At 36.0% G+C, this 72089-nt stretch overlaps 1 protein-coding gene across 2 annotated transcripts; it reads left to right on the top strand.

Moving 5' to 3' along the window:
- Nucleotides 1-21669: 21669 nt before the first annotated feature.
- Nucleotides 21670-57575, top strand: LOC110452795 (neuropeptide Y receptor type 5-like). 2 transcript variants are annotated; one of them, XM_021501471.1, is made up of 3 exons: nt 21670-22750; nt 49702-49923; nt 57168-57575. In XM_021501471.1, exons 1-3 carry the CDS (start codon nt 22013-22015, stop codon nt 57528-57530), a joined length of 1323 nt encoding a protein of 440 aa, XP_021357146.1. In that variant the 5' UTR covers nt 21670-22012; the 3' UTR covers nt 57531-57575. The 2 variants fall into 2 exon arrangements, with proteins under 2 accessions (XP_021357146.1, XP_021357148.1); XM_021501473.1 differs by lacking the exon at nt 21670-22750 and adding an exon at nt 25218-25289.
- Nucleotides 57576-72089: the final 14514 nt, after the last annotated feature.

Raw genomic sequence — 72089 nt, forward strand, 5'->3', positions numbered from 1 at the left:
GTCCGTACATAAAGACAATTGTGTGATTTCTATGGCCCCCAGATCACAACAGATAGTGAACTGTCTCGACTTTTCAGTTGTGTAACCAACGCCAAACAATATATTAGGGGTTATTTTGGTTTGATTGAACGGTTTTGTCTTGAATGTTTCTATACGGTTTGAAACCTTTGCAACAGCTGTGATCGTCTGATGACAATGTGATGACGATGTCCATAAGCAATGCTCTGGAAACGGTACCATGACACTCCTCACTTTTCAGTAGTAGCAATGTTCAATGCAATTATCTAGTAAACCTCTGGTTTTTGAGATTCATTACTAAGATGGTTACTCACATCCCCTTTTGTTTCAAAAGGACTTTAGACCAATTTAGATTTCCAACGTTTCGCCCACTAGCATTACCGATGTGTCCTAGCAGTGTAATTAATTGTTGACATACTGTACCTATTACCAAATAGTAATGGTGCTATCATGTCTGTGTCCTATGCTCCTCCTATCAGACACCCTAGGGAGTTACCGCTGTACACAAAATGTATACAAGTGGGAACGAAAATAGTCCCACAAGTTGCAATTTGGCGGCGATACTGGTTGTACCTGTTAACATATACATTTTACTGTAAACACCCATCAGTGTACGACAAGGTAGTACATATAACATATACATTTTACTGTAAACACCCATCAGTGTACGACAAGGAAGTACATATAACATATACATTTTACTGTAAACAGCCATCAGTGTACGACAAGGTACATGTAGTACATATCACATATACATGTTACTGTAAACACCCATCAGTGTGCGACAAGGAAGTACATATCACATATACATTTTACTGTAAACACCCATCAGTGTACGACAAGGAAGTACATATCACATATACATTTAACTGTAAACACCCATCAGTGTACGACAGGGTAGTACATATAACATATACATTTTACTGTAAACACCCATCAGTGTACGACAAGGTACATGTAGTACATATCACATATACATTTTACTGTAAACACCCATCAGTGTACGACAAGGTAGTACATATCACATGTGTTACATAAGTTAAGGTTGTGGATGAAACAAATATTTAAAACAGTTGAAGTACTGGTTATAGCTGTGATATAAGTTATATAGTTATACTTGTATATAAAAGACCTGTTTACGTCAGGGATAGTACTGGTTATAGCTGTGATATCAGTTACATATATATGCATACTTGTATACAAAACACCTGTTTACGTCAGGGATAGTACTGGTTATAGCTGTGATATCTGTTATATATACATGCTTGTATAAAACACCTGTTAACGCCAGGGATAGTACTGGTTATAGCTGTGATATCTGTTATATATACATACTTGTATATAAAACACCTGTTAACGCCAGGGATAGTACTGGTTATAGCTGTGATATCTGTTATATATACATACTTGTATATAAAACACCTGTTAACGCCAGGGATAGTACTGGTTATAGCTGTGATATCTGTTATATATACATACTTGTATATAAAACACCTGTTAACGCCAGGGATAGTACTGGTTATAGCTGTGATATCTGTTATATATACATACTTGTATATAAAACACCTGTTAACGCCAGGGATAGTACTGGTTATAGCTGTGATATCTGTTATATATACATACTTGTATATACAACACCTGTTAACGCCAGGGATAGTACTGGTTATAGCTGTGATATATACTGGTTATAGCTGTGATATCAGTTATACATGTATATACATACTTGTATATAAAACACCTGTTAATGTCAGGGATAGTACTGGTTATAGCTGTGATATCAGTTACATTATATACTTGTATATAAAACACCTGTTTACGTCAGGGATAGTACTGGTTATAGTTGTGATATCAGTTACATATATATGCATACTTGTATATAAAACACCTGTTTACATCAGGGATAGTACTGGTTATAGCTATAGTTATACTTGTATATAAAACACCTGTTTACATCAGGGATAGTACTGGTTATAGCTGTGATATCAGTTATATAGTTATACTTGTATATAAAACACCTGTTTACATCAGGGATAGTACTGGTTATAGCTGTGATATCAGTTATATAGTTATACTTGTATATAAAACACCTGTTTACATCAGGGATAGTACTGGTTATAGCTGTGATATCAGTTATATAGTTATACTTGTATATAAAACACCTGTTTACATCAGGGATAGTACTGGTTATAGCTGTGATATCAGTTATATAGTTATACTTGTATATAAAACACCTGTTTACATCAGGGATAGTACTGGTTATAGCTGTGATATCAGTTATATAGTTATACTTGTATATAAAACACCTGTTTACATCAGGGATAGTACTGGTTATAGCTGTGATATCAGTTATATAGTTATACTTGTATATAAAACACCTGTTTACATCAGGGATAGTACTGGTTATAGCTGTGATATCAGTTATATAGTTATACTTGTATATAAAACACCTGTTTACGTCAGGGATAGTACTGGTTATAGCTGTGATATCAGTTATATAGTTATACTTGTATATAAAACACCTGTTTACGTCAGGGATAGTACTGGTTATAGCTGTGATATAAGTTATATAGTTATACTTGTATGTAAAACACCTGTTAACGTCAGGGATAGTACTGGTTATAGCTGTGATATAAGTTATACATGTATATACATACTTGTATATAAAACAACTGATAACGTCAGGTATAATACTGGTTATAGTTGTGATATGAGTTACATATATATGCATACTTGTATATAAAACACCTGTTTACGTCAGGGATAGTACTGGTTATAGTTGTGATATCAGTTACATATATATGCATACTTGTATATAAAACACCTGTTAACGCCAGGGATAGTACTGGTTATAGCTGTGATATCTGTTATATATACATACTTGTATATACAACACCTGTTAACGCCAGGGATAGTACTGGTTATAGCTGTGATATATACTGGTTATAGCTGTGATATCAGTTATACATGTATATACATACTTGTATATAAAACACCTGTTTACGTCAGGGATAGTACTGGTTATAGCTGTGATATCAGTTACATTATATGTACTTGTATATAAAACACCTGTTTACGCCAGGGATAGTGCTGGTTATAGCTGTGATATCTGTTATATATACATACTTGTATAAAACACCTGTTAACGCCAGGGATAGTGCTGGTTATAGCTGTGACTTGAAAGTCATTAATTTTCCTGACAGTTCTTCCATCACTGTAATCTGTAAGTTTGTTCAGGAAGTAAAATCTAAACGTAGACTTGTTATTCACCTAACGATTACTGTGAGGAACATCCCAAACACTCTACGGAGGCCAGAAATAGAAGCTGTACGGGAAACCCACACATAATGTTGTACCATATTTCAATAGGAAGTATACACGTTTGTATGCCCATAGCTTTGAGTTCAGTAAATAGAAGTCTGGCTTTGTTATAGTTCCATAATGTGTTGGCATCAATCATATGTAACACTGAAATATCACATAAAACATCCACATAAAGAATTCACGCACTGCAGGTAATGTAGGACTTACACTTTATAACCACGAGGAATCTATTTCCCTTAAATATGACGTACGTAGCCAACATAGCCATGTTCTACTCGAAATATATTTCATATCATAACATATTACTGGTACAGTGATTTGGGGTTAGCTACCGCACATTATAATTGCTATAGTGATTTGGAAAACTGAACTGGAAAATAAGGCGTCCTCGAAGTCAGAAGCGAGATTTTGTGTCTTCTCGGTCCAAAAGTATCAATGTATTCTAACTTCCTCCTTCCTGATCTAAATACCTATATTTGTTTACAGTCTTAAGCACTATACGTTCAAAACTTCTAATCCTCAATGTTTTTACTTCAATTAAAAAACAATATCAGTCATAATGTCAGCTTTATCTTCATACCTTCTTAACAGTGATTGAAAATTATTGTGCAATCCGTATCTAGCTTTTATTTTCGAGGAAAAGATTAGGAATATGCACAAAGGGAGGCAATCCTGTAACAGCTACTGCGGGTATTACGCCATTTACTTCTTATGATTTACATTATGTTTTAAACCATACATATGTATATGTTGGTAAACATATATATGAGCAACTGCAAGAGGAACAGTTCAAAAGAAATTCGATTTATCGTCAACATAGTACAATATCTGATAACGAGACTGAAGCCATGATCACCTTGTGGCATCAACTAAGGTATCCCCAATAAGATTGTTGGATCATTTGCTATGGATGTTTGAACAAGATAACTTACATTTCGAAATGAGCAGATTGACCCAACAATTTCATCTCAGGAAATGCAACCAACTTATTTTGCATCCATTATATAAAGTAGTAATGATAATGTAGTTTGTAAGCGTGAGCCACATACATTATCAAGTGTACTACCATTGGACATATCGAGCGTTATTAACGCCTGTTCACAAACAACGACATGATAAACAGCATGCGCTCCCTGTAAACCGTGTCAGCCGTTCATAATCAACTCGATTAGCTTCATTGTAATGGCCGCGCGTGCACGTAAGATGACCCCAGAGCCTTGTTGGTCGGCATATAGGTGTGACACTTCTTGAAATTAATATGGCTTTCCGGGAAGATGTTTTCGGTGAATATTTGTAAATGTGATGAATTTGTATCTCAATATTTTGCAGTTTCTTTGAACACTTGTGGGAGCCATATGTTCATTGATTCAATAGTGCATTCTAACCTTTCGTAACAGTGCTGCACGCTGTATCACGTAAGATTGCCTTAGACATCAAACATTCTGGCTTCTTCTATATTTGAAGAGACAGACGCAATATTTATTACAAAGATATGCGTGGTTGTGTAAGCTTATACAGGTGTTTGACCGACATCAAATCTCACGCCACGTGAACGGCTGACCTGGCAGCCGGAAATCACCGACTTCAAGTTCGTTTAAAACACCGTGGTGAGGTTTCCACGCTGAGCCCAGTCGAATGGTGTGTATTTCTATATATGACAGATTAAACAACGCTTGGATCAGCCGAGTGTCATGAGCAAATCACAAATGTCAATTTAATGGTTATTTGATGACACTCTCTGTGTTGTCTAAATTCACCACTCCAGTATTAGAGAGCGCATTGTTTCGACATCCCGTGTCCAGGCTTGGCTTTACAAGGGGATTGAATCAAGTGTATCGACCCCTGAGGAGGATTTCATAAGCAAGAGTTCGATGGTATCACAATCGCGCAACCATCTTAATGAACACATCCTTGTCATCAAGACTATCGGCGCTCCTCTCCGATGGAGTTGATGCGATTGTCTTAATGGTCAGTATAGGTTAATTTGACCCGTATGTAGGTCAATCGGATAATTAGGCCTCATACTATGTTTGTTATCGATTGAAAATGGGAATGTTTGACATGGTCTAAAAGACAAAAATGTAATACAGGTCGGATACTCTTGACTTCTTGATAGATAACACACACAACTCACGAGTGCAGTTCACGATTTAATAAAAAGATATGTCGGTAACACGAGTAAAAATAATATGAAAGCTATTCACCACCGTCTCAGATTATTAGTTCTTCATTAAGGAACTAAAACTGTTCTGTATATTACTTTTTTCTTTATAAAGACATTGGTTATTGAGAAGAAAGCGTCAATCTCCAACTAAAATGTTCAAAACAGAAATAACGACAGAAACGGCCTCTTAATAAGAAAACGTGAGGGATATTGTGTCGTCTGAATAAACATGAACATTGATATTCATTATTCCAACTAAATTTTGCTCTCTGGCCGGATATTGTGACAATAACCAAAATGTTAGACCTATTTGTCAAAGTACAATTACATCAATTTTATTTTGAAAATAAAATACTTTCTTACCTGATGGTAATATTTTGTTTTTACTCTACTATTTCAACAACTACAACCCGTTTTGCGCGCTTAGAAAATATTAAACAACCATTTACTTGCTGACCATTTGTCCCGAGATACTGGAAATACGATTTGTGTTGTTTTGAGTAAAGAGTATTTGAAAAAGTTAAAGCTTCAACTTGAATTTATTTACCAATATCTTTCATAATCATCATTTTGGTAAATTGAAACAATCTTTCCTGGTGCAGATTTTTTTCATCGCTCATGCGTGGATGTCACATCATAGCAACACAATTGCGTTGCTATGCAGAAATAGCCAAGACATGGTGTTTCTGGAGAGTAAGCATGCAGAACTAGCCAAGACATGGTGTTTCTGGAGAGTTAGCATGCTAAAATAGCCAAGACATGGTGTTTCTGGAGAGTTAGCATGCAGAAATAGCCAAGACATGGTGTTTCTGGAGAGTAAGCATGCTACATGTAAAATAGCCAAGACATGGTGTTTCTGGAGAGTAAGCATGTTAAAATAGCCAAGACATGGTGTTTCTGGAGAGTAAGCATGCTAAAAAAGCCAAGACATGGTGTTTCTGGAGAGTTAGCATGCAGAAATAGCCAAGACATGGTGTTTCTGGAGAGTAAGTATGCAGAAATAGCCAAGACATGGTGTTTCTGGAGAGTAAGCATGCTAAAATAGCCAAGAAATGGTGTTTCTGGAGAGTAAGCATGCTAAAATAGCCAAGACATGGTGTTTCTGGAGAGTAAGCATGCAGAAATAGCCAAGACATGGTGTTTCTGGAGAGTAAGCATGCTAAAATAGCCAAGAAATGGTGTTTCTGGAGAGTAAGCATGCTAAAATAGCCAAGACATGGTGTTTCTGGAGAGTAAGCATGCAGAAATAGCCAAGACATGGTGTTTCTGGAGAGTAAGCATGCTAAAATAGCCAAGACATGGTGTTTCTGGAGAGTTAGCATGCAGAAATAGCCAAGACATGGTGTTTCTGGAGAGTAAGCATGCTAAAAAAGCCAAGACATAGTGTTTCTGGAGAGTTAGCATGCAGAAATAGCCAAGACATGGTGTTTCTGGAGAGTTAGCATGCAAAAACGAGAGCCTTCACATATAACAAACAAAGTTCCTTCTACGAATTAACACTTGTTTGACAATATTTAAGCAAGCCAATTATGTATTTGGTTGATGCATGCGGAGGCTTTCAAAAATTGTACAGTGTTTAGTAAATCTGTTTCAAAAAGGCCAATTTTCAGATACCCCACACTAGACAATATAAATACACTTTATATTATGAAAAATGCTATCTGTTCTTGGAAAATGTTAAGTGATAGAGGGACTTGTCGAAATAGGTGGTCAGATGCCACAGTGTATAGCGCACTCGCCTTTCACCAAGACGACCGGAGTTCGATTCCCCGATAGGGTAGCCTGTCCGACCACGCGTGTTTTCTCCGGGTACTCCGGTTTCCTCCCATATTCAGGTTTAGACCCTATGGGTGCTTCCTTTTTTCTGTATCCTTTTCCCCGGACGATTACAATTCAAGTGCAATATATAGCAAGGGAAGTAACTCTGTTTTGTCTCTAATTTCTTTACGAACGCGTGTTAACATCAAAGAGCTTCGCTCGGACACCTGTGGCCTCTGGCGCCCGAAGCCTAAGCTCTTATACTTAACGACATCGATAGAGAATTAATGGTTATTTCCAGTGTTTCTTGTCCAGCGTACTCAATATACACATACGCTAAGATTAGAGATACTGGAGACCCCATTGCTAATCCCTACATCTGTTGGTGAAATATCCAGTCCAGGATCAAATTTGTACTATCGAGACATGGAACTAATACGTTACATATCCGGCTAATATCTAGTCTTACAGATTTTGACTACCTGGTCAATTGGTATGACTATGAACAGGAACGGTACGTCACTTCCTGTGCTTTTCTGTTCGAAGTCAACAGGGTTTAGAATGTTGTGTACTGTAACAACCGCTAATGTAATCCCAACCACTAGTGTTGCTATAATTTTCTTTTTTGGAAACTACGGGTCGCAGTCAGACATGTGGAAGGTGGCCTGGAATTTTCCTCTTTTTTTTTCGTACATAATAAGAGCCAACATACAATTATGTCGGCATGTATATTCCGAGTCATTACCTGTGTTCGTGTGAGTTATTGAGGGTTAGAGTCGAATAAAGACACACAACTCCAGTGTATTACCACCTAATACTCCGAGAAATTAGATCGATCAAAGCTGACGGACACCAAGGGCACACAACCTTGTAACATGAAAAAAACTTACGGACAGTCCAAACAACCACGAGGGAACGGATCCTGCATACTTGAGTTTATTCTTCATGTGTTTGCTCATTGCATTTATTTTGTCGTTCAGAATATTCCGTTAACGCTCCATTTCCTTACACGTTGTACTAATGTCACTTAGTAATTGTCCCAAAGCACGCAAGTGTACATTTTTAACTGCACGTTTAAAAGTCAACGATTTGGTAATAACGTCATCTAATGTGAGAGAGAAGAGACAGTACATTATTTATAAGATATCATTTATACCTGCCGCGATTTATACAAATATTTCTTTTGATATTGTACATTTGGATAAAATATCGATCGTATTCTGGGTTGAATTATACATCGAAGCCCCTATTTGAATAATACATAAAATGTTAATATCTGGTTCACGATACTTGTCAAAGAAGTAATTACCTCTCGTGTCTGCTACGAAGACACATTTGCCGCAACGCTGGGTTTTTTGGTTGTTGTCACATATTCGTTTAATATCACTGAAATATATATATCGTATATGATGGTATAACTATTAAATTTTCTATTGATCTGTTAATACTTTGTCCACTTCCGGTGCTTCCCCATGCGTGAAAGCCTTCTGGGAAATTGAGTCCACATGCTTTTTACAAAAAAAAAGATATTAAAAACCTACGATATTCGTATTTGTTACATTTTTCTAGTGAAATACCATGAGTTCTGTATTTGATTAAACATATCTACAATGCAGTGAAGGTATACAACATATTTTATCTTCACATGTGAAGATATCACTCTTAGTATGGTCCAATTAGAATAGTACATTATATTCACTGCGTAGATTTTCAGTTTCAAGTTAAGATGAAGTAACGGCAGAATAAGTTGTTCCACTTTTGCAACATACATTATGGTATTTATATAACTACACAACTCATAACATTTTTGTTTGAAAATCTTACCAGATGATAGTAGCAAACGACAGAATAACATTAAGATACCCATTCAAAATTGCGCTCTGTATTGTTGTCAAGCTTGACGTCATTAGAACCTGTCGTCAAAAATTACTCTTCAAAATCCCGCGCTTTTCTTATGTAGCAATATTTGTGTCGCATGACGAAAAAAAAGGAAATAAATAGAAAAAAATGTTTTCACCGTTTAGAACGGATATATAAACAACCAAAACAGCAGCGTTGTGGCAAAATGTGTCTGCGTAGCAGACTGGAATAGTGATAACTTCATTGACAAGCTCCGCGCCGCTTAGGGATTTGAAAAAAATAATCTGATCTCTTTCGGTTATGAATCAAACAATCAACATGACATCAGAGGAATTTAACGACGTATTCAATTTGATACATTTGATTCTGTTTGAGGAATTATAAGACAAGTTAACTTTTTGTTATTCTACGAACCAATTGGAGAGTGGTGGGGTGGTGCAGTGGATAGCGCACTTGCCTTTCACCAAGGTGACCTGGGTCCGATTTCCGGATCGGACGTGAAAAGGTATTAGGTCACCTGCCCAACCACGTGGGTTTTCTCCGGGTACTCCGGCTTCCTCCCACACTAAGACCCCCCGTGTGCTAACATCCGGACCAACAAGAGTAATTAACATAAGTTGATATAGCTTGTTTCACAATATGAAGTATTCATGCATTTGATACATTACACGTTTTATAATGAAGGAACTGTTCAATTTTCTCGTTATACCATTAAACAAATCTGTCCATTCGGGATCTTTTTTTACTTGGCGTTAGCAATTTTTCAACATGTTTATACATGTACTCTTGTGAATAATTTTGTAAAGCAGTGCGTGCTATCTCGTCACACATTACTCAGTGTGATCCAGAGCTAAATAACCTGGACATCTGGGCTACGCAGTAAATCACAGTGTGTAGGGTAAACTAATAACTCGGCCATTGAACTGTAAGCCATCAAAGCCCTATCTGCTGAAATGATTATTAGAAAGTAAAATACATGTATATGTAGGGATCCACCGATAATGAAGACAAACCGAAGGCGTCCGGACATTCACGAGCTCTGAAAAAGTGGCCTCTTCCGTTACGTCTCACATATCTGTTGGTATGACCCCCACATTGATGCCAGTAACTGTGCCTCCATATCTACAACCGAAGATCGCCGTTGTTACCCCTTCAGCAAATCGTTATGGAAAGCAATTTGGCGTACAGAAATCAGCTGTGATTTCTTAAATTTCCCTTAATGATAGTGATCCGTCAGGCTTCAGTGCTGTCTAGGAGGTCGACGATCGGCCACGTGTGTGATATATGTTTATATTTAACTATTATCTTTGTTTTTGTACTTTAATATGTACTTTGTTTTCATAAACGTTGGTGAACTTGTGACATTTTCATCAATATGTATGATTAGTAAACAAAAATTGAGTTGCTTATTTATATATATATATGGGAAATGATTAGTGTAAATGGATATCTTACAAAAGGACCAACACATGTCATGGCACGCCCTTAAATAACAATAGCTAGTAAAAGCAAACCAAGCCGGAATTAAAGGATCAAATGATACAGTTTCATAGCCCATTTTAACTTACATATCAACATGATGAAGACGTAAAGAACAATTACCGGTGTTGATATTTAAGTAATGTCTTTATGTTTTGCTTTGTTGATGGGTGCTTACATGTACAACAGTGGAGCACAGAATTTGTAATTTGTCACGTTATTATCTCATAAACTAAAAAAAAAGAGAATGTCGAGCCTTTAAAGTCTCATAATTTAGAATATTACACTTTTGGCATGAGTCCGTAACTGGTGATTTGGTTTACCAGGGTTCCCAGGTTTATTGGTCTTTTCAAGGAGATAGAACTTTGAGAATAATTTTGATTGATATATCTTTCGCACGAAGGTCAATGTTTGGATTGGGATCTAACTATTAAAGGATCGATATCCTCACCTCCTGCTCCCTTACATTGACGTCAATAGGTGGGCAGTATTAGATACTGAGGTAAGGCGTTAATACGAATACTATTACGAACTGTCGGCTTTAACACCATTTAACCCGTGAATTGTCTAATGCATGCTATATACGTGTCGAATAAATGATATATAAGAGGGATTAATCAGGAACTGTTATTTGTCACTTCATCACTGATGAATGATTTTGTTTGTCTAAAATATGTGTTGAAAAAACAATGGTGACAAACTTGATCACGTTGTTTGCAAAAGAATATTCCTCACTAAAATGAACTGTAGTCATCTTTATCTATATTTACAAAATAAAACATTAAAAATGCTCGTAATTGATTACCAATTTCAGAAGGCGACGATTAGCTACACGATGTGTAGGCGAAACCATGTTTGCCCACTTTTGCTCTGTTCATGGTTCGTGATCCACCATCACGGGATTGTAAGATTCTTACGTAAAGTGCAATACATCCTTTTGTTATTGTCATTATTTGAAAATGTTTGCATACATTAAGAAAATAATTGATCGGTAAATAGACAAAACGTGTCCCACTTCGATAGTCTGTTCAGATATGAGTCGACCAAAAACAGCCAAAAAGACTTAAATCTTTCAGGCAATCACAGATATTAAAGAGGTTATATTTCCTATTTTCAGAGATGCTATAAATATCTCAGATTTGAATATGGCGTTAGATACAGGAGAAGATATTAAAACACATAATGATATACTTTATTATCATAATAATATTCACATCCGTTGTAATTCGAACTCGTTGTAATATTCAAAAAATTATTTGAATAAAAAAATTAATTCGGCGAACTTAAAACACATGTAACGCACGTACTGTTTTCGTTAAATATTTGCAAAAGGAAAAATCTTATTGGATTTCACTCAGCACTTGTATTAACAAGAAATTATATCAGAAAATTGATATCGAACGTTCAATGAGATGGCGATTAAGTTAAGCACCCCTCTTTCCCACAAATGGATACGGTTGTCTATGTCTTCTTGCCATGCCTCTATCTCCTATATGCTGTTAGTGCGGCGTCACCATAGGAACAGATGGCGTCGTCCTGTCTAACGTCACTGTCACACCAGGTGGCTGACATAACGGAGATTCCCCGTAACTACGCTATGTATCCAGTAATAAGCTCTAGTACTGTTCAATGGATCTGCATAGGACACAACTGATGCTGTCATTCCTCATATACCCCATGTTTCTGAGCATCAGCATTAGTGGTGTATTACCGGGCACAATGTAAATATTTTCTTACTATCTCTGACATAATGCCTACTGCCACGTGTAGAGCAGGAAATACTTCCGGATCATATGGTATCGTGTGTGTATTTATAGTGGGATCGGAATGTCGTTGACTTCTCAGTTTCTGTTGTTATTCATCTATTGAAACAAAAAGCAAGTGATTTATTTGTTTTCCCCATTGGATTTACACACGAGGGGATGAAACAAATCAACACATCATATGACAAAGTAAACAACAATTAAATGAAAGTAAAATAACAATATGATCTTAATCAAGGTAGACAGATAAATCAATGTTTGTGTTTTGAAGCGTGTATATCGAAGTAAATATATATGGGGCAAAGAAGTAATTCCAACAGTGTGGACAAGTTTAAGTTGTCAAATTTTCGGAGCGATCCGCTCCTTTTCCAAGACACAGTGAAACAGAACAGTTACACCACGGGTCTCCTCGTAGATCATACCAGAAATACGTTTGACTCCAACACATATATATATATTTGAAAAGGACCGCTATTACAGGAACAAATCGTCCATTATTAACTCACAAAGACAAATAAGAACCCGATTGCGACACGAACAGATAGCAGAACGCTTAACCACCAAGCTAAAACCGAGGCACAATAAACCTCAAACCAGCGGCGAAACAAGTTGTTCTAATTTACCGCTGTGTCCTGTAAACAAAAATTGAGTATTTATGTAACAAAACATCTGAGACACAATTTTCACGCTTTTATTTTGCTAGACTTTTAAATATTACAGTTAAAAATCATTCATATCGATGGTATTGTTTTCCCACGTTAATAGAATAATATAAGGTTGAAAACACCGATTTTAAAAGTAGTCCATTGGTCAACTGGGCGCATTTAGCAAACTTTTCTGATTCAGACAACCGGGTGCATTTCACAAAATATTGCCTCTGACAACCGGGCATATTTAACAAAGTATTCTGATTCCGACAATCTGGCGCATTTAACAAAGTATTCTGATTCTGACAACCGAGTGCATTTAACAAAATATTCTGATTCTGACAACCTGGCACATTTCACAAAGTAATCTGATTCTGACAACCTGGGGAATTTAACAAAGTTTTCTGAATCTGACTGCCTAGCGCATTTAACAAAATAGTCCTTACCACGGGTAAATGACTTTCGAATTTACGAATTAACTTTGACTTAGGCTGTATTTAACCTTAGTAAGCAATAGTCATCAACTAGACGCTTGATCACTTGTAATTCAAGAGTCTGGTCAAACACAGTTCATTAAAATTACCATCACCAGAGGGCAGTATTTTTACTTTCGTTTCCGGACGTTATGTCAACACCATTAAAACATTTCAAAGAATAATGAAATTTATCAAAAACATTCACCTGAACATGCATTCCTGAAGTACCCGTGTATTCATTGTTATCGGGAACAATGTTAGAAAATGTGTCAAATCTCTAGAATAATGCCATATATTTCCACTGAATAAATCATAACCGAGCACAAAGCCAACAAGCCTGACTGAGGTTGGAAAAGCATTTAAAGCAAGTGAGATTTTACCTGTCACCATTCAGAACATAACACTCTCACTCAGGTAATCTGGCTTGAATTGTATCATTGTAAAATATCCAATGAAAATACATGAAATCATTCTTGAGATTTGGACCTTTTTCTCTTTTTTTTTTTTTTTTTTTACATTTTTCTCGATAATAGTGAAAACACGGATACTTCAGGAATGCATGTACAGGTAAGTTTTTTCATGAATTTAAATATTCAATGCAATTTTGCGCCACTCAAATTCTGACTTCAAAAGTTGAAAAGAGTGTGTCTACCTTTGACCAATGAAATCATTTACCAGAATTCTGGTAAGCCTCGTTATGAACGATAGCACTGTGTTTGACCAGACTCTCTGTTCGACGTAGCTTGCGCAAACAACAAGAGTCTGGTTGAACGAGACTAAGTAAGCAAGGGAAGCTGGCATGCTACAGTGCTATTGGGAAAAGGAAACCTGATGATCGTAAAAGTAAATGTATCATTTTTATAAAATGGGGGTAGGGGAAAATCATTGAAATACATTAGTGAATGGTAATCTGACGAAGGAAAGTGTGTTATCAGTCATAAAGGATAACTTTTACCCAAGTCTTTCTCGAAACTTCTGTCAAAAGAATATATATCAATTCCAACTTAAAGTTTATCACCTCTCTTATTCCCAAGCTGACAGTTCAGGTTTATATATTATGCACGAAAAGACAATATTGTAAAAAGAAACAAACGAAAAAACAAAATGAATCAGATATAATAAATGTACAGTTACATATATGTAGCCCCAATCGGACAAGGCTTTTCATCTTGATACACATACCTTCTCTGCGAGGTAATATGTACTTTCTAGAGCTTGTCATTCTATATATAGCAGCAATAATTTTCTCACTTCATGATATTTCATGGTATTAGTTATTGCGATTTTCATCGACATGAGTGTCGTTTATACAAAAATAAATCACACGGTTTCAGAATAGATTCAAATAAAAGATATTTTGAATATTATTTTCACACGTGGATAGACAGCATTCACACCCTCTGCATTATTGATGTCCCGGACTAGGTAACGATATGATGAATAGAAAAGCACAGAACAGATTTAGTTGTTAACAGCACAAACATCAAAAACACAATAGAAGAAGAACTGCGGATGCACCCCTGCAATGGACATTTATACCATTTAGCTGCATGATAATGATACAAATCATGCTAGGAACGCCATAAACGTTTTATGGCATGCTTCTACGATACAAAGTCTCGGAGGCCAAGGAAGTTGATGTTGTGTAGAATTCCTGTGGAACACACGCATCACTTGTTTAGTATTAGTAACGTCGTACCGCGGAATAAAACGGCAGAATACTGCGCATGCACTACACCGATCTCAAACTGTATACAAAATAACTAACAAATAACTACAATCGTGTGTCACTATACATGTACTGCTTTCGTTGCTATTGATTGTACACTTGAAGTGTTTCTCGGCCTACTTCCCTGTACAGCAGATTACAAAACGTACATCGAAATTGGCATGGATTTCATTTTTATGTCTTCCTCATGACCTGCACATACATCATACCCCTGTCACAATTGTAGAGTTCATGGACGAACGCCCTGCCAGACGGTTAGGGACCCTCCGATGGTAGAACAAGTATGTACGTTAGACATGATGGCAACCTACAGTACACGGGAGCGATAGGTTACGCCGTTGAATGATAGTTTTCTACCTTGACCTATCTGGACTCCATACTTGATGTACGACTGTGCGTACCAGACACATTGCCATATGAAAGGGGCCTGTCACAGAGAGAGGGAAATAGTTTGCGCTTTTCTGTGGAAACCGGTTGGCATATTGTACACAGATGTCCTAGAAAAACATACATTAATATCCGGCATTTGTCAATATGAATATAACCAATAAATCCAACACGTGTTGGAATTGTAAGTCTAAACAAGACACATTTGCTCTAAGCAGCATATTCCAAGGAGGCTGTTGAGCTATATTCTATCAAATATAGACATTGCGACTCATAGCTCACCATTTTGTATAGTTGTCTATGAGCAATATAAAGTAAACATTGTCAACATTTCAAGAATCTGTATGAAGGATTCTTTTGCAGAAACCAAAGTGTCATACTTAAAAGGTTATATAATAACAAATCAAAGCATACACCTTGTACCAATGTTGCATTCAGCAACCATATTACGTCAGCATTTAAACCACATATTAGCATCCGTTGTATAATTGTATCGAATATTAAGGTCCGCTTTTAAGATTTTAAAATCATTGTTTCCATTGCCGACGTTTTTTGTTCCAATACGATATCAGGTTTTTATTTTTTTTCACTTCTCTACACTTCAAAGATAATCTGATGCAGTATGTTACTTATACTTGAGAAATTTATCACGTATTTAACACAGCATGAATCCAATCAATATGATAGGACGCTATTTATATTGGCCTCTCCAGCTATTCTCTATCAAATTTGTTTTAAGGTTGGTAAATATCATTTGTCTAAACGTAATGATTAATATTGTGATTTAGACGCAAAGCAAGTCGTCGCTTTGTTTATAACATTAAAGTACGATGATTGATAGAGTCAGCTCCTGCTGTGTTACTCTTCAGTTTCCGTTCAGTTGGAAGGATTCACACGATGCGTTGCGATACGAAGTGCTGATATATGGCATCTTCTGTATAAGAAGATTCACGCCCCGTTTCAGTACCTTACGTTTGGATTTACATGCTTTTTGTTAACGTGGTTAATTATAATACCATGGAATACGGCCGTTTTCGTAACTTTTTTTTAGGACTTAACTCATTTCATAAAGAGCATTCAACGATATAACTCAAAATATGACAATATTGTAAAGAATTCTCACGAATATGGGCATTTGTCAGATCAGCTTGTGTGTTCTCGACTTTAAAATGTCTTTACTCAAAGAAGATAATTGACTTAGCGAATTGGTTGAAGGTGTTCTCTATAGTAAACAGGGTTGGTAGTTGGGGATAGGTTTTGGTGTATAATCTAATCACCCTAGAGCTGGCTAATGGTTTGAGTAGTCTTATCTGTAGTTAATACAGCTAGGTGTTGATATATGTTGTGGGTGTTACCTGTAATCAATAGAGCTGGCATTTTTGGTGAAAATTGTGTTATCTGTACTCATTAGAGCAGGTTGTATGTATAACTTGTAATCATTGTTTATAGCATCACAACTACGTTATATTGAGAACACAAGGACAAAGCTAGCCCCTAATTTCAATATATTCCCGATTAAAGTATGTGTATACGCGGTAGTATGTAATTACAACATAAGATAAAGAGAGATGTTTTTGTATGTGTAGGTGGCCTTCGACCTGGCGATAAATTGAAGTTGGTGAAAGCTACGGCAGGAACAGCCGTGTCGTAAACAGCGCATGACCTATGTTATATTGTGTAGTTTATTAGCCCGAAATGAAGCCTTTCTTGATACTTACCCTTCTGATTAACTTATCTGGTATACAAAAGCTATATTTTCGTCTACCTTGCAATTTCTGTTGACCTTAATTTTTTGTTTAAACGGATTTTGAGTACATTGGCCTTCAATACATTAGGAATAAGTAGAGAATGGAGGCCAACTTCATTATTGTAAATGTGTTTATGTAGGCAGATCTCCCCCGAGTGCTACAATACACAACGTTTTATTTTTCGATTTTAGGTGATTCCATATCATGTAACAGTTTATACGTTGTGATGATTTTCATATGATGTTTACAGAAATTAGTAAAACGGTTGTTGGTTGGATACACCAATCACATCTACTTCAAAATATCCATTCCCTCTTTGTTCGTTGTAACCTCAAAAATATTAATCAATAAACAATTTGATGAGGCATTTGAAATCTAAGCCACTTCAACAAATAGCTAAGACTGGCCCCCGTCTCTAGAATATTGAACTTTTAAGTAAACAATTTAACTGGAATAGTTTTGATCACTTGAATGTCTGATTCTAGGGGGAGATAAGCTAGTAGTAAAATGCAGTCGAGAAATTCTTCATAAAAAACTTACGGGCTGGTAGCCAGTCTACAAATAGCTTATTCATCGTAGTGTATATTGAGTCGCCTGCAACTCAAGGCGACATGTAGGTATTACTTTGTCGGCGGCGTCGGTTGCGTTGTCCGAAACAAGGTTTCCGTGCGATATCTTGAGTTCCCTTGGGTTGATTGCACCTAAACTTGGTACACATATTGCATAACAATGTAGTAGGAAGTTGACATAAATTTTTGGTGGAGGTATGCCTCCTTATTGCCAAAATAAGGGCATTGTGTAATAAATGCAAGAACTTTTTTTATTTTTTAATCAATTCCATTAAGATTGTGTACGGTAATGCTAGAAGCAATAATGTTCAACATATATCACTGGTTTTTCTGTCGAGTTTCAACTCTCCGTGTCTTGAAATATCACACTTGACATAACAATGCTGTTCATCGTTTTTGCCGTTAATTTTTGCTTGTTTACGCGATAACTCAAGCCGAATTTATTTTCTCGACAAAAGCGCTGATCAGGCGACACATCCTCTCCCGTGAAAATCTTGTTTTTATTTCTTTTTTGACGCGGAATCAAGTGCCGTCTGTAAGTTTCAGGTGTATGCTTGGGTATTAGTTGTGTATTAATAAACCACAATGGAGGGCTTTGGAAGTCAAATACCATCTCGTGTATCCCTAGCCCCGAACAGACTCTGATATGTGTCAGACAGGCGGTTAAAAAATGGGTTAATGACCTAGGCAACTCTGCCGTATTAATATGATGAGTTATACGTTATGCCTGTCGTCGCATTTTTCATAACTTTATATTACGATGATTGATAGAGTTAGCTCCCCGTAGAGTAACTCTTTAGTTTCCGTTTGGTAGAAAGGTTTCACAAGATTTACGGCGTGTTCTGTTCTATCAGCCCCCTACCGCGTCTCGGTACCTAGGTTTTTGATAACACATCCACCTGAATATGCTCATACGTAAACGTGACATTTGCAGTAGATCAGAGCAGGGGTGCTTAAAAAGTGGAAGTCACCAACATGATAGTTGTCGACTGATTAACAACAAACACGTATTGGCAATATATCTTTGTAGATACCCAAATGTTACTTTGTGACCGATTTATTAAAAACTCGTTTAAACATCGATTACATTTGACACGTGGACCAATTTCTGTCTACATACCAAGCATATATAAAATTGGCTGTTCTCATTATAGTGATACACTCTCAGTAAAGGTCGACCAGTCGAAGAGGATAATTATCTAACAGAAACCATATCAAATAGGTGGTTGTGAGGAGAACAATGTGCAGCCCATGGTTACCGTGTTGTCAGAGTTACACAGGCTTCCTGACCTAGAAAATGTCACTCTCTAACGCTAAAATTGATTGAGAAGTTACTAAATGTAAAGGTTTTAGACATTAGACATTTGACAGCTTTGCAGGAAATGTACTACATTGTAGTTCCGTTCTTCCTCAAATTGGCTTCAGGCTTTTCAATCAGCATCGGTCTGGCTTCATATGCCATGTTCACAGTTAGACTAATAAAACTTGAGTATACATTCTGTGTTATGTGACAACCTGAAAAGCTAGATACACATTAGGAAATATAATTGCGTAAATTTCTTGTGTAAGTTCAAGAAAATATTACATAGGAAAAAAGAGTCAAATTCAAGATACTCTCTCGTACGAAAAGAAACATATGTGCATTAACATTAGTGGGCCAATGCCACTCTATAACCTTACACTTCTTTGTTAATTATACATGTAGGACTTTGAATGCCGCACGACCAGAGTCCGCCTTCAAGTGGTGTCAAAAGAGACGATGGGAATTAATTATCTATAACGGATATTTATATCGTTCATATACCTTATCATTCCAAAAGAGGAAAGATGAATATCATTGGTATTTCAGAAAAAGACAACACTCAGACACACCCTTAACCTTGTACTTTTCCTTTTTTTTTTTTTTTATCCCGGTGACACCCATCTCCCGTAAAAATGCAAATTAAATGCATTTGAATGCGAAGCAGTTCATACATTTTTATTAATGAAACACTGGACGGAGACTGCCTTCTCATAAACGCAAACTGATGCAAACAGATTGAATTTTAGAAAACTGCCAAGATATACGACTTCAAGCTGATTCTGACCACTTCAGCAAGCTGGACCATACACAAAGAAAACTAAGTTATTTGAGGAAGACCAAAAGTACCAACAGTTTCCTAGATTGTTGACATGTATTAATCCTTGACCTAGTTCTATCTTCCTCGCGTGTGTGCTCGTTGGTGCGTATGTTTACATATCGATAGGAAGAATCTAACTGACTCTTTTCAAACAATTTTCTGTGGTGTTGGAAACATTTCAAGATCTGACAAAATGATACGTGTAGGGTATCGTGATTCCGGTTCCTTCACATACATTACTCTCAACTATAACTCATCTGCAACACCTCGCGGGTTCTTCCCTTTCAAAACTTTCTCAAATCTTCTCCCATCTGCATCACTAAGCCGTGTGATAGTATCTCCCATCTCAGGTCGATCAGAGCAGGGATATTTAGGTTAGTTCATTATGATATATTTAGCCTCGAGGCAGAGATAATGAGCATGGTTGGTGCCATTGAACAAACTATTCATGAGATTGAAAATAGAAGTAGAATCTTTGCTGTTGGCTCTGAATACATTCCAAACATGAGTCGGTAAGTCTTTGTCTAAATGGCAGCAGTTGCGACCACATGCACTATCTTAACAGGAAAAGCTATCTGTCTTTCACTTCGAAGAGTATAGGCTCAAGCTTGGTATATTGATAGAAAATATAAAGATAATACATTCATGCATAATTGCATAAAGTCATTAAGAATATATGAACAAGTTCTTGAGAATGAATGATATACTTCAACAATATTGTTTGACAAAATATATTGCAATTATAATTATTACATATCTTTTCACAAATAATTCACGTGAACATTTATATTTTATATTATATAGAGTTATCACAAGTATGCAAGATGTATCACTGAAACTCTACATGAACACTAATAGCCGACATTATCTCGATGTCCATTAAAAACATTCATAAAGGTTCATGTTTTGATTATTTTACATGAACGCTTATTATCTATATCAGTTAAAAGATTGAAGGATTGATATATATCTGAAAAAATATTTTCGACTTACTATACCTAGTTAATACAAGTATATACAATGTTGATATGAAAAATAATCTACGTCAACATTAATATTCGACAATAATTTGTATATGATAGTTTACGTGAACACCAATTTCCTACATTAAATGTACAGTAATATTTTGCTTATCATGTAGATATTGTGTGTACTTGTACATTGTTTTTAGATAAAAACATAGTTTTTATTGCTTCAACAGATTAAAAGAACCAATTTGTCTAAAAGCTTAAAAGCAGTAAAATATGTTTAAACATAATGTACCATTACATACAATGTCTGTATAATTAAGAATTTACGTGAACAGAAATATCTGCCAGACTACTATCCATTGGAACAAAACGGTTCATTTATTACTTTCTGCCAATTGTTTGGTTTTATTGTGCGTAATTGCAAAGCATGTTCTGATAAAGAGATACCGTTACCATTAAATAGGCGAAACCTGTGTAAACCTGTACCATTCTGAGAGTGTTTAAGTCTACCTTGGGAGTCAGACATTTTTTTAGTAAAGACACACTGGTTCTGGTGCCACAAGGTAACAGCGTCGAGATGCGCGAGATAAATCGCGCACTTGTAGTGTGATTTCCTGTACACGGCGATCAGGATATCTTAGTCGCGTGCGCCAGTCACTGTTGTTTGTTCAGTACATGAAGCGCGAGATGAACGGAAGGCGGAATGGATACCTGGCGAGTTAAAGGGTCCATTCGTACAGTATCAGTAAGCTAGCAGACCGCTGCTGTGACATGACTATCACGAGTTTGTCGATGCCGACGCGGGGCGTACAAATACGCGTTGCTGTAATAACGCCAGTTTCACGATTATAAATGTAATTGGCAGGTTTATAACGGTATCAATGAAAAGGCATGTGCGTGGACCGTGTGGTCATTTGTATTGGCCAGCATCGATCCACTATGCGTACTCTCACGGACACATTCCACATCTAATAATTTAGTTGTCAGACGGTTCTTTGGACAATGGATGAACTGTATAACACAACTGCCATAAATTTATTTTCTAGGAATAATTCGCAAGGAAAGACAGAGGATTCCAATTTAAATTTAACCAAGGACTCAATAGTTGGATTGACTACTTTATACGCTGTAACCACATTATTGTCAGTTATCGGAAATGCTTTGGCGGTCATTGTTTTTGCACGGGGTAAGCGTTCCCGGACAGACTTACGTCCGTTTCTCATCAACCTGGCGGTCGCCGACCTACTCATGGCAATATTCTGTATGCCATTTACTTTTGCGGATGCTATTTTTCAAACATGGATATTTTCAGCGCCCATGTGTCCTATCGTTTTGTTTGTCCAATTACTGTCTGTGGCATCAAGTGTTTTTACGAACATGGCCATTGGTATCGATAGATTCTTGGTAGTGACATTTCCTTTACGTTTACGTTTCACGCAAAAACGTGCAAAATATGTGTTATCATTGATATGGATAGCGTCGATTGGTCTGGCGTCAGTTCAGTTGGGTGTGGCTCGGGGTCACTACCTAGGTAAACAGACCCTTATATGTAACGAGGTATGGCCCTCTCTTGACTCCCGCAGGGTCTACACCATCTTCGTGCTTTTGTTTACTTACGTCATTCCGCTTATTATACTCTCCGTCACATATTCCATTGTGGGGATTTTACTATGGAAACGAACTTCCCCCGGAAACAGTGATCATTTCCGGGATTTCCTACAATGGCGGTCAAAAATCAAGGTAATGAAAATTATAAAATACAGCATATACTTTTCTCCAACTCCCTGATTTTTTTTCAAATCGATACAATTGAAGTCTCAATTACCTGAATGTACTTGTGGAATTTAATATTTAGCCTAATCCAAAAGTATATTTGCTATGTATTCCTAATGGTCCCCAATGTTCCCAGAGTAAAATATGTTTTCTTTTTAGATTTTGTAAATTTCGTTCTTCATGAATTATATATAAATATATATCAGGAATCGATTGGCCCCGGATTCAACCCGAGCAGTAAAAATGTTTTTTTTTTCTTTCATTCGTTTCATCTTGCAGTAATGATATAGACTAAATGGAACATACAAACAAACGTTGAATATTACAGGTACTTTTCTTATGACTAACACGCAATTATGTATATAAAGGATCTTACATGAGTTTCCATTTCATATGAGATTTATAAAACGAGTCTAAGAATTTCGCAATTAAGCGAGACTCTGGCGTGCTAAAATGAAAAGTACGTGACGAGTTTCATAAATTTCGTATGAAATGAAAACGGGTGTAATCAAGATTAATCAAGATTTGAGGGATTTATTCGTGTAAAACGACATTTTTCATACAACCTTGAAATGTAAAAAGCTGTCATTTTTACTCAAGTTTGTAAGTCTGTGACGTCATGTACTTGTGCTAGGTGTGACGTCACAATTGAAACAGTTGAAACTTACAACGAATCACAGGGCTGATAGGCATAGTCAGGGAGAATAACTACGAGTTACTACGTATGCACCAGGTGGCGCATACATGACGGTTTATTTAACTTTTATTCATATTAGTTTGTTTATGCATGTAAAAGATATTTTTATTAGGCATAACGTTGGTGCAGCTCAGGCAGAGAACATTGGCATTCATTCATAAATGAAATTATTTGAATTTATTTATGTTGTAATGTAGTTATGACGTAGATTTATACAAAGTTATATTACATGGGTTAATAGGCAAAATTATGGCATGGGCATATTCACTGGATAAGACAGTACATTATGTGATAAATAGTACAAATCACATAGAAAAGATTTAATTAAACGTCCAAATAACATTGTTAACTAAAACTGGTTGATAGTAGATCTGAAGTTCATGAATAATAACTTATATTTACATTCTGTGTTGCATAGCCTATATGTTGTTAGTAAACCGAATTCCAGTATATGAGACTGTATACTGCAATTTATAGTGATTCGGTCAGTGTAGGAATACAGCTCCAGGTGTCCTAGGTAAACAAACATGGTAACCAGATTCTTTCGGGATCAATAGGCATATAGTCAAAGAACTTTCTGGGTTCGTTAGCATTTAGCAATGTAGGTCATCGCAAAAAATAAAGCATCTTTACAAATTATGACAATATAAATTTATTATAAGATGTGTAGGTACCACAAAATTATTGTAAGCGCCATTCAAGATACGAAATTACCAAGTTTGTCAACGTCATCACACAGGAGCTCGGTTTCGAGATTTTGAATTATGCATAACATCAGTGAATAAGCACAACATTAAAATTAAGCATTTATAAAACCTTGTAAAAGTCGAGGGTATCGACAAGGTTTTAGAATGTGGATAAATATCTTTTAAGTGTTTTGGTTCTTCAGTGATGTCATCCATTACTCAAAATGCTAGCGATGCTAATCTGACCGATTAGACATGGAATCTGTTTCAACGAAATGTCCTTGGAATCGTTATCAGCTACTGAAAGGACCACTTTAATTACAATTTCCGAATATCTATGCTTCCGAAAATAACGTAATATTCCAGTCGATGGAAACATAAGCGTTTCCGAGGAAATAATCGAGACCGTTCAGCGCCGCATCACTTCAAAATAGATGTTATGTCCTAACGGGTGACATTCTATCTATCTGTCACCCAAATTGCATTCATATCGACTGTATACAGCATCTGGTAACATTTCAATGCTTAAAGGGACTACTGTTGGCGACAGATTCCGTAAATGAATGGAACTGATACTGTAAACACGGATTCCGACAGAGTATACCATCATGAACCATTGCTCCAATTACAGATGAAGCATCTTACGGTTACGATAAAGTTAAATTAAATACTTAATATAACCTTAAATAATGTGTTATCCTAGTTTCCAAAGAGAAAACCTCGTAAGATAAACATGCTGTATTCTAATCTCAATCAGGTGTAATTGAGTGTTTTAAACCATGACAGATCTGTATCAGAGCACTCTCGCAGATTCGTTTGTGTCAGTATGTAGTCTGGTGAAAACCGCAAAGGCCTACCAATGTTGTCATGTGATAGTAGTTTAGTGAAGGCCTACCGATGTTGTCATGTGTCTTTTGTTTAGTGATGTCCTACCAATGTTGTCATGTGATAAAAGTCGAGTGAAGGCCTACCAATGTTGTCATGTTATAGTAGTCAAGCAAAGACCTACCAATGATGTCATGTGATAAAAGTCGAGTGAAGGCCTACCAATGATGTCACGTGATAGTAGTCAAGCAAAGGCCTACCAATGATGTCATGTGAAGGCCCGTCCATAACGCAGCAAGTATGTTTACTGAAATCAAAACAGAAACGAGCATATGATGGCATGCATTAAATATATTGTATGTAGATATGTGTATAACTCTAACTGTGAGAGAAAGAGTTATTAGTTAACATTGCATTTCTAGCCGCTTTGATTTGTACTGTTGTGAATCATAAACTAGAGCTTTCGGAGGAAATAAATATTCGTGATCATAGACGGAGTTTCAACTACCTGTATGCTATTTTTGTTTCGGGCCTTATTAAGGTAAAATCACTATCTTTAATCTAATGTGACAGTTATAATATCATTAGGCGAAACAGGAACCGTCATGGCAGTCGCTATTCCGTCTTTGCGTATTGCAGAGTTATTTTCTCTTGGGAGCAGGTATTGATTGTTACGTCATTGGTTTGTGTGAGAAAATTACTTCGTTTTCTCGAAAATTGATGACGTTACTCTCACAAACAAGTGACGTAACAATCAATACCTGCTCGCAAGAGAAGATAACTCTGCAATATGCAAAGACGGAATATGCGGTTCAGTTTCCAACCTATGTTCACTACAACTCTACTTGTTTTATGAATTTAATAAATGTTTGCAGAATATGTTGTTCTAGCGCATTGACAAAGAAGTATACCCAATTCGTATTTCGTATTCTCTGAAGAATATATAAAAAAAAGGGTTAACATACAATAATGTTGATTTCCTGTATATATTATATCATAGATGCTGATCTTCCATTTCAAACTAATATACATATCATTCTCGCTGTGTAGTCTTATATAAAATCTACAAAAAGGTTTGAAAAATTTAGTGGACAACCAATGCACCAGATCACTTTTCTTATCCCCATTTTCTCTGCTTTCCTCACTCCCTTTCCTTTCTCTTTCTTTTTAACATGTCAGCTATTATGTGCAAAATGTATTAAATTGTTTGTTATCACGTGATATTTGTACTAGTTGTATATTGTATTGTTGCGAGAGGGCCTAGTAAATTGTAAGAAACTGTGCCCAATCTCTTTGACTATTCCATGTGAATAAAACATGTTTGATTAAAATATGTAAATTCTATATTTTACGTTTATTAGCCTGAAATGTGGAAACATGACGTCCTGTTAAGAAAAGTTATGATAACATTTGTTTAAATGAATTGGTTCGTGCCTATATTTCTAAGAATCTTTCTACATAAACACTGCTTAAATCGTGTGAACTACTACGTCGATTTTCGGTAAAAGTGTTGCTGACGACACATGGTACATGTAGTTGGCGACTACAGCTCTATTTCAGACGGTATATGCAAAATAAAAACATAAATTCTGCAATCCATAAAATAGGTGCGGTATATTTGATAGTTTTCTTTTGAATACAATATTTATTTAACGAGTATGGCAGAATTCTTTTCCAAGTCGTAAAAATATACAAAATGGAGGTGACATCAGTGAAATACATTTAGCATTCAACAGGAAACCATTGGATGTTCTGTTAATTATATTTTTGAAAGTGCAGTGACGAAAATATTATTGCGTTTTGAATGTGCGATTCAATGCCATTCTACCGTTTCGCTTACAAAAAGAAAAGAAAAGTTATCAATTATATGCAGTATTAATGTTGATTACTTAATGTATTTGCCAAGCCAAAGTTGTACAAAAACAGCTACTTTTTTAGCTGTGGCTTCAATGCAGCTTAACAGAACATCTGCAGCTTTGAAAGCAGGAAAAGGAAATTCCGGTTCTGATTGGTCAATGTAAAATCGATAGAGTACCTTATATCATCACGTGTAATTATAAAATACTTCGTATACCTTCAAGATAAATGTGGGTTTTTCTTTTTATAAATATTTCCTGATATTTCACTGGTCACTGCACGTTCATACATAATTGTCGTCGTAATTTGTAGATACTGCAGAATTCAGATAACTAGCCATCTATTTGAAAAATGACAACAATACCATTGTTTTTCTTTAAGAGAAATTGAACCATACAGGCTTTTAACAGCTTAGAAGTTCACATACCACCTGACTCAAAAATCTCTGTCAATAGATCAGGTTGTCATGTTTATGATGAATTAATACAAAATTGGAAATATACCGAGCATAACATTGTGAGAACAGTTAGTTCCTTGTTCATAATACCTTTGTTGATTTCGGTGGCAAGATGTCGGAATAAACTGTGGTTCTTATTTGGCCGATTTGTTTCTGCATGAGGCTGAATTTATTGAAGAGTTTATCAGAAGTCGAAACAAAAACCTTACCAAGTCCTTCAATTTAATTTCAGATATATGGACGATACGTTATCACAATTAAGAAAACCGTTGATCACGTCGATCGTATATACATGTACGCTTATGTACATTGAATCAATGACACTGTAGAATCTTCAACTTTAGCCGCTTTCCTCGATATTTTCTTACAATATGACTATCAGGGGCGGCTTACTACTAAACCGTAGGACACATATGACGATTTCGATTTTTCGATATAGAACTTTCTTTTCTTGATAGTAGCATATCTGTGTCCAAAAACTACGGCGTTGCAGTGTTACATAAGGCGTCTGGTTCCTGAAAAAAACAGTTTTATGAAGACTACAGGCAAGCTTATGGCCACCATAATGATTTATTAATCATTATATTAAATACTTTATTTATGTGAGTGATAGCAGGGTCTATTTGTTGGAGACAAAAACCGAGCATACGGTACTTACTTCATGTAGAGAACATGTCAAAAATGATATTTCAGATAACCGGTTATTAATTATATATGTTGTTTTTGAGATCCGATAGTATTCGGATCCAAGCCAGAGGTTTTCGTGTTTCCATGTGCGTAACACATGCACCGCTTCCTCGGTAAAATAGGAGTGGTGAGCGACTATGCTGTGGGTTGTTTAATTACTGATATCAATTTGAACAGTTCTGCAGTTATCACAAAGGCAATAAAAAAAAGGGCGGGGGGGGGGGGGTTGGGGGGCAGCAAGTCCCCGATGTAATGTTTAAAGATCCCATTATCTGGCATCTTGGACTCACACTCGGCATGCTTTAAGAGGTAAATGTCCCTGTAAATACAAATTCAAATACGAAACAATTATTTGCACATTTGTAGTTTGAAGGCAAAATGATAAAACACTGTGAAATACATACATAGACATGCATGTACATGTAGAAAAGTCGCAAAGTGATTGCGTATATTTCTAATATACATTAACATGAACAAAATTAACATACATATGTAGCTTCAAATAGAAAATTTGATTTAAACATTTTTAGCTAAAAGTCTATACTTTATACTGACAGCAAGCCCACTCTCCTCAGTTCTAGAGACTGTTTAATGAATAAGCAAGAGTCCAGTATAAACTGCGAGTTGGTTGTAGATACTATTGAGGTCAAATAATTGGTATCTAAGATACACTGTAACATCGTTGTGATTAGGAATACTTTTTGGAAACCTTCGTTTCTGGAAGATTCATTAAGGGAACAGTGAAAAAAGAAGTGTACTTTATTTTCTAACACACCACAATTTGTACAGAGCATCTGGTCTCTTGGTATACTTTTGAGACGCCCCATGGCTAGCCCAAGCTTGTGTTCACATAAACGAAATGTAGTAAACATTTTCCTTAAATTACTACTGTTAATGTTAAGGTACATTGTACATTGTATTTTTCAGGGACATACTCCATCTTTAAGTCTTTATTCATGAATACTTTATTACTCTAGTTTATCTTTTTTTCAGTTTATTTATGAATCTTATCTCATATTTCTTTTTTTTATATTTTTCTTGGTTTTAATTTTGAGTTGGTAATTCTTGTACACTGCGTCAGGATCCTGTATAATTTGATATAAATCATTGTTTAATGTTATATCATTAAAATAACGAAACCAGGTATATGTGCCATTTTCATATAAAGGTTTATTTAATTGATAAGCCTCCTTTATCAAAGGGTTTAAATTGTCTGAATCTTGTAGTAATCTACTTAAATAGCCACATGCTTAAGTGTTTATAAGGGTCTCAATAGGATAATGTCCCAGCTCTGCTCTGGAGCCTAGATTTACTGTCCTAGCGTATGTTTACAGAATTTCAAATGAACTTGCTCAAAAGGTGATTACTTAAAGTAATACTGTACCTATCTATTGAAAATATCTTAGACAGAAGTACGTAAGTAAAAAATAGTTTACAGTGACCAATTAAATTTCTATTCCTTTTGTGATATTTCTATTTTACAATGAGATATTTCCTAATAAATCGGCTTGGTCTACATTTCCAAATTGTCTAAAACAGTAAATGTCACGGGGCTATGTTATTTATGTTTGGACTCACCGACATACATACATAGTATCTTCGGGCATACATTGTACTTATCTATAGGGTTTCGTGCAATAGAAATGAATTGCGAAGCACTTTACTAGGTGCAATGAACTATGTGTTATAGATATTGCCCGCCAGTAGACGTGGATTCTAAATGGCCAGTATTGAAGAAAGCTTTTCTGTATGGGTAATTATAGGGGTGTGAGGTGTTGAGAGAGCCCTACTCTCCCAGTAATCGTACATCATCGACGGCTTATGCTTTATTGGCGTGTGGTTAAGTAATACGTGACATCTCATGACAAATGCATTTAACGTGTCCATCACATTGGTCTCCATGCCTCCTTCAATTTATCCACAGGATAGTCCCGAAGGCCTGCTATTAGGGTAAGCAGGATGGCACGGCAAATCAGCCTTTGAATATATATATATATATATAAGTTCTATAAATATACATTGAACGTATATACGTTTATATTCTCGTAGTCTCTGACATTCGAACTTTCCGGCATATCGTGCGATTTGTTGTAAATCTGATGTAATACACACAGAATTTAGGGATTAAATCAAATACCAGTTTGACATTTACATATATACATATTCATAGATGGTGTTATGTCATTGGCTACGTGCCGCCTCTATGTGGATACAATCATTGTTGGAGAACATATATACAGATTGCATGTACCATCCGCTGGAATGCATTGCTTCATACTCTACCTGCCGTTGTCTGTATTTAGCAAACCACGAAAACACAAACGGTAACAGGAAGCTCAAACTGGCTTCAAAGCAATATGAGTAATATACATTGTTACAACAAAGTAAAACAAGAAATAAAACTAAACAATATCATACACATATCACACACTTCTTTTCAGAGTTATCGTTGCTAACTAGACTGCATAACACGTGTTTGCTGGAAAAAGCCCACTTCATTTCTGTAATTAGTTGCTAATGGATAAAGCATTTTCATTTCTGTATTTAGTTATTGAGGTATAAAGCCTTTTCATTTATGTCATTAGTACCCGGCCATTTCTGTAATTAATATCTGATGTATCAAACCTCGTTATTCTTGTCATTGATAGTTTAAACATAAACTCTTCCATTTATGTACAATTGTTATAAATATTTGAAATGTTAAACCTCGTCATTTCTGTAATTAGTAACTGAAGCATACACAATCGGTAATTCCTGTTATTAGTAACTAATAGAGGTGCATGGTTACCATAGCGCACTGCCTAGTGACTTATACAGGTTACAGACAGACAATTTAAGAGGAAAACCTACTATTTGATTTAGTTTGGACCATTGGGCGCATTTTGACTTTTAACATATCTGGAGCCATTCCAGTGTATTTGATTTGTTTATTTAACAGACAATACATCCCTGGCAGTCGACAGTCCAAATACATTCTCCAAGAATATATAAGCTTTTCGTGCGTGATTTTATTTATTTTAAATGCTCACGGAAAGTCTCATATTTAACAGCAACAGGGACAAAAATGTACAGTTTGTATGTGTATTCAATCATTTCTGAAGGCAATTTACATTCTTGTAATGAAACCGTGTTCGCCCGACGTGTGAGGTAACGTTTCTGTATTACAGAAAGAGTTACCCTCGAGTGTTTTGGATGGGTTTTCTGTAGCACAAGTATAAAAGCGATGAGCGAAGCTTACATGTTAGTTAAATCCATCCTGGCAACTTGTAGACACTTAGTTCCGCATGTCGATTTTAATTGCATTTTATCTCCCTCCCCCAAATAATGTATTTATTAAATTGGGTCTTGTCCCTTTGATTTGTCCATATTAATCTTAGTAAGTAAACATCAGTCCCAACCCATAAAGATATTTTGACCACACGAAATAACATAGTTTTGAAAACAGATTATGTATGTGAAAATGCTACTAAACATATTTGCTAGTACTGAGACGCCTCTGTGCTTCAGAAGACTGCAATGGTAAACGTACATATACTTGGTATGGCACCCTGAGCAAGTGTATTAGATGTGTACACCATTCTGACAATTCTTTCGAAAACTACCACACCATTAATTTTGTGTACAGTGATATACATAAAGCGATACATGCCTGGGTGTTTATCAGCAACAGATACCCGTATAGGATACAGCAACAGTTACGCCACACAATGCAGCGATAGTTACCGGTACGTAATACAGCGAGAGTTACCCGTATGTAATACAGGGAGAGTTACCCGTATGTAATATAGCGAGAGTTACCCGTATGTAATACAGCGAGAGTTACGCGTATGTAATTCAGCAAAAGTTACCCGTATATAATACATTCTAACATGATTCATTTGTAACACGTGTTTTGATTGGATACGGACCATGTTCTCATCTGCGATAGTATCATGATCAATCGTGTTAAGCTCTTCCAATCGCGCTCCAGCCACGCCCCGTTTTAACCAAAACAATATGGCGTCAAGCTCGCCTCTTAGCGAAATCCCGCTGATACAGGCTAGTAGGCAACAGAACAGAAACGACCGATGAAATGTATTTGTTAAATGAATTAAAAAGTAAAAAAATACACATTCCTTGTTCTAACCTCCATTTATTACTGAAACGTTAAATTAGTTCCATCGGCGTGAAGGCATCTAGTTAGATCCGAAATCAAATGAAACATTTCACATGTGTCGTATGAATTTACACAAAACTCTTCACAAATCTATACAAATAATCACCGATTTTGTCGGTAAGCAAATATTGGTATGCATACTGACATGGAAATGTAAGAACTTGGTTAATATTAATCCAAATGTGTCGTATAAACTTTAGTAACAGGACGTTTACGATCAATCCAAATATTCCGCCTCGTCAACATACAGATCGAGCGCTCGCCAGTATGGGCGGGGCCAAATGACCGAGTTTGAAAGCTTCTTGCCGATTGGTCAGTCCGCTGCAGAATGACACGTCGCCAGTTCAGGTCACAAAATACTTTACTACGTACTTTTGTACAAGGAAATTCAATGTGTCTAAACATATTAGCGTAGTATATTTGTTAAGGTGTGTTAGAATGGGGATAGTACGCTGTTTTGAGTGACTATACTGTTGATTAGAACATGAAATTTGGTTTAAACTCTCGACCTATCGGTCTCAAGTTCAAACCCAAATTTCATGTTCTAATCGCCAGTATAGCCACTCAAAACAACGTACTATCCCCTAAACAACAGTTACCCGTAGGTATTGCAGCGACAGATACCCGTATGTAATACAGCGACAGTTACCCGTATGCAATACAGCGACACTTACCCGTATGCAATACAGCGACACTTACCCGTATGCAATACAGCGACACTTACCCGTATGCAATACAGCGACACTTACCCGTATGCAATACAGCGACACTTACCCGTATGCAATACAGCGACACTTACCCGTATGCAATACAGCGACACTTACCCGTATGCAATACAGCGACACTTACCCGTATGCAATACAGCGACACTTACCCGTATGCAATACAGCGACACTTACCCGTATGTAATACAATTACAGTTATCGGTATATCATACAGCTACAGGCACCCGTATGTAATACAATTACAATTACCCGTATGTAACACAGCGACAGTTACCTCGTTTGTAACGACTACCTAATATGGTTCCATTGATTATCTGTATCTCGCGTATCTCGAAGAAATTCATTACTCGACGACAGAATACGTGTGTATTTAAAAGTTAGATTAAAGCAAGTTGTATAAAGTAAAATTCTATTTTGGGATTACAATGCATAACAGAAATTCAACTATTAACTTTCAGTACGTTAACTTTTACATGAAACGCCCACACACTGCCGGAACGAAGTCTTTTTAGTATTTTACGCTTGTGTTATACTTTTTTCTATTGGCCTCTGTTCTGTTGAATCAAATCTGATAAACTGAGGAGAAGAATAGCTATGATTGACTGTCTAAGGTTACCGCGACCCTGCCATCTGTATCCCAACGTTGTATGATTGTGAAGGCTCATAGAATTGAAAAAGAGTCTACCAACTTAAGAAAGATTGAATAATTATTTAGGCCATAGACGTGTGATTGTGATCTTAAGAAACGACACAGCACCGTCAGCTACGGTCATGCTGCCACTCTTGTGAGTTACCGTTGTGTTCTTTTTTTCATTTCTGTAATTCTTTTGAATAATGTTATATGTCTTACCTTCGAGGGAGATAATGTCTGTTTCTTTAGAGAGGTCCTTATCTTTCGTGGTAATACGCTTATCTGTACAACATATGCTCTCCGTCTACCTATAAAATAATGTAAGTGGAGGGGGCGTACCTGTACCGGTACAAAATGTACAGTGAAAATCTAATTGATGACGCTCTATAAATAATTCCATCCATACGAATGCCAATTTAATCAGAACAACAAATAGCCAGATTACCGGTCGGAGAAGTTAATGGAAATCCTTACTAATTATCAAGAAACGGTTTTATTAGCGTGATTACACTCCGTCAAGATCTGTTTTTGTTCAAGCAATTATGTTACACTTAACTATTTAAAATAAAGCAATCAGGAGAATTATCAATTATAAGTAAATTGCCCCTTTTCTAAGTTAAGTTTACCTACAAAACGGCTTGCGTTATTTAAGCAAACAGTTTTTTTTCTAATACGGCGACCAATACGAACGTGTTAAACAGAGTTCTAAATAATATCAACACCTCTCGTTTGTTAAATGGTATTTGCCACTTTTTATAATTTTATGTTTTGTCGTTAGACGTTGATTGTAGGACATATTTCAGTGTTATCTTTATATAGGAAATGTACTATAAGTGTATCCCGTACAGCTGCATGTGTTTAGTATAGCCAAGATAAAGAACAGACATCAGATTTAATAACACGCGCTGATTTGCAATGAGAAGCATGTTGGTTAATAATTACACGTACAGGTTTTATGGCCGTATTATTTACGTTTGTCCTATTTTTGCGTAGCATTAAGATTTTATCTGTTAATAAACTTTCACTCCAACACTCTTTTGGGCCTGTATCCCTTGGATTTTATGTAGGATTGGTTGTCAATAAATATACATGATTTATTTAATTATTAATATCTAAAACATAAACAGAAAATGATTAAACAAAAGTTGAAAATGTTAATTTCACAGCTAAATTGGAGTTATCTCCCCTGCACTGTTTAATTGGATTGTTATGACAGAATATATGTAATGTTTGTAAATAAGTTTGGAAAGGACTTACATAGGACTAGCCTGATGTCCAATCCAATTGACATATATAAAGTCAATAAAATATGATGAAATGAGATGAAATGAACACTCGGGCTATGTTCGACCGAACCGTCTATTCTTATATCTGTGAGTATTGGCAAACAGCTCAGTAGCCAGGCATTAGGTGTTCACATTCTACAACCGACAAATCTTCACGGTCAGTTATTACACCGGTGAAAACTGTGTATTTCTTAAGTGTTTTTATCCACCGTATATAAAACAAAATAGCAGATCTAGAGGAAAATGCTCAATTTAAAAACACGATTTTTTTGTTAGGTCAACTTAATTTAAATATTAAACATCAGCCAATGAAATAAGCTGTTTCGGTGAAATATGTAAGTCTTGATAAAATAAGTAAGTTTTGGTGAAATGAGTAAGTTTTGGAGGCTATTCCGTCCCTTTTTATATACATTAACAAATTAAACAGTCAGCAATAGTTTGTTTTAGCTATTTTCTATTGTTTCTCCTCTCATTTGCTTTACTTAGTTATCATTTCATTTGCGTAGATTAAATTTGTTAATCCGGATCATGAGTGTAGGAAGGACAAAGTTGAATGAAGCTGAGTAGCTTATCGAATGGAGCCAGCTTATCATAATTTAAATGCTTGTTCAATTTAATCTTTTAGTTCTCATTATGAAAAAAGTACTGAACGCCAAGTAGACTTCAGTATGTAAGCACTGTAAGTTGAAGAATCAAGGGAGTTACTATGTAGAAAGGGAAAGTTCACGGTTGTTAAATTGAAATCGTCACGCTTATTGTACAGCTTAGTAGTAAGCCGTCCCAGCTGGTAATGTATTCTTCCGGTTTTAAATCATTTTATTTTAGTTATATCAAGTTTCCCTGAAAACTATAATATTAGAATGGAATTTGTACATGTACTGTAGCAATGTACATAGCTGTAATTCTGACTTTGTAGGTGGTTTAGCTGTCGTTCTAGCCTCGTCGCTCCGAATATACATTCGTACGGTAACTGAATAAAGTAATGGCATTATAGCAATTTCTGATGCTGATCGTTGTTAACGTGATAGAAACAAATTTAATAATAAACAAAACGTTAATATTTTTAAACTGCCAACATATCAACACACTTCAAATATTTCTCAGTCTTAAAATGCATCTCACTAGGTAATTGTATTCTTGCTTTCAACAAGAAAAAATAACACATCAACATTTTCATCAACTTGACAATTTCAATTGAGTTAAACGACATCCTGATGAACTCATTCAATAACCGATGTCCATTAGCTATTACCAATGCTAGTGTTTCCTTTATTTGTTCCCAGTGACACCAGTCGTCTTTTGCCAATCTCATTTGTGTAACAAGAGTAAGAAAGTAGCTACTTGATCATATATTAATACCAGTACGTTGAGTGAGGTCTATAACCTGTTTGTGATCGGTATGAAGATGTTGTTGGCAGGTATCAGTAGAGCACTCATGGCTGTAACCAACATCCATTGTATTGGCTGAGGCGGCGAGGTGTCTGCTCTCTCCCCATACAAGTTTAATACTGTAAGGATAATTGACGTGTCATTCCTATTAAGAACGTTATGATAGTGAATATTGTTTGGTAATTGTTAAAAAGACAAGTGCGGTGTAAACGACTGTTTACAATCAACACAAGACCAGCATTGACTGATGAGGGGTCTAACACCCTTGTAGAGGGTTGCGGGTCTGTAGTCGACCTGTCAGTCACCTACATACTGTCTTGATGTATCCAAATGGCTGGCTTTCTACTGTAGATACAATAAGACATACCAGATATTGTTTAACCTTTATGTTTATAGTAATAACTGCAATTCCTGTGAATAAATCATATGCATTACACGGAATAGTCTCTGCAGGTTAATTTAGATATAAATGTTGCCATGTTTCTGGTACTTTATACTTCAGGCAGGACGACATGAACCGAAGCTTTGTAATCGCCATATCTCGGTCACCTCTGGAAAACTTGATAACAATAAACTTTCCGAAACTGACCGATATGTGCTGATTTCGAAGCCATAAAATGCTGTTGTCTCATGATCGCACGCATCGCAACGTAATTTTGTTTATTCATCAGTCTCGTTACGTGGCATGCATAACGAATATTAGAACTTATACATGGATAAATCAACCGTCTAACTGAAATCCAATACAAATTTCATCAACTAATATGTTGAATTTCAAAAATATTGTTTTAAAAGATCACATACAAAAGCAATTCATTAATACAGAATTATCAAAGGATTCATAAAATTCAGTTTGATTTAAATAAATCTAGACTGATTCCTTTGCTGTCTCGGTTTTAACAGCTAAACGAACCTCTATCAACTCCCCTAACAGTACAATGCGTGTCTTAATTCAAGACGCATGAGTTGCTGATGAGTTTGTTAAATCACTGATGTTTCAGATTGAATACATTTTGAACAGTATATATACGAATGAGTTGTCGTCATGTTAGAGACGGCTTGCGGCATTTTATTATCTATTTATTCAAGCCAACTGTATATTACATAAGCTTATTTAGTGTACTAATCGTATTCTGAGAAGTAAACTGATTTAGCAAACAAATTGAGATTGTGACATGACTATTACGTCAACCGTGAAATCTTTCTGATTAGTAAAGCTATTACGTCAACCGTGAAACCTTTCTGTTTAGTAATGCTATTACGTCAACCGTGAAACCTTTCTGTTAAGTAATGCTATTACGTCAACCGTGAAACCTTTCTGATTAGTAATGCTATTACGTCAACCGTGAAACCTTTCTGATTAGTAATGCTATTACGTCAACCGTGAAACCTTTCTGATTAGTAATGCTATTACGTCAACCGTGAAACCTTTCTGATCAGTAATGCTATTACGTCAACCGTGAAACCTTTCTGATTAGTAATGTTATTACGTCAACCGTGAAACCTTTCTGATTAGTAATGCTATTACGTCAACCGTAAAACCTTTTTGATAATTAGTGCTATTACTTCATTTAATGACGTTTTCTTCTCTTTTTCTTGTCATATTTTCTGAAACATTTTGATTTTTTTTCTGTTAGCTTATGACTACCTTACCGAATTCCAGAGATTGCCTTGTAAAGAGACTGCAAATGTCAACCATGGCATATCTTTAAAGTCGTGAATGCAAACAAAACCCACCCATATATATACATGTATATAGCCAATGGAATTGTCATTTTGATGAAGGCATTTTGAGCTCTGCATCAATTAAATATCTAATACACAAAAATTGAAAAAACACCTATGTTAAGGATGTACAATTCGGAGTGCGACCAACGTTCTCGTCTCGAATTTTGGTATGGGTATATTGGCATATAAGTCTAATAATTTAAAGCTTAAATAAATACAGGGCAAAATGGTCTCTGCCTAATGTAAACACTGACTTAGAAAGATTTGTAATTGCTACTTTAACACTATATATTAATTAAACAAGCTAAATAGATTCCTTTCTATTAATGTACATTCAGTTCATGGCCATGGTCCCGGTAGAAACCACTGCTATTAAGACGATTGTAGTAAATATGTTCCTGGTATTACGACGGAAAACAAGACATTATTTGTATCCAGGCATTGTCCTATATACATACTGCTCTTCTTAGTAGATTTATTTCTTTAACTGGTGGTTTTCCTTTAAGATAGGAGGGTATTCAATCTGATGCAATTCAATTGAGGGAATCGATTGCGAACATGCCAGTGAGGACATAGCTCGTTAATGCAAGGACGGCATCAATGTTAAGATCCTTATTTGAGCGGTATAACATCGAAGGTTTGTGAGGTATAACATTTTGAATAACATTTCGAAGGTTTGTGAGGTATAACATTTGGCATACCATTTCGAAGGTTTGTGAGGTATAACCTTTGGTATAACATTTCGGAGGTTCATGCGGTATAATATTTCGGAGGTTTATGCGGTATAATACTTCGGAGGTTTGTGAGGTATAACATTTCGAAGGTTTGTGCGGTATAATATTTCCGAGGTTTGTGCGGTATAATACTTCGGAGGTTCATGCGGTATAATATTTCGGAGGTTTATGCGGTATAATACTTCGGAGGTTTGTGAGGTATAACATTTCGAAGGTTTGTGCGGTATAATATTTCGGAGGTTTGTGCGGTATAATACTTCGGAGGTTTGTGAGGTATAACATTTCGAAGAAGACATGCTACACTGCGGCACTTGTGGCGCTGCATCTGCTCTTTTATTAAAAAAAAATCATTTATCTCACCAAACAGCTACCTGGCTTCACACTATTGACAGGTGTTTTTCAGATTGCTGATGTAGAATGCTGAGGTGCTATCAAACTAGCATGTTTATTATCAGTTATAGTTGATCGTGTCATTAGCCTCTGATCTCCGCTCCCTTTCCTGCCGTCTTAGCAACAACTCTTGTGAAACATATTCTTTCTGATCGATCGCTGAACCTTTGACCTGCACCTGTATAGATATACATACTGATAAGCATCTCCATGCTTTGTAAACAGGTGTCGAACCTTTTCCCATTACGCGTTACTTGTACTGTACTTTACGTACACATACATGTTTAAGTATGAAATTGTAAGTAAATATACATGTACAAGAAGTCAAGTAAGGGACCGATGTACCGGGATATTTTAATAGTATCAGATTATCTGTGTGTAAGTTTGCTATCGTGTTAGGTTACTACCAGCTCTGTTTTAACTATGTAAATTATGTCTTGGCACTGGTTCTCACCATCTTGTCCGTATGACGTTTGTTTAGAGACAGTGTCCACATATACTGCTGAATGTGTTTGCTTAGGCGACAGCTAAGATCATATGAAGACAGTGTCCTCATAATGATGGTGGGTGTGCTTGTTTACTGTTTGGCGTTCTTGCAACAGCCTAAGGTCATATGAAGACAATGTCCATAGATAACGGGGCTACACAAGTACAATCTATCTGAAAGGTGCTTTAATTTAGATATCGCCTGAGGTCCGCAACATATTCTACTTTTCAAATTCAAATAATACCGATCGGGTATCAGATATATATTCTTTAATTTCTAATTATGGTAATTGTATATTGCATATTCTTTATTTTTTATGATTATGGATACTAATTTTATTGTTTAAGTTCTTAATCAAAACAAAAACTTGGGCACCAACTTGAATAATTTGTCGTTAAGCTGAACGTGACTTTAACATCTGAGTTCTGAATCTGCACTGTATGTCAACGTACATTCATAAAGCGCTTAAAGTGCGATGCTGACGCCACCGTATATCCACAAAGTGGTATGCTGACGCCACCGTATATCCACAAAGTGCGATGCTGACGCCACCGTATATCCACAAAGTGGTATGCTGACGCCACCGTATATCCACAAAGTGGTATGCTGATAAGCACGGATCTTAAAACATACTACATCACTAAAGTACAATGTTGAATATCAATGGTAACTGATCCAAAACAAGTGTTTCCAAGACTAGTGATTGTAAAATGATTAGACGCTGACGGTCATATGAGATCAAGTGACACCCACGATTTAAAACCAGAAGCACACTGATTAGCTTTTAAATTAAATTTTATTTGGCAATGGCTCCGACCGCAATTAAACATAGCAGTGCTCATACATATATGTTAAGCAACCTAAGACATTTTATGTTTTTTTTTTTATGGTAACCGTCATGGGGATTTTACCTGACGACTTGTAAAGCTAACGATACATAAACATTTGTTCTTGATCGTCGTTACTGTCGGTAGATAACTGGCTTTGCTATTTGTTGTATCTTAATTTGGTCAATCTAGTGTGTAGCTGGCCTAGAGTGGCGATGGTAGGTCCCGATTTAGATTGGCACATCTTTAGCTACTGAGATAATTGCACGCAATATTGTATACATGGTTTACCATTTGCCTGCCGTGGGAGTACTTCATTACTTCCGGTTCGTCTAGCCCGTCTGCCTGTCAATTAGCCCTCCCTTATAGGTAACAGTCTTCTTCCTCAGAGATCGATGGGGCAGGATATCTTAAGTAATATTAGTTCCACACAAACAGATATGAAGATTGATAAAAAACTCCTTAATAAGGAAAACGTTGTCAATTATCTCCCATCGGCTATTTATCTTAATCATAGAATGCATACACCAATAAAAATACTGGTTTACTCGCACCGACAAGACTCAGTTTATATATGCTTGAGACATAGTGGGTAATGTATGTCATTCTTCTCCTATAAAACATCATGTTAAATGAGGCAATTTGTCCTTCAAATTATTTCTTGAAATTCAATTTGGCAGCAAATTATTTCGCAAACGTTTTCTGAGCTAAGTAGATATGAACTATTTTGCGCCTTCGGCATGTGTGATATTTTGAAAATAATTAATTTTTGAGATGTTTCTCGCCAAGAGAGAGTAATAAACTTAATATAATGTTGTATATTATTTCATATACGCAAAGGAAGCTATTAAACAGCATGAATAGTCGCTGTAATGTATGTGTTATGGGAGAACTTGATGTAGGGTTAAGATTTCTAACGAAATTTATCGGGTCAATATTTGCATGGAGATACTGGCCAAATATATATCACATGTACTAGTATTTTCTCATATTATTTGTCGTGGAATATTACCATGATGTATACCTAGGAGAGAAATAAACAAAGTGATACTTGCCGGGTTATTCTCTCTGTATATTAATATTATATTAAATATCTAACTCATGTGTTAGACCTCTCGTGTGAGAGAATAGGCCACTTCATGTTGTCGTACAAGGCGACTAACGTGGAGCCCTCCATGAATCGGGTTTTGTTTCTGTGTTTTCTCCTAAGGAAAAAACACTTAAGAAACTAAAATTAATCGGCTTACTACAATGCAACTGTTTGGATGCGTTTTGTTTTTTCTTTTCCCACTTCTCTCCTCTTTCCTTTTGGCGTGATATCCTTAGGCATCCGTGCTCATTTGAACTTAGCTGTTCAGAAGACGTTAAATTCCACACTTGTTTTCCTAACAAATTGTTTCGAGTTCTTGATTTTTAAAATATGTTGTGCTTTCCTTCTGTGTCAGATAGATTGTTTGTATTTTCACTTTATAGTGCTGTCAGTTCAAGCAAGTAACGAAATAATTGTGTTGTCTTGTTGGAGATCTTCAAAGTAGAGAAATGATTTTTTTTTTCAACTGGAATGTTTTTGCGTTGTCAGTGAAGTAAAGCCAACAGATTCGTTATATGACTATGACAAAAAGTATGACAGGACATATATAACTCCTCATTAATATGCATTTCCTGGTGTGCTAAATGGAGATTTGGTAGGATGATTTCTCATTTCCTTTTGATTTTAATTGGACTTGATTAGAGATTCCTTGTACTGCACGTGATGATAATTCAGGATGAACGATGTGGTAGCCGCTTTCGCCAAACTGATAGTATCGCTAACGTCATTTAGGTACACCCAAGGTGGGCGGAAGTGGAAATCTTCCGATTAACGCTGATCTATTATTGCTTTAAAAAGCCGGGATGATTGTTTTTAGATTTATTACTAGTCTTAATATCGACATTTAACACTTATTCAACATGGACTTAACGACACTACCGTGCAAAATACTACTGCCCTGAATTATGTTTAGGGAAAATGGGAGTGGTAGCAGAGGTATGCTATCTTGTACAACAAACGTGATGAGAGAGTATTTTGGTATTTTCTTCACTTTATCTGTTTGTTCATTAAAATAAATCCTATCTTTAACGGATGACCAATTTACCGGTTAATAGAGTTTGCTTTTATTTTCCCGCAGTCTTCAGCACTTACTATTGCCAAATAGAAACGCGTCAAAGAAAATTACACATAAATAGCATGTTGGTTGACATTTTTATAGGATCTGACTCAACCCGCCATTAAAGCTTTTCGTGTGGTTACATTTGCCCTCACAATATCCTTTGTACATTGCCTCTTCGAAATGGTTAACTTGTATGTAGCACAAAAAGGCTGTGTACGAAGTGTTCCTGTAAGTTTGGCATGTATGCACTATATGTAGGCGGCAGCAGTCATGAACTTGTTTATTTTCCTGTCGGTGTGTTTTTCGGATATTCAAAATCAAAGCTTTTAGACGGCATATATAACTTAATATTTTTGCGGAGTTGAATATTAACTTTGTCACGACCTGGATGATTTCATCGAGTTGAATGATATATCATTTGCTGGTATCATTGAGAAATAATCGTATTTGTTTCGTTTTTTTTACTATTATGGATGTTGATGAATAAAATAAATGTAATAAATTCAAATAAATTTAATTACCAAATATCGGCCATCCTATCGTCTTAGAGTAACTAACTTCCCACCGGTTATTTTTACTCTGTATCGATTTCAATCATTACTAGTTGACACGATTCGGATGTCACGGAAGTCTGTGCTGATGAGTTTAAGGTTGCACTAAAATAATTAGACACCGGGTAATTGCGTTTGATAAAGATACTACTAAGTGTTGTATTGCTGGATTTGTCAGCGTTTGCTTGCCCGATTGGTGGACGACTGGAATCCTCTTTCAATGGAGTGGTTTTCCGTAATTAAAGAAGATTGTGTGATTAAAAAAGAAAACGACCCTGGTCGCCATGATGGCATGCAACATTGTCTTCAATGCAAGACCGATAACCTGTTCACGTATTTGATGATCACCCAGGTCGATTTGGTGCAAACAAACGGCCGAATATTACACATCTTTGTCACGAAGACTAAAGAAAGTATCGCTTTTACCGTACCGATGATAGAACCTGGTTATATACACTGTCTCGACTACATTATGTGTAGTGTACATTAAGACTTTGGCTTATATTTTAAGCTTTTTTTATTTATGTTTTTTTTTAAATCCCAGAACGTTTTTATTAATCGTAGCACATTTTATTGATACAACAAGGAAAACATTAGTCGCCTTGTTGACCTTACCTGCAACGTGCTTGGCAATTAACTTACATCGACCAAAATAGATATTACCACTACCTTTAACGAGTTAGGGCTTAATGTGTAAACAATGGACAGAAACAATACAAAGGTGAATACATAGACATTGTGACAACATATGAAGCACTGACGTATGGAATGCCTAGTGAAAACATACGTCCACTACACACAGTCAACTTGTCATACATTCCAAGCTTTGATTTGCCAAAAATCACACAACGATGTGGTTTCGTAAAAACCACCTTCTTTGTGACAATTAAACGGATTTAAAGTAACCAGGCTCGCCATCTTTGATAAGTATCAGTGTAGACAAATGTGATGGAATTCTTCCTCCAAACAGCCAACAGTGTAATGAGCGAACGGAAATACGTCATTAAAGATTATTGTAAATCTAAATAGGAAACTCGAGAAAATTAGATAAAATTAAAGCAGATTGGAATGAACAAGCATCTCGAGTGAGGATGCATGTACATTACGTCAGGAACATGAGTAGCATTTAAAGATGTAACAGGGCGATAAGGCACACAAACAATTCTTCCTAAACACCAGAACACAAACCGTAATAATCAAACTTCACCAAAGATTCTTGTCATAACAGACATCGACATCTTATGTTCGATAAGGAAGCCGCAAACTGATGCAGTAATGTAGCTTTTAGATTGTTTGGAAGTTGTTTCAAAGAACATCACCCTTAATATCTTATTTCCCTTTTTTGCACCAAAATGCAATTCGGGCCAATATTTAAATAAGTGAGAAGTGTTCGATGCTACATGTAGCGAATTGTTCCTGATATGGATATCACATACAAATCACGTTTTAAGCCATGCCTGTATTTACTTTGTTTGTATGTTAACACTTACTTTGGTACGAATTCCCTACCTGCTTGGAATGTTATGTTCTGATGACCGAACCATTAGATTTCTCAACAGAATAAAACTATGATTTCAAAAATAAAAATATACCAAACTTCTTATACGCATCAATATTACTGATATGATAAAGGTAATTGAATCCATACTTTAACAAAGGATAGGTGACAAGCATTACCGTGTGACTCTACGGAGTAAATTAATTAACCTTTAAGACTTGTATTACTTTAACATTAGATTATTGTGGAACGTAGTCGAAGCTAGACATCTCCAGACAACCGCATATGGTTATAATTTTCACGACAATAAACCAAATTTGAGAATCTCTTTTACACTTTACATATCACGTGGAACATAAAGCCGTTTACCGAAGCAGATCCAACACAATTCTAAAGTTGTATTCTTTGATGTTATTAATTTATGCACTTATATACATGTACGATATGGTCTTTCTATGAAAGCTTTCAAATAATGCTTGAACAAAACGTATAATTATTTGATTGAAAAGTTTAAGTTAAGCATCAATAATATGAAAAACGTTTTGATCATTTTACATTAATAACAGACGGATGTGAAAATAATTGTAAAGTAAAAAGTGGAATTCATGTTGTTTGTTATAAATGTGGTAATTTTACATTAGTCAAATTGGCAATTAATTCAGAGCACGTATGAGTGTACATAGACACACTAAACGGAACTCGTTACAACATTTTGCATGTTAAATAACATACAAATGTATATATAGCTGCAATGATAAATAAACGTTGGCCTACGGAATTGCTGTTACCTAGACACCAATAATTGGAGGATAATATTTATATTATTAAATTATTGTGGAAAAGTAGTCAATGTGGCACGGTATTTTAAACAAACGTGATCAGACATTGCTTTTACTCGTGATGTTCTGTCTTTTAGCTTAAATGGTATTGCTCTGCAACATGAAGAATGTAAAATGAAGAAATAATTTTTGTGAACGGCAATGTCGAAGTTGAAACAAGTGATAGGAAACCGTTAATGATTGTAAATGGCTACCACGGATAGTAATAAAGGAAATACAGGACAATGTCATAAAAATATAACAGAGATACTTTACAACTTTGGTAAAAAATATACAATTTCAAATAATGATTGATGGCAAATATTGCGTTAAAACTACATTGAAACACCAGAAGAAAATCAGGTTAATTTTTGAGAGAAATTGGTAATCTCTTAATTGAAAGCCCTCTTCATAAATGCTTTTGTGTGGAACTCAAATATACAACATATGCTAGGCGTTCTAGAAATGGTTTAGATGTAAATCAAGCTAAAACCTATAATACCTTGTCTATAATTGTAATATATTTTATAGATACCACAGCTATGAACATTAACGTCCACAAATACATTATTGCACGAGTCTGCGCAGTTATGTAATTATATACAGGTGTTCTTACTAGTAAGCTCTGCCAGGCAGTGTACGTATGACAGTAACCTGAACTAACAGCTTGTAAAAACATTGGTTCACGTGAATCAAGATAACATTTCCCTACACGATGATGGAGGCAGGCCAAATTATACTGCCAACAGATGACAGCAGTAGATATAGACAGGGAGCTAACTGCTGCTTTGCATTTATAAATAACATAATAAAAATAGTGTATTTACAAAGTAGCAGGCAAATTAGATGGTACCAAGAATACACTATTCTGTTTTGTAACCAGATAATAATGTTAAGAGGTTTTTATTGTGTAAAACTGAATGTCTTAAGAAATAATTTTACAATAAAAAACCAAATATAATATTGTGGACATAGTATTAGCATAAAAAGATATACAACATGTACTTATATATCTAGAACCAAATCTGGATGTAGACTGCAATCAACCCACTGCTTGAAAATAACAGTTTGTTTACGTTCAACAGCTGTCGCTACTGTAAAGTATATGTCTATGAGAATGGAGAATATCGTGAAAAATATTCCTTTAACAAATTAAAAACTTCATATTTTTGAAACGTTAACGCAGAAAACTTTACCACATTTTGATTAATTCATTAATGATTATATAACAAGGGATATAATTATCAATCTTTGAATCATTACCGGATTTCATTATGCTTTATCCATGTTTGCAACAATTTTACCAGAGGGCATTTTATATCACAATAAAAATCGTGTATGCATGTGTTGGATTCTTGATACACAAAGAGTGTCGAAAAACGTTTTTGGTGAAAAACAATTCAAGAGGAGCGTGTGTTATAAAAATACTGAACAGGAACTTGTGTCTAGATAATCTTCCACTGAAACGCTTGCTGGTAACTGTAGCACATTCAACACATTCACTTCAGCGCCGATCATTATATGTCTACTTCACTAAAATTTCCGCCAATTATTATAACTATTAGTAACATTTGTCTCGTTCATGATAGTCCTTTTGCTATCTGACAAGCACAAACTTGCTCTTTGTGCACAATACTAATGTTTATTTTTGGGAGAGACATATCCTGTATACATTGAAGTTACATATACTTTTAAGTCCGACAGGTGTACTTACTTGTCCAACAAATCTCTGTATTTTGTTTGCTAGACACGTGTCTTTTCATAAGGAAGAAATGGTTCACAGGTGGAAAATTGTTGGAACAACATTCTACTAACTTAATCAATGTAACGTCTATGATACAACCATATGGCTGGATTAACGATGGACCGCCTACTCCACTCCATAATTAAGTAGTTCAAAGACGATATTAATAGGCAATCACTGTAATAAGATAAGAAGTCGCTTCTTTAGTAAAAACAACTTTCTTCAGTCTGACTATTTCATAGCACATTAAAGGACGGGTTTGATCGAATGTTCTGCAGTATTCATTTATCCATTGTTTCTGAAAAGCTCACAAGACTTGAATAGGCTTACTTTGAGATCTCGCATATTTTGTGTATACTTTATTTTGATTATTTTTGTGTTTAAATCGTGTACGAATGAAATGAGATTAAACTTCAATGAAAGTATTTATCTGATAAAACCTCCCCCATCTAAACGCCACTTAACATTGTACATACAGTCTATATCATCTCAAGTATCGCATCATTATCCCAATGTTCCGAGAGTCGCTAGGACCTTTGAGCAGTGTCAGTGCTGTAATTGTATTGGTAGTATCTGAACTTCTCCACATTCCTTCCCGTAAAACTGTTTAAATAAAATACCAGTGGAGTTGCCATCTCTTTTTGATAATCCGTTTTCAAAGTTAGCATGGTTGTGTCAATTATTTTGTGTTCGTCTGCCACGTCTGTATTATCTTTCTGATGAAAATTCCTTAGTATTTGGTATAAATTGGAACATATTGGCGATGGTTTTGAAAAGATAAATACTGAATCACAAATGACAAGTAATTGTCAAATAAAAATAGTTTTGTTCCCAGATATAAAACGTCTTGACTAATGATGTTATATATACAGCTAAGGGTACAATAACATCAACAAAAACAAAAACACATAACAGAGAAGGGCAAAATTAAAAGTCTTTTCTATATAAAGAATGCAAAGTACGCAATTAATAAATATATACCCCTATGGCATACGGTTAGGTGAAAATTCATTACTGTTGCAAATACAATTTACATTAAAAAACACCAAATTGGATATGTTAAGGTATCAAATATTTTTTTAACAAAAGGGTATAGCGCCAGCATCATCTGTTTTGTTTTTTGACATGTGTGTTCCGTTCATCTTAGACAAATTAGAGAAATTGTATATTTTCCAATTGATTTATGTCCATTTAAATTTATATCAAAAGTAACCCTGTTTTTTAATATCTATACGTGCATTCTCTGTTTGTCGTTTTACTCATTAAGATATTGACCCCATTTTATTAGGCATCCTTGAGTTTCCCTCTGTAATCAAAATAAGATAACATAATGTCAGCAGCATACCTGCTCGATGAATCTTTATTTAACATCTGATTGCCATGTGGAATTATGGTAATCATCTCTGCTAATTGAAGCTATATGTATACGGTAATAATATTGAGCAGTTTATTGGGCAGTTAAATATAAAACTATACAGAGTTGTCGGCACATTATGACAGACCGTGCGCCAAATCTTCTGATAACGTTGCAAAAATGCATATGAAGCTTCTGAGGATATCGAATTGGTTCACGCTTTTAATTATTTACAGAACAATTCCCTCAAACGTTTTGGTAGGCTGTCTGTTTACCTAGCAGTTCGTGTTAAAGTGATGGATAAGGGGCCGTTTCCGAAATTTTCCGGCATGTGCGATAAAAAAAGTCTGTACTTAATAATCCACGGGAATAGTCGTGCCACAAAGATTAACTTCCTGTTTGATTAGATAGTGGCGGTCACCCAAGGAGCGGCGTATGGTAAACTGTTAACAGTTAAGCAGTTTCCGCGTGTTTCGGGTATAATTACAAAACGAAACACAACTTAATTTAGCAGCAATATGTGAGCAAAATAGAAACATTCACAGCTTGTCTCAAAATGATCACTATAATCTTTTGTATTCCTAACAAAATATTTCAAAGAATACAACTTTGTTGTGACGAAATACGGCAGTTTCATGGTTTATTAAATAGTCAAGTAGAACCGGCCGATTCGGTATTGTTTGTCACATTCTATACAACCACAACAATGCTATTAATTTTTGCATAAGAAGACATTCTACAACAGCATTTCAATACGTAACATAATATGTAACTATCGATTTTTCCATTATAAGAATAAGATTGACCATTAATACAATAAAGCAATTATATAATCGAATTATTGCATGTTTACTATTCATAAGGCATGTAATGCAATAGCTATTTGGTCAACAGCCAAAACCAAACCACAAAGCCTCGTGAAGGTAGAAATATAGAAGATTGACAAAGTGGATTCCAAACTAGGACATTTAGCATACCTACACACACACACATCTATATATAACTTAGAAAACGCTCAACGATTACGAACAACAGCGAAAGGAAAATATTTTTTTTTTACTTGGAACGGTTTTAATGCAAATGTCTGCAGAAACACATTGCATTACGACATTCACAATATAAAAAAATATTGATATATTTTTCATTATTCATTTAAAATCGATAGACTTTAATTGTTTGGCTGGCTACACTTATCCAGTATTATGTTTTGCCTCACAAAAACAGTATGTTGTGTTTTGTAGGTTGTGAAGATGCTGGTCATCGTCGTCGCCATGTTTGGTTTGTGTTGGCTGCCATTACACATATTCATCATAGTCACGGATTTCTACCCGGATGTGCTCAACTACACTTCCGCCGAAGACGAAAAGACCGTACTTGGGATCTATCTCGGCTCTCATTGGCTCGCCATGTCGAACAGCTTTGCGAACCCAATCATTTATGGTTTTACAAACGAAAGTTTTAGGGTATGTATATTATTTTTTACAGTTTTGTTGGTATGTTGAGTAAAGGTGTATCTCAAATTCTTCATTGCCGTATCTGTAACAAAAGTTTTCATTTGTAAATTGATTTTCAGTTGACAAAAACGGGCGTAATTAAAACGTCTGGTCACAAAAGTCTCGGCGTTTTAAGGTTAACATTTCTTTCATATATTTGCAGGCATTTGTTCGTCTGTTGGATGTCAATGTCTAATTGAGGCTTACGTATTGACATCGATATCTTTGAATGTTACATTATCATTATCTAGTTGCAACAATAACACACGGTGCTGTTTGTGCCTTAACTTAAGATTCTACTAGTCAAAGGAAAACATATAAAACAGCAGAATGATTCAGAAAATAGTATTTATTATATAGCTATGCATTTATATTCATCGAATAGTCTTTAAACCCGACTCAATATATCTGAATTTCACAGGGATCATGCATTAAAACCCTAGGTAATGTTCAGATCATCGTCTATACATGTACACCTAGACCAATGTGAACTCGGAAAATCTCGTGTTGAAACGTGTCTACATGTGTATAAAGTGTAAAAGACACTTTCGATGTACATTTGTAGCACGTGGGATGGCTGAAATAAAATGAAACATATATAATAATTACAATAAGATTATATAATAATACCAGTTTTTTTGTGAATGACCCTAGCGGCGACACAACGACTGGTCTGAGTACATCTTGGCTAAATTAGATGAACATAGCACATGGGCTTTGTGAACAATGTTTACTTGCCGAAATATTCACAATTGAAGTTCCAATTTAATCCGCCTTGCTACTTCCAGTCGCCATTGTGTAAACAGGTGCCTAATCTCGAGCTGATGTTCGTTTGAAAGAGTTTGAAGTATTGCAAAGCTTCTAAACTATCATGCCCAGAACCTACTCTCTAAGGATGATGTTTTTGATAAATTTACTATCAATTATTTACTATATTCTTTTTCGTTTTACACTTTACATACATTTGTACATGTCGGTATCAACAGTATACCTTAACTTGTGTCCTTCATCGTGCCGATGATTATACATAGGCGCATTCGAGGAAAAGTTCGTGATTAAAAGCTTGTGTGTGGGTTTTTTTATCTTAAAATTATCGGATAAAAGCATAGTGGCATGTTACTTCAAAATACAAGATATAAGAATCATTATTTTACGTTGAATAAATGTCATAGTTAACATAACCTCTCAGGAGCTTGTATTTCGACAAACATATATAGATATATATAAAACATTGTAACAGTGTAAGGTAAACAACAATTTTTTTATCACAAGATACCTACGTTGGAAGGATTAAGATAGAGAGGCTAAATAATCATGCTGTACAAAATTTGTCACTAAAACAACTTACTTAAAAACCAGTCCAGAGGGCAGGTGATTGGGACATAGCATTTATTTGTAAGCAGGAGCACGGGTTTGATAGCCGTTAATATTAAAAGACTGTATAAACACATTATGAATATGTAAAATCATGATGGAAGTCCGTTTTACCCGAATTACCTGACGTTATTTTCAATACCTTCAGTTCATCTATATTTCCACACTGTTCTCTGTATAAGGGATAGGAATTAAGCCATATGTATTTAAGAAAGGTCTGCCAAATATCTGATTCTTTGACAACTTTACTACAAATATATAGCAGGAATTGAACTTTCTATATCAACTGCACTACACTTCATATTATTTGTTGACATTTTTCTGCTACAATACATGGAGTTTCCTCACAGGATGCTGATAACCGAAAAGAGTCTGAAACCTTAATCATATCTTTTAGAATACTGTGTTCGATCCACTAAACACCAACAAACAATATTTAAACCCTTTATTCCCTAAATCTGTGATTAAAAGGATTGTAAAAAAAAAAATGTGTTCGCTTAAATGTTAAAATATTTCTGTTCAACATTCATATTTACAGTGGTGTTCAAATCGAATAATACATAAGTTGACATAAAATTGTACTGCAGTATTTTTTGGTCTGACTTTTGACAGCTAAATAAGTCTCATCAAGGGTCATTGACCTGTCAGAAGTTGAAGTAGCCAAAGTTATTTGTCTTTGGTGTAGAGGCATCCTAAAAATAGAAGAAAGTAAGGACTGGATTTTCTCGATCTCGAAGAGTTGTGCCCCTTTGTTTGCTTTCCTATACACCTTATTCTGGCAGTTTATCATACTTTATTTTTCTATTTGTTATGCACTTCATATTCATCTGATGAGAATGGGAGATATTTAAAAATGCACAAAATTCGACAAGAAAGCTGAAAGTTATAAAAGACCCCAAGGTGAAACTTTCCACCATGCAGGCCAGGTTTGAACATTTTATTGTAATGTTTGTTTTACTTTCCGTGTGGGGAGGATTTTTAATGCATCTCGACTGTTATATCAAACAATTAATATTCATTTAGATGGTGTCCCTGAAAATTATTTCTTATATAAGTTAAAATTTGTTTCAAGTAATACTCATACTCTCTGTTTTAAACTAGGAACACTTGCTATGTACTCTAAGTATTTGTGCAGTTATGATTGATTGTCTTCCTTTGGATAATATTTATGTGAGTTGTGTCCCTCACATGATTTCCTCACATTCCTTTCTGTTATATATCGGATATAGTTTGTTACTTCAAGTAACTGCACAAATACTTAGAGTACATTAAGATTATATGAGTCAAACAATTTTCANTTGCAACGGCAGTCACATTTAAGTTTTCCAGACTTTGTTTCGCCACCATTTACCATATCAATTTGTAACTTTGTATGTGGCTTAATCATAATAGATTACAGATCAATTTCGAAACATGTGCCAATATTTTATTTTTTTGCTGGAGTTACATGTATGGCCCTTCACACATTGGAATTGTTCTCATAATTATCTGTTTGCCATACTTTGTTCGTTACCGCTTGCCACTTAGTATGTGGCTTTATCATAATGGATTACAGTTAGAGTCCAATCCCTGTGTCAATATTTCATTTGTTGCTGGAGTTATGACCCTTTGCACATAAGAAATCTCATAATTAATGTTTTCCGAAAGTTTTTTCGCTACCACTTGCAACATCAATTTGTTACCTAATATGTAGCTTTGTCATAATGGATTACAGTTTGAGTTAAAACCCCGTGTTAATATTATTTATTTTGCTGGAGTTATGGCCCTTCGCACATAGGAAATTATCAAAATAAACTTTTTTTTTTACTTATTTCGCTACCGCTTGCCATATCAATTTGAAACTTTGTTTGTGGCTTTATCATAATAGATTACAGAGTTTGAACCATGTATTAAAATTCCATTTTTGACGGAGTTATGGCCCTTTTGCACATAGGAAATTCTCATAATTAACTGTTTTCCATATTATTTGTAACTTAGTATACATGTATAATGGATTACAGTTTGAGTTAGAATCCAGTGTCCATGTTCTATTTTTTCTGGAGTTATAGCCCTTTGCACATAGGAAATTCTTATAAGTAACTGTGATTTTTTCCATCAACACATGCACTTCCTTCGAATTGCAGTTTTCGCTGTTGCGAGGACATACATAACCTGATACAGTACATCCTTTGAAGTCCTTCTGTATGGCTTGATGATGTTTTTAAACCAATGGTCTGGAGCATTACTTGGTTAAAAAGACTGAATGCCGTTTAACAGAGGGTCTCTCTCATAATACTCCGGCTTTCTAGGGGGAGGAGTGGGGTCCCAAAGGGGACTCTCCAATTCAATTACACAATTTGTTGTTAGGACCCCTGCACATCTTTAGTAATAAGATTTTACGTCTGTCTGTCCTTCTATCTGTTATTAGCTCACCTGCCAAGGACAAGTGATCTTTTGCCCTGGTACGGCATCTGGCGTCGCGTCGCGTCGCATCCCAATTCAATGTAAACACCTAGCAACTTCATTCATTGACAGATTTTGGTCAAGCTTTATACAAAGGTCAAGTATGGGTATACTTGGGACATCTTTGTATTTCAGGGATCCAAGGTCAAGGCCAAGGACACATTTGCTATATACAGAAAATCATCCCGTCCCGTCGCGTCCCGTCTCGATTCAATGTAAACATTTAGCAACTTCATGCTTTGACAGTTTTTTGTCAAACTTTATACAAAGGTCAAGTATGAGTATACTTCATAAATCGTTGTATTTTAGGGATCCAAGGTCAACATATAGATAATCATCAACTGATTCAATTTAAACACTTAGCAACTTCATTCTTTCACGGATTTTGGTCAAACTTTATACATAGGTCAAGTATGGGTATACCCTTGTTTTTCAGGGTTCCAAGGTCAGGTCAAGGTCACTGTTGCTATATATAGAAAATCAACAACTGATTCAATTTAAACACTTACCAACTTCATTCGTTCATGGATTTTGGTCAAACTTTATGCAAAGGTCAAGTATGAGTATACTTTGGACATTGTTGTGTTTCGGGGTTCCAAGGTCAAGGCCAAATATCACTGTTGCTTTATATAGAAAATCATCAAATGATTCAATTTAAACACTTAGCAACTTCATCCAATATGTTATGGAGATGGTAATAATATACGGAAAAAACATGAATATTAAAGTCAATTTATCAACTTTAAGTGTAGAACCTTGTGTGTGTGCATACGTGGACTTTATTCAGCGTAATAAAATGTTTGCTTAAGCTTTTGGATAGCTTTTCAGCCTTTGATATCAAAGGTCAAGGTCACTTACTATAAATAGAACATCAGTTTGTGCACTGTATTTCGAATTCTGTTGGACTGATTACACTCAGTTTTTTTCAAGTCCTGCTTGAGATAACTTTTCAGGTCCAGTGGTCAAAGGTCAATGGGTCACTATAACTAGAAAATATGTTTAATGCACTAATGCACAATATCTTGATTTCTCTGGCTGATTACACTCTTGACTTTATACAGTGCTTCCTCAAAGAAAGTGCCTGCTTGGGATAACTTTCCAGGCCCGGGTGTTAGGTCTCTATCACTGTTACTATATGAATAGAGAATCAGTTTATACAATGCACTACTTATATTTTGAGTTCTGTTGGGCTGATTACACTCAAGACTTTATCCATTGCTTTTATAAAAAAAAAAACCACAATTGCTTTCACTAGTGTTTGCTACATGTATACCTAACCACAGTTTCTTTTAAATCTTCAATAAACATAATTATGGAGAATAGTCACGGCGGCATTTAAAATATATATATAAATCTTATTACCGGTTAGCTTGTAATAATAATAATAATTCGAGATTCTTTATATACCGCTTTATCACAACCTAGGTCGTAGATCGTCTCAAAGCGGTTCACAAAATATTATCCGTGGTTGTAGGGCCTTTGCAACCAGCCAATATCTTTCTCAAATCCCTGGGTAGCATACAGCCGGAGCTGCCATTTCGGCGCTAACAGCCAGCGTTCAATAATTCTAGCGCTGCCCAGTCACGTACTCATTTACAGCTGAGTAGACTGGAACAAGCGGAGTAAAGTATCTTGCTCAAAGATACAACACAGTACTGTGCCGTGACTCGAACACGCAACCCTTCGGTCACGAGCCCGGCGTCCTACCACTAGACTGCCGTGCCTCCGTGACTATAGTTAGGTCAGCAGTACAAGGACCATGGAAACAGTTTATTGCTGGTTCTGAAATTGTAGAATGGAATTAATTAACTGTTAGAATTGTTTTAAAGAAGACTATATTATCACTCATATCCAAAAATGTTTATTCAAATAAAAAAAACATGCTTATCACCAATGCTATTCATTTTATCCAGCATTTTCGTTTCGCTATTTGATTATTGCATTTGAAATCCACTCACGAAATTTAAATATATTTCTTTAATTAATGTGACACTTAAGCCTCCGAATCAAATGTAATATATCATAGTCAGTGGGTCAATATTTAGATTGATTTGTTCTCATTTGAATACAAGTCTTATCTGTATAAGACATGTTTCGTATCATTCCATTTACTACCGGAAGAAATTTACCGGAAAATACAATCCCTCTTTTTTCCGAATGTAGATATACCCAGACCGGAAGTTGTCTGGTCCGTAAAAGCTAGGACACACGATTATTTTTATATCTAGATAAGGTTAATCAATGAAGTATTGGGAAGTTTTCTTGATTTAGCTACATGATAAAATCAAACGGTCGATATGGTGAAATTGAGTGTCTTGCACAGCAAGACCTACAGAAGGTATAATGATATACGACTGTAACGCTTTGTCTGAACCTGTAGTAAAACTTCCTTATCACTAAAACAAGAAATGACAATTCCAAATTCCAAATATAAAAATTCCTTTTTCACCGATAATTAACGGAATTCATGAAAATAAAATATCAACACTTTATACTTTGTATCATCTTTTATTCATAACAGCTTGGTTTTATAAAACAAAAACCATACATAATTGTGCTAAATCTTGCAAAATCGACAATTTTGCATAAAAAAAAATGATCGTACATTGTAAGAGCAATACAACAGGCTCGCTGCTAGTTGAATTTAATAGATTACAAACCGGTAATTCACAAAATCTATCACGAGGTTATACGGGGTTTGAGGTGTGGAATAAATCACCCCTGAAATATTTCTTTATACATGTATTTAATCAAAAGTTGACATGGAATGTAATTTTAAACGGACTGATAACGGCGTATACATGAATTTCTAATGGATCGATATTAGTCCCGCGGTCACGCCACGTGTCCCTGACAAACTACTGAGATAAGTCAAACAGGAAATGTGATATTTTAGGTAACACTAGTTATATGAAGCATGATGATAAGCCCAAACACACACACCTTGCTGTGCGGACGTAAATTGAACTGGACGGACATACGGTGCGGTATGCAATGGTCTGTAATCTGGTATACACACCCATGCATGAGTGTCAGCAGTTCATTTCTGTACGAATAGTTACCGTCTGGTGCGAGTGATATTCACATCACATTAGTCTGGGAACGTTTCTTATAAAACAGGGGAAGGACAATTCCAAAATACGTTGACAGACCTCAATATAACGAATTAAAGCTGAGTTTGAGATTTATTGCATAGATGTGCTTCAGAGCAGACACTTAAGCTTAAGCTCAGTGCGTGTTTAATATTTGGAGCAGAGCGTCCGCTCCAGTTTTTTTGTTTTGAATGGCATTGGTAAAAATGTTTTCGATGTTTTTAGAAATGCAAGCATAGTTGCTAAATTAGAAGGACATTGGTCAATTATCATTATGCTTTAACCTGTGTCTTTTTTCCCACCTAGGCGGACCTTTTAACCCTGTTCTACATGTGGTTTCCGTGTTGCCATTGTATTAAAGACGTACTTCATAGGACCAATAGCCGAGTAACGCGAGACAGCGTCGTTTTTCGGCGACTTAGCACATTGCGAAGGAGTGAGGGAAATATGAACGATTTTAAAAGGAGCAGGTTCCCTAAAAGAGTTTGGAGCTCCTTAAGGCACGAAGACCTCAAACAGACTCGAGCGACGTCGAATAGAGATAGAGCGGGAAGTCACTGTAACGTCATTCTTAATTCACGACGCCATACAATTTGTAAAATTGTTGTTGATGTCATGGAGATATCAGAAATGGAAAACGCATCAGTGATACGTGAATCTAGCCAATAAAAGACTGCATTGGTGATTACATTTTTTGAATCAAAATGTTGTTTGGAAGAGAGATAGAGGAAGTATATGATATATTTAAATATATATATATATAAATTGTTTTTAATAAAATGTATATTTATTGTTCTTATTCACTGACTTGTTTGTTTTTTATATGACGTTATGGGACTACAATTTAAAATTAAAAACAGTTGTTTTGAATATTGACGCCCCTTTATGTGGATATCTGTTATAACTAAGATCAATTTCGGTCATAATGAGTCGCATGTAGTGCTGGGAATAAAGGAAAAGGAAAACATTACCTGTATATTTGTATATGATTATGTAAAACAGATGCATGTTTCTTTTAATCAACTGCCACAGTAGTGTACCGTGTACCATGGATGCTTTCCCACCAGCGTCAATCTGTTTTAAGTTTCAGATAAAAAGAAAAGTAGTTCAGAGAACACAAACTGCACTTCCTCTATTTATTCATTAAATTCATACTAGAAATAAGACCCACGTAAAAGATATTTCAAACATATCACAGATGATAATGATCAATTAATTGAAAACGCATGGTGTTTATAATTTGTGTATTAAACTCCGTGTTTATTACGTATATCGCCATATTGTCATGTTTAAACCGCTTTCGGCTCTACTATTCATATATCAATGGATCACTTTTAGCTAGGTCTGATCGATAGTTTCGTTATCATGTAAAAGGGGAATTCTTTACATCACTCAGAAATCCTGAAAATGATTGTTGAAGTAGACATTCGACATTGAAACAGCAAGCATTTTTCTAACTTCATGGAAATGTTTCCCATACTTCGTACTTAAACATGCGAATAATAATGGAACATGCTCAATATTGCTTTCAAATACATAGTGCAACAGCCAATACATGAATTACATCTAACTAATAGTCAGAATGAAATTTCCGTAGTGCACTAGATTTTATCTTTAGGAGAAAGAGCAATTTAGTTTCGGTTTGAAACCTCAGAAACAGTAACTAGAAGCACGTATCCATAACCATTTTTTTATCGCTATGATTATATATATATTTATCTTTAGCTGGAAAAATTAACCGAAGATCTGAGGCATTATATCACAACAAGCCGAACGAGAATTATCTAAAAATAAACGAGATTTCTTAATATATATCTTCAGCCAAAACGTGACTCTTGCGATTGTATCAGAAATGTGAAAACTGCAGACAAGTGCGTACACCGTACGCTCTAAACTAGCAACTACTATACACGTGCATGTAAACGATAGCACATGCTGCAGGTTGATTAGTGGCGACAAAACAAATAAATAATTGATCAGATGATATTGGTCCATTAAAGCTAATACGTTCCTGTAGTTTTGAACCATCATACTTAAAGTATATTCAAAATAACCCCTATCATTCTTCTCGTGACAAGTATACACGATAGAAAACAGGGCGATTCCTTATAAATTATTCATGACAGGTTCCTATCAACGTAGAGAAACATGCATTTTACACAGCTATTACAAAGTGTTATCAGAGATGCAGAATCATTCCCATACAGCTTGTACAGACACATCCTGCTAGGAAACGGTAGATACCTATCTACGAATAGCAAGAGCTTTACTTACTGACCTACACAGTCTAGACAATACCTATCATTCCTACACGTGCAACATGCATTTTGGCGTATCACATACTTAAGTTGTCAAGTGAATTTACGTACCGGTATTCATAACGACACTACATTGAGCAGTTCTAATAATACTGTATAAACTCATATAAGTAATGTGTGTTCTGAACAAACTTGTCAGTAGTGGATGGGACATAACCCTGTGATACATACAGTATCTATCAAGCGATAAAAACAACACATATTTCTGTACCTGTACTGTCGAGTAACGAGCCCCTATGAAGGAAAATACTAGAATAAAACAACAAACACACAAAACAGATCGTTAGGCCTTTCATATTTCTAGGGCTTACTCAGTCCAAGGGGGATGAAAGGCCTAGCGGTCAGCCTATTCTCTCTTTACATATATCTTACATTTGTAAGTTAACTTCCGACAAAAACCTTCATTCACCTATATGTCAATCCTCTGATAAATTTCGTTTGCATTCGTAATTATAAACTAAAATACTATTTAAATAATCTGTCACAATTTTTTTTTATCCATTACATATTTATCAAAAAGCATTTTAAGTTCAGAAAAATAGAAACCTTTGATGATATTAAATCAACAGTGTTTCTTATGTCTTCATTTTTTGTTTCTAGGTATAGGTCCCTGCCATATTCTTCTTCAATACTGTAGCTTCAATAACTGGCCTTCAGCAAAGCTGATGACATTTTGTGACATGTTATGAGCCCGATCATCTTGGATTTCAACTCATCCGGTGTTATTCATGATATTGAAAGAAAAGACAAAAAAACATTTTATAAAGGCAGATACACAGACCGAAAAAGGTAGACATGTTCTGTTGTATAAGTTAAATACCAATGTTAGCAATATATTGGTGGTATCCTGCTGTACTCATCAAATAGTAAACGAGATTAGATCTGCAAAGGTGTGTGTATCTCTTGTTCTTAATACATGATCCATTGGCAGAAGATGTTTGATCAGGTTTTAATATCAATTGGCACGCACCTGTAAAGAGAACCACTGTTAACTGTGCACTGTCCCCACTGACAGTGCTGATAACGCCAAACGATAAAGACGAGTGCCTTCTTTGATCAGATTCCACATAAACAGTTCACAGTTGTAGGTCTTGAAGTATCAAGATCCCAACACCAAATTTCAATAGATGAATACAAGATACATGTCCTCTATCTATAAATAGAAATGACACATTCTTATATATTTTTTTATTTACACGGTTGGGCTTTCGTTGTCCCGATGAATAGGTCGACTCCCAATGACCATGCTACAATGTATCATTGAATACACGTCACAAGGCACAAAGAAACAGTTAGGTTTTCTTGATATAATATTTAATATATTAAAACACAAAACACACAAGTTATAATAAGATTATAAAACCGACATAGCAATCAGGGGAAATCGGGGCAAGTTCGACTCATATTTATTTTTTAAGGCGTTCAGGGTAGTATGGCAGCACGACCGTTTTTTAAAACTATGATATTTAACTTTTCCTGTTGGAAGATCGGATGGCCGAACGAGCCCCGTTATAGGGTAAGTTTGGACAGGCAGTCGGGTAAGTTCCGCACAAATTGGAATCAGCTTAAAGTATGACGTCATAAAACATGCAACGTCAGATTTTCGAGCAAATTTTACGGATTTGTATGTGTTGCATGGGCCAAACTTGCCACGGTATCATGGGCCGAACCTGTCCGGGCCCAGATTGATATTTCAATAAATTCTTAAAGTACAGCAATACGATAGAAAGTGCTAGACTGGGCTTTTATGTATACAGTTGTGGGATCGCACAACGTTACACGATGTGCGCACGATGTGTGCACGGTGTGTGAACGGTGTGCGCACGATGGGCGAACGATAAAAAGCTGAACGATCATTGCTTGCGCACATATGTGTGCACGATGGACGGACGTTGTGCGATAACAATCGTGGTTGGTGTAAATTGAGGAATGCCTTAACAATTTATACGGTTTCGTGTTTAAACATATAAACTTGATGTTTACGTATGTTTCTATATTCTAGCAACATCTATAAACTTATCTTTCCGTCTATATATTCTTATATTTAGGAATTGTGTTTTCTGTGTTTTTAAACAAACTTAATCGACACATGTAAAATTACAACACAATCCCGTATACAGGTAAACATAACCACTTTGTACATGTACCTGGACCGTAGTTTTCTCCCCGCCTGGGGCATTTACGTAACTCGTCGGGTAAGGCCGGGGTGTGAAAATCCAGGTGAAGGGGAGCTATAGGCAAGCGAATGCAAATAACAAATACTATTCATTACGGTCAAACGGTATCGCATATCAGCTCTGTGTGTCAGGCACTGGTCAGGTAAAACTCCGGACACTCATAAAATTGTTATTTACCTGTTCTGTTACCTTGGAGCCAAACCCATTCTTGACAGCCTAACGGTCGCTGTAATACTGTGTAACACGCATTGTGAAATTGTATAATCTTGATTATTGTGATGAGAAATTACAGATATATACACAGTGTACATTATCGGATACAAGCCTTCCGTATGTTTGTCATTCCGTAATTTTGATCTACAAATGATACCAAATCGCACAGTTGTGCGGAGAGAAGCGCACAACGGGGCGAACGATTGCTAAATCGCACAGTTGTGCGCACCATGTGTGGACGATGTGCGGACTGTGTGTGAACGATGTATGCACGGTGTGCGCACGCTATTTTTGGTGCGTTGTGCGGTCCCACAACTGTTTCATTTGAAGCTCTCAGTGTGATACACGTTTGACCGTAAATAAGTAGCAATTCCGTTTACAAAAAGTCCGCATATCTTTCTACCCTCCCAAAATTGGTAATAATATTTATATAAAGTATTTGAGTTTTTCCTTACCTTTTTTCCGTGTAAACTTAAGTAGATATTTGTTCTTGTGCGTAACTTATACGTTGGGTCGGATGGCGGATAGTGCGTTCGTCTTCACCAAGTTGGCTGGATTGGATCCCTGTCACCTGCTCGACCATGTGGTTTTTCTCTGGATACTCCGGTTTAACAAGGCTTTAACAATAACAAGGCTTTAAAAATGTTATTTTTTCGTTCATCTCCTCAACAAATGGTAATCTACAGCTGATGGAATTTTAGATGTGAAAATAAAAATGTACATGTACGTAGACACATTGTTATAAGTTTAAGGGTACCTCCCGGTATAAATATTAAAATAGCATTTTGACAGAAATATCCGCATTTTTACTTTTGGAGCCTTTGGCAAAAACAGGTTTCCCCACTGGACGGTTATTTCCGGACGATAACAAGTAAGGGCAATGTTTAGCAAGAGGAAGCAACTCTGTTTACGCACGCATGTGTAACCATTAAAGAGTATCGCTCTTATTAATTTCAAATGAATAATGATTAAAGTGTGTACATTATTAACCGTTCCACTACTCCAAATAATTATGATAGTGACTATCAAGAAAACAGCAAAACCTTCGGGACTAAGAAAGCCACCAGCAGAGTGAACCTCCTGATATCTTGAAAGCTGAAAGCAGGACACACACACATGGTTGCCCTTATACAACTTAGTGATATACATCCTTGTTTTAAACTTGTTTTCAAAAAACGTAAGGCAATATTTAAAGTACATGACATATAATGGCTATGGCTATAGGTAATGTAGGGAGCCAGTGAATATCCTGGGTGGCGAATACAAGGTACAAAACAATGTACCATTGTTTGGACAAAGTGCCAAAACAGTAGGCGTGGAACTATACCATAGCATACATGCAAAATAGTAAAAGGACAATATTAGCAGACAAGATTTTTTCGCATTGCTTTTGACTCCCAGGCAATATAGCGTGACAACATGTCAGGATTAACTCTTCAATTTCATGTAACTAAGTTTGCAACGATCATAATTCGAATGAGGAATAATATTAACTTGAATGGTGCACGAAAACGTATTAAAGACTGATTAATTGTCCCTCTTCTGTTCAGTGTCAACCAATGTTGATATTTAGCGCTGAAGGTTGTTGATGTGTGTGACGATAAGGTACAAAGAGGGCTTTGGTGTCATTAGTTATAGCCATCAAACTGTTATACAAGGCTGTAATTACACAGTCACAGAGCAAGAATTCGTCTGTTGTTAATTGGGATTAATATCGCAAACTCGGCAGTGGGAAGGGCTTCAATCCACGATTGGTTTGACATTTGACATTAACACAGCAATTCGGCAGGAGGGGACACACTATTAATAGCACATGAAGACGACGATACTTTGTGTTCAATTAAACTCATAAAGTGACATTTTATTGAACTCTCATATCATGAACACATAGTACAAGAGTAAAAAGTGAAACAAGTACTAGAAGAGTATAACCAGGGTTTCTGTTTAGAGTAAGCGTCACTGCTTCATCGCCGGCACTTGCATGAACACAACGTACAAGAGTAAAAAGTGAAACAAGTACTAGAAGAGTAAAACCAGGGTTTCTGTTTAGAGTAAGCGTCACTGTTTCATCGCCGGCCACGTAGATCTGGGTCAAACCGAGAAGTAGATCTGGGTCAAACCGAGAAAAGGCCACGTCATCAAAGCGGGATCCAGTGTAGTGACATCGAAAATTTGACTTATAAATCGGCACGCCCACCATCATATCATTAGGCTATAGGGAATAGATATTTGCGAATAATGATATCAGGATCGTAACTATAAAACTTGCCCATGGCCTTCATCAGCCTGCCTCTCCGGAAGTGTTGTTAGTTTGTTTTTCCGCAGCCGAAATCTATCACAGAAAATCGAAATCGTCGCGCTTATCGTACACCTTAGTAATAAACCGCCCCTGTTGACCGTTTTATTAATGGAAAAATCGTGGAAAGCAGCCATTGCAAAAGAGCCTGAAGGTTCCTTAACTGCATGATCAGGAAGGTATATAAGAACGGCAAGGCCAATTAACCTGTCTTTGCAAGATGCAAGACAGCATATCGTTGGTATATCTTAAAGTGAAATTGAAATACTTGGCAAAGCTTTGTTCCTGTCCTGGTAAACTTAAAAACCTCAGCCTAACACGAAAGAAAACGAAAACAAGTCGTCTAGAATAGGGGAACACTTTGTTACAACAAGTCGTCTAGAATAGGGGAACATTTTGTTACAACAACTCGTCTAGAATAGGGGAAAACTTTGTTACAACAAGTCGTCTAGAATAGGGTAACACTTTGTTACAACAACTCGTCTAGAATAGGGGAAAACTTTGTTACAACAAGTCGTCTAGAATAGGGGAACACTTTGTTACAACAAGTCGGCTAGAATAGGGTAACACTTTGTTACAACAAGTCCTCTAGAATAGGGGAACACTTTGTTACAACAACTCGTCTAGAATAGGGGAAAACTTTGTTACAACAAGTCGTCTAGAATAGGGGAACATTTTGTTACAACAACTCGTCTAGAATAGGGGAACACTTTGTTACAACAGAAATGCGTGCATTGTGGTAGAAAATCATGCCAGAAGACTCAATAAAGATTCTGTCAACCAGGAAATCAATCTTTGGCATGATTTCACTCATTGTATATTCTGTCTTGGCCTTTCATAAGACATGCTCTAAAAAGTTTACACTTATACATTTAGATCAGTGTTTGCCTTTCATGTAAAAGAAGAGATTGAAGAGAACAAATGAGTTCCTTCAGTTTGCCATGAGGAATGTTAGTATAAGCAGAGGAAAAGTCAAAGGTTTTGATAAAAGAAGTATTTTGTAGAGAGGATGCCAAAGATTAATCAAAATATATTTTGAGTTCTTCAAAAATCACATTCCATTAATACCATTGCTGGGAAATAGCATTCTGATGCAGATTCTCCTTGAAACATACCAGTCCGAATAACCTGCTTTTTAGTTTCGGAATATATCTCCGCCGGACATTCAAACTATTCCTACTGTAGTATACGTATTTTTATGAAGAACTACCAGAGAAAATACTTTATAAACATGTGCATCGATGCAACTGTCAATTATTTAAAGCAGTATAAAAATACTTTTAGTTCTATGAATCAAATAGTAAAACTACTGATAGGGAGCATTTTTGAAAAACAAGAAGAGGGACGGTCAAGCTAATCCTCTAGATTAGACAAACGTTTGCCTGTAAGTAAAACTAGAATAAACATCACAAGGACGAAATAGCAACTCGATAAAGTAAAACAACAATAAAATATACAAAAAAGGAAAGACACCACAAACACTTCAAATATCGAAATCGGAAACACCGGAAATGTAAACGTCTACCGTCAACATATGTGGCACTCATCAGGATTTTCCAGTCACCACACATGGAATTCGTCATATATATTCCATCACCACATGAGGCACTCGTCATGACATATTTCGTCACAATATGCAGCACGCGTCACGTTATGTCCCGTCAATCCAGGAAGTGGTCATTAACGATATAACCATAGTAAACCTTTGATGGCGTTCAATGGCTAACAAGCTGCATCTATCAAACAAGACAACTTAAACGGCTGAAGGGTAGCGAGTCATCTGTACATACAAATGCTGCTATAAGTATAGGAGTCTGGTTCGAGAATATATTACCGAAAAATTAATAGATTTCATGTTTTTCTTTTACACATTCGATCATTTAAGGATTAACCTGCATTTTGACGGTGTATACAGTAATATAAACGCAGTTGGCAACGAACATATTCTATGGTGCGCATATACATGTAACACCGCCATACACAGCAGATGATGCGTTTACTCAGGGGCCACTTAAAGTGTCATCATACTGCAATGACAAGACCCGGGTATGGCAGCAGGAATACGCTGATAATTTATTAAAAAACGGACACTATTTTCAACATTTTAGCGTAGAAGTATAGAAAGAAACATGAAGAATAAAAGTCTTCGGGATCTTAAATTTGAATTTCTGAAAGTTAGATGATCGCTTTCATGATAAGGTTTTGGTATTGCTCCTTGAGAATCGGCAAATGATGTTGGATAATCACAAAAGGATCCTTCCTGATTGAGAGCTGCTGAATCAGCTGCTTCCTCTTCACATACAAAACCTAGCGCCTAAAATTATTGATAGGGTCTTATCTCATAATCTGTACCTTCTATTTTTACAAAATTAATTATTTTCAACATATTTGTTATGTAAACACATTTTATATACGAATTTTTAAAATGAATAAGGAAAAGGAATTTTTTTTATTTTTATTGTTGACCGTTTGAGAACTAAACGAAGAAAATACATGTACTTTGATATTCGTCTCCCTCGCTAATTCCATGACCCGGGGAAAATTTTGCTAATGTCTTTTGAAAAGAATACTAATTCGAAATGGGTAAACAATATAAATCAAAAGTGGTGACTAGAACGTTACTGTCCTCGAGCGTTCTATGTTGCCTTCACGTTAGCAGCCATTTTTGTTACCGTGTATAGTATTTCCGCCAGACTGTCCAAAACTTGTTTTCTTTAATATTCATAGTTCATTTGAAAAGCGCTTGTGTTTGTTTTCAGTTTGTATCAAATATGATTTGATTAAACCTATTTTGATTACACAAAGGGAAGTAACTCTGATGTCCTTAATTCAGATTTCATTCATTATAGAAGTTACATATGTAGAACCTTTAATACAGATTCCTTGTACAGATAGGGGTCCTCAGTACAGTTTCTGCAGTATTCCCTGTAATGTTACAGGGGAAAATAAAATGAACGATATCAGATTTTGAAATATTCCCATCGTACATGTAGTACGTTATTTCATTATTTGATGAGGAAATGGAAAATCTTTCGTTTGATAATTCTTTGCGTGAGTTAATAGGCAAACAATTCAATGTATTAAAAACCCTTAATGAAGATTCAGCTGCGACGTTAATACAGGCGTGTGGTTTTTGAGGCAGACATTTAAAACATTTTCTTTACACTTGACGTGATAGAACAAATAAATGAAGACATGTTTTGTATAATTGGGTGGAATAACGATATTGTTCCAAAAATAATTTACTCAGTCCGAGGAAGCCTTTGTTAATTAATTTTCCTACTTTTGCCAACCCTAGTTATATATTCCACCATGATACACGCCCATGCATGCATGTTGATTATTTCTTAAGTAATCCGATGTTAAATATAAGTGCGGTAAAGTTACAGCTCACAACTCTACCGCTACAATCAGTCGGGTGATCTACTGACGTCAGGGTCCATATTAATCATGATATTATTATGTCCATATGATACCATACCATACAGCGTGGAAGGGAAGCAACTCTGATATACCTCAAACAGAAAACACTGGGTTGGGGAGTAGATGCGGCTTTAGTTCCCAACAGGCAAGTAATGGTTAAGTACTAATGTGTCAGTGTAATAAGGTCATAACTGTAGAAGATGTGCTCGCATAAAATCTTTTCAGAAATATATGCATTACAAATACAAAATTAGGGTAATTCTTGATACAATTGTCACAATCAAAACCTTTCCACGTTTTATAAATAGAGTAACAATTCACTATCATTGAGCAAATATACCACAGATGTCTATGCATTGTACATTGAAGCGTGGTCCATGATTGGCCATCTTGATCTCCGCTGGGTTCTGGTTCTGGTCTGTAATCAGCAGCGACCATTAAGTTTTGGATATAACTTGGATTATGTACAAACTATTATCATACACTGTACGCTGTACACCATAACGACACTTTTTATTGGTTAATCAACATGTATGATTGAAGAATAAGGCATAAACAAACATTTCTCTGATTTTATTGATTTTTTTTGTTCGAAATTTCATATGCAACATAGCAAGGGAAATAACTCTGAAATACTAAAGCTGCCTCGTGAGCTATAAAGCCGTCGCATCTCAGTTGTACGGGTATTGATTTTGAACATAACCAATTTTGTCAAAAACTGTATATCAACAAGTTCTAGATCTTCGCGGAACAATGTGGTCTAACTTGAAAAGAGGAAAAACCCGAGAAACAATATTTCGTTTCGGTATCTGGTTAAACTGCTGGAAGTTAGAAAGTGAATTTAGTGCATCAAATGCAATTTTTATATCCGGGTAGCTGATATAATTTCAGTGTGACTCGGTAATTTGTTTTTATCAAACCGGTGTTAAGTTAATAACAGGATACCCTAAATTAGTGTTCTAATTCATTCAGATCCGCAAACCTATACCTTTGTATGACACCTCATCACATTAAGATGAATTAATTTTGGAACTTCAAGCTAGTATTGAATGAATTTCTAGTACAGAGGGTAGGATAGGAATGCCCGGTTATTAAATGCTGTAGTATGTTGGTAGCAGCACGGAACTTACAAAATGTGTTACTTTTGTCAAAAAAGTAAAGGTCATTTATTCGTTTTTTTCATATAGTTAAGATATTTGAATTGAATTATTTCAAGTTCAAAATATTAAAAAACTAGTGATTAACCCATTTGCCAACGAAATGTCTCGGCAAGCACTAGGTCACATTTAAATATGTACCGTAGCCCTGAGGTGTCATAACGACCCTGATCCACGTGGTTAGAGGCAGTTAGAGCGTATCGTGAAATTCTGTCCATAGGAAGTTTTCTGAATACCGCACGACAGCAGCAGACAATGGTCCACATCTCTTCGAGGCAGAGACATCGCCGTATCTGACCTAGGTCTTAAAAAACGGCAAAGCAACAATGTATTATGCCAAATTGGTTGTATAATATTCTACTCGGCCGGATGCCTCGAGAGCGGCATATAACCATCGTTATGAGTAAGAGCTCGTTTCTCCGCCTGAATCATTGCATTGTCGTAATCTGACGTAGAAAGTGTTATTTCTTGCAAATGTTATGCATCAAATAAGCAAATATGCCAAACTCCACCAAACGCCTCGGGGCATTGGCATTAAGCTGTTATGTGAATGTCTGGATAAACGCAGAAGCCTTTCGAATGTCTTGACCTCTGTAACTGTTCCGTCTTATTACGGTGTTATTACCGAAGCAATATATAAGCAAATGGTGTTTAAAAGTATGTTTTGTGCATCTCTTTTTGCCATTTATCTAAATGGACATCGGACGCTATCCTGTCTAGACGAATAAACGGTCAATCCCATCTAGTCGTACACAACGGTTTCCCCATCTGGTCGTACACCACGGTTTCCAGACTACGGCTGTATACTGATCAATTACCCAACAAAGTTTTTATAGACTCCAGATCAACGTCAATGTATACATCAGTGTTTTTAAAACACGTATTTTGTCGGAGAGCAATTGAAAATAGCTATAAGCAATTAAATACACATTGTCACATCATATCTACATCACTGTAGTCGTATTGCTAGGTATTTCAATCTAGCAAAGATGATTTCAGGATAAACGTTTACGATGCGTTCAGTGGATGCTTGTCTTTTACTCTGGCTTTGATGCCTCTAGACAATAAATCATGTCTAGGCCGATGTCTTAATGTTACAAAACAGTTCCAAACAGAGGAACGAAAAGAAGGCAACTATCAATACCATAGTTCTTCACACTATAAACATTTGTATGGTTTCTTAAAGAAAAGCTGGCGTAGGGAAGTTAACCGCAGTTTAACATGTCTAATATGTAAACATCAGCGTGTCTTCTACAGTTAACCATGCTTGTAAAGTAAACATTTCACCGTCTAAAGCAGTAAGCCATGTCTAAGAAGTAAATATTTTCATGTCTACAGCCGTTGACAATGTCTAATAATTTAATATCAGCATATCTACAACATTTAACTATGTTAATAAACATAAGCACACCTACAGCAGGTACATGTACCTGTGCCTAGGAGGTAAACATTAGCACATGTACCTGTGCCTAGGAGGTAAACATTAGCACACACCTACAGCAGGTACATGTACATGTGCCTAGGAGGTAAACATTAGCACACCTACAGCAGGTACATGTATCTGTGCCTTGGAGGTAAACATAAGCACACCTACAGCTGGTACATGTACCTGTGCCTAGGAGGTAAAAATAAGCACACCTACAGCTGGTACATGTAACTGTGCCTAGGAGGTAAACATAAGCACCCCTACAGCAGGTACATGTATCTGTGCCTAGGAGGTAAACATGAGCACACCTACAGCTGGTACATGTACCTGGGCCTAGGAGGTAAACATAAGCACACCTAGAGCAGGTACATGTACCTGTGCCTAGGAGGGAAACATAAGCACACCTACAGCAGGTACATGTACCTGTGCCTAGGAGATAAACATTAGCAAACCTACAGCAGGTACATGTACCTGTGCCTAGGAGGTAAACATAAGCACACCTACAGCAGGTACATGTATCTGTGCCTAGGAGGTAAACATTAGCACATCTTCAGCAGAAGTACGTCTTCAGCACATACATATATCATGTTGTTAAAATCAGGTCGTTTACATAAGGAACTGTCAAATAGGTTAACGTCAGTACGTCTTTAGCAGGTACTTGTTTGAGTGAGAGTTGTCAAGTAGGCAAGCGTCATGATGTTTATTGTGTACTACAGAGGAGGACATGAACTCTGGATTGTAAACATTCCTATCAACCAAAGCTATCAACATGTGGTAATGATATTGAACTTCGTATACCTTCGCCATTCATCTTTCGGGCGGACGCGTTGGAAGTAACGTAGCATGCCTGCGTTTATTAACACCTTTTTTGACAAAATGAAACCGATAGACAATTGAATGGATGTTTAATGTCATCGTTTGACTAACTATTGGTGCGATGTCCAACTCGTTCATGCTACTTGGTGGTTGGATTAATTACAATACGTGTGTCATGGTCTTTATTTCACCCCAAATTACAAATGAGAAATCAAATAAAACAAATCCTCCAATATGTCGGACACGACTGTTTCTATAGGGAACGTGTCCAAGGTCACTTTTATATTGGCCCAACAATTGCAAGAAGACATAGGGTTCAACTTTATTCACTTTTTATGCATGGATTCTTGATACCCATGTGGCTGCCGTCAATCCTATCAATTTCCGAGGTCGGGACTAGAACAGTCTGCAAACAAAGGAAGCATTATCGCCCAACTATCTAGATTACCTGCACGAATCGATAAAATATTCATAGCATGTGATTGACTTGATATCAATGGCAATATTGGGTATCTAATTTCCTGTGTGACAGAGGAGGGAGGCATTGTATACATGTATCTATATCTGTAACATCTGGTGGGTACCACATCCTAACGATATTTACTTGTTCTTGTACGTAACACTATTAACATTGACCTCCACCAGGCTAAATTTTGCCCTTTTAGTTGATATTTCATAAGCCAATATCGATTTGTAGCAATGTTAAAAAGACCAGACATAGACAATATGAAAAATTGAGATTGTTCATCACCACATTAACGTTCCCTATAAAGGCAATGTGTGACGTAATGACGGTCAGGAATGTCACCTGATACTCCGCGTGACACACGTGATTTCCTTATCAAATACCAAGCAATCGATAGTTCATGTCTTGCGGGTCCAGTCTGTCGCTGAAAACAATACCATGGTCGTTATTACCCATCTTTTGTCATTAACACTGTATGAGATTTCAGAAAGTGATTTAAGTGATTTATCTATGTCTTAGATAACTGCTGACCTGTGTCCAGGATTTAAAGGGAAACAACATGACAGATGACACACTCTGTCTTAGATCGAGGCTGACCTACATCCAAGCTTTCTTGGGAGATACATGTATTATTAGATCGGAGTGGTACCGAAACGCTATCCCTTTAAAAATACCTGGCTTTCCTTCAGAGTTTTGTCGTGGTTCCTGGCGTCAGCTGTAAAGAAATCTTCTCGGTACCTTCTTGGGTTTTTTAAGTTCTAATATTGTCCTTGTGTGTGCATGTTGTTGATTATATTTTGACACCTGAAATATCAGAAAACTGTCAGTTCGAAATATACCTTTAAGATAAACGAAACGTTATATATTTTAGTGAAATAAAATACGGTCCTTTATTGGCTAATAAGATCAGTATTTCTATCAACTGCGTCCAAAGCT

This window comes from Mizuhopecten yessoensis, unplaced genomic scaffold, assembly GCF_002113885.1.
Source record: "Mizuhopecten yessoensis strain PY_sf001 unplaced genomic scaffold, ASM211388v2 scaffold6891, whole genome shotgun sequence".
Lineage (NCBI taxonomy): Eukaryota > Metazoa > Mollusca > Bivalvia > Pectinida > Pectinidae > Mizuhopecten > Mizuhopecten yessoensis.

Bases quoted from the DNA above. Each gene is read 5' to 3' on its own strand.
- LOC110452795 (XM_021501471.1), top strand. From the start codon at position 22,013: ATGGATGAACTGTATAACACAACTGCCATAAATTTATTTTCTAGGAAT. The intron at 22,751-49,701 runs GTAATGAAAATT...TGTGTTTTGTAG, and splicing joins AATGGCGGTCAAAAATCAAG to GTTGTGAAGATGCTGGTCAT. The intron at 49,924-57,167 runs GTATGTATATTA...TTTCCCACCTAG, and splicing joins TTACAAACGAAAGTTTTAGG to GCGGACCTTTTAACCCTGTT.